Here is a 72,089-nt window from a genome sequence, read left to right as displayed (position 1 = left end):
TAAATCACTTTATTTGAACTTTCCTCTGCACAAACCGTGACATTATAAGTCCTTAATCATAACACACTATAAACTTTATTTTACTTTACTTTAAATTATTTATTTAATTTTTACTGCGTCTATTTTAACGGCAGCAACTGCCGATCATAATTTCACCCCTCCCTATCTAATTATTGGACAGTATAAAGATGTTCATAGTCATTTTGTTTTCATCTGATCATGATGTCACAGCAGTAGATGGAAGAAAAAAAGTTGGAACCAACATTGACATGATACTGTATTGGCTCTGTCACTTGACATGGGGAAAGCCTTTTGGAACAAAGTGATGATAGAACAGGCCACTGGCAAGTGGCTATGTTGGCATCATGAAACCGTTTAACATGATGACAGACATACAAAAGAGAGCCAATTATGTATAGGCTACAAGCCTCTACACATAATCAACCTCGTCAGCCTTTAGTTGAACGAGATGCATCCCATGATGTCACCAGATACATTCAATGTTATTGAATTCACACACACACACACACACACACACCTTTACATCAGTGGTTCCCAAAGTGGGGTCCCCCAGGCGTCCTTGAGGCAGTTTCAGAGGGTCCCCAGCCAAATGATAGTTTGGAACCAAATGGGCCCTTATGGGTCTGTAACTTTGAGAGTGTACAAATGGAACCGTTAGGGTCCATTTGTACACTCTCAGAGTTAAATTAACATTGATTTTACAATACAAATTGGGGTCTCAGAGATAGAAATGCCATTCAATGGGGGTCCATAGCCTATTGTATATAAAACGGAGGGACCTGAGGGTCCTTGAAATTAAAATGGTTGAATCACTACTAGAGCCGTAAAAATGGTCTCTTATGGTGGACCCTGGCATATCTTTTCAAATGGGGGTCCTCGGGCTAATTAGTGTCAATTTGGGGGTCCTTCACAAAGTTTTGGAAGTCCTACATGCAATACCCACACACACCTTGCATCCAATAGCCCCACAGCCCTATCCTGTACAAAAACCAAACCTAAGTAAATGAGCGACCGTACCTGATACCTCCTGTACTGTACGGCCCATACCACTACATCCATACAACCTCCATTACCTCCACCCACCACACCTTTTTATGTTCTGTTCATTCATTTGGTTATTGCTAATCAGTAATACATTTTGCAGTTTTAACTATCATCTTTTAAACTTGTTTTTGTGTCCAGATTTGTGCTATATTTGTCTGTTTATGTGCTGTGCAACAATTGAGCCTATATAAATATATTTAACAGAAAGTAAACTAACTAAGACAAAGTATTCTTTTTCCCTTGCCAGCACTTTCTTAATGGTTGCATAGTATGCTGAAACTGTAATGCAAAGGTGACAAAGCCTCTTCAGAGGCTTAATTAAACAACTGGCATAGCTCAAGGGAATTGCATGTGGACTTGTTTTGGCTCCACGAGACTAGTTATGTTTGGAACACAGTGATTACAAGAGGTGTAGTCACGTCATGTTGCTATTGTTTTGACAAAGTCAACTAGCTGTTTTCTTATTTTTTATTATTACTCACTGAAAATAAGACATTAGTGATGCTGTCATTCTATGAATTATCTATTGGACTTGGGAGTTTTCGAAAGAACAGAAATTCATATTCTGTTCATGCTGTTATTGGGTGCATTTCTGATCTGTAGAAAAACCTCAAGATAATTGGAACGTTATTCGAACTTTCTCTCGTATGTATGAAGCACTGAAGGGAGAAGTGTGTTCCTTGCAGTTGCAGCTTATTGTCTCCACCAGCCGAAGGCATGGGGAGAGTGTGTTTTGCACTCCGTCCGTGTGTCCGTGTGTGTCTGTCCGTCTGCGTACAGCTAATCGCCGGCACTGTTGGCCCGGCCAATGCCAAACTGTACACACACACTCCCGGGATGCCAACCACAAACCTCTGCCCCAAATTTTCCACAACTTTGCAAAACACATTTCTTTGCATGCATCCACCTTGGTGAGGCAGACTGCTTGGTGGGTTTGATGAGGTCAGATCAACATAATAATATCAGGACAGATCTCCATATATGGAGATTTAAGGGTGTCTTGAGTGTACAGGGTTTGATGAGGGCCCAGTAGGGCTGGGCCTTAATTTTCGGGCCTAAAGGGCGAGGTCGTGTGCACGCATCCGCCTGGGTGACAGCAGACTGCTGGGCGAGTGCTGGCGCTTTGGCATGGGGGGGTCAGATCAACATATGAAATTAATTCTGTACTGGCCATATATGGAGCGTTTCTTGAGTGTACAGGGTTTGATGAGGTCAGATCAACATATGGAATGTCAGAACGGGTCAGCTCCATATGGAGATCTAAGGGTGGCAGTGGGGTACATAGGTACAGTGTACGTAGGGTCGGGCCTTAGTTAATTTTCGGGCCTATTGAGAACTCTAGTTTTCACCGACCAAGCTTATAAATATGAGAATATTATTATACGAATATGATGTATAAAAAAAACATGTCAGATTAGACAGTAGCCTACATTTAATAAAACTGATAATGGTTTTCGCAACATCAATATACGCAAGCCTCAACTTTAAATCACGTTTCAATTTTCACATTGGGAAAATGAAAGAGGAAAAGCTACCATTCTATTGTTTCTTAATCTTAGGCTTCATATAATCATTACTTTGACTTTTAGCGTTAGTAGCTAGTAGCGTTATCTGCACAATTTAACAAGATGTAAGTAAAATGAAATAAAGCATGTATCTAAATGCAAAATAGATCAGAATAAGAACAGTGTGCCTGTTTTAATCTCGGGGTGAAGGCCTAAAACTGATGTAAACTGACCTTAATTTAGTTGAGTTATACTTCCATCTAGTGGTAGACTGAGGTGGGGGGCCTAGTGGATACATTAAAAGTGTTGTCTACTAGTGTTGTGCTCTCCACCGAATAGCGTACATTTACTTTTAACTCAACATAACAATAAAAAAGACTTCTCAAAGCTTTACTGTATGAATTTATTAGCATGTGAGATCTTCAGATGAGAACAGTAAAGCACAGGAAATGTGCTTTAAGTCACATTGATGCTTTAAATGAAGCATAATTTTGATTGATTGATTTATTAACAGTTTGCAGAATTACAGTACATTTCAAGTACAACTCAATACAAAAACTGTTAACAGTGAGTGGACGACACCATAAAGCATCACATTTGTTTACAATAGGGCCCACCATTTTCAATTCATCAAAACAAGAGTAAACTATATAGTCAAATATACTAACATTGACCTAAGCGGTCTCACATATTGGTCTTAGGGGGCAGTAGGTCAATAATATGCAACGGGGCCAGCCTGTAATTAGTTAAAAGTATTTCAAAATCAATTTTAGCCAGCGCAATGCGGCTAATACTGGAGTTATCTGTGCCCTGCGGTTGTCCATTGGTCCGATCGACAACCTACCTCAAACCCTCACCCTAACCCTAACCTCCCCCGGGGCAGACACCTAAACCTAACCACCCACCCTCTCCCGACCCCCAGCGCACCTCGGACCAATCCTCCTTCGGAGCAATGGTCCGTCGGATCATAGGGTGCTTCCCGATTACATGTAATATAGCTGCCATGTTTTTCAATTAATTTGAAGTCAGGATAATGATGAACGGCTCAGAGTGGTGTAGAGACCGTTGCAATAGTCCAGACGGGAAGATATGAATACATGCTATCCCCATGGTACCTCAGTCCTAGCCTGGTTAATAAACCAGACCGAATCAGCCGTTGGCAAAAAGAAAATTGCCTGCCGGCGGATTACGGTCTGGAGAGGCTCAATTGTACGCCCATTTCCTACACCAGAGAAATGGGGCGGCCAATCGGGACACGGTATGCAATATGGGCGGGCTTTGTTACAGTGACTTTCAATGCTTGAGACCTTTGACTGACAGTAGACTGACAGTAGCTCTGACCAATTGCGTCAAAGAGAAAATGTTTCAACCCGCCGCCCTGGAAATGAAATCCAAGCTGAGCCTCCCCAGACTAATATCCCGCGGTCCGTGCGATATTAGTCTGGTTTATTAACCAGGCTACCTCAGTCCACACTCATACTGTACAGCTCTGAGGCGTCCTTAGAAAGCCGCATGGATGGTGCAAGGACGGGCTGTGATTGGCCAGTAGCCACTTTGAGTGGCAAACACTCTCGCAAGAACATTATTTACTATTCTCTGCCTATTGGGTCGCAACTCGAACGGCTCTGAGTCGGCTAAGCGAACCTCGCAATGTTCGACACGGCAACTCGATGGCTTTAGCTCGCTCGGTGGTGTCTCACTCTCACGTGACGTGGCTCAAGTTCGCTTGAGACGGCGGGCCTCCGTCACGGTTTTCTAGTCCATAGAGTAGGCCTAATATATTTAGGTCTAGTCCGCAGTTGTTGGAGGCGAGAGGCCAAGAGGCACTTCCGCGTTGGCCACAGAAGCTGGGCGTGGTTATAAACACAACCCGTGTAGGATTTAGAATGTCGAAGCTCCGAGATGAGGTCCCACCGTCTTATAGCCTTCCACCACGTTTCAGAACCGGCGCATGGTTTCCACTAGGAACATTTATTACCCTTTTCTGCACATCGTATTCAAAAAGTAAAGAAAAAATGTGATTTTCCAAATGACTTCAGTGAACTTCAGTTCACTCAACATTCGACCAGAGGAGGTGCTAATGCTGCCTCTCCGGCTGCAAGTTCCTTATTGCAAAACATGGCTAAATAAGTGACTTGGATTTTCTTGTCCGTTAATAAAGTAAAAATAGTTAAGCTCTTTATCCGACCTTTACTTTTTGGATATGATGTGCAGAAAAGGGTTCTGAAAGGCGGTGGAATGCAACATCTCGTTGCTACAGTATATGAGCGTAGGGACTGAGGTACCATATGGGGCTAAATGCATGCATGATTACAGCACATGATTATAGCACCAAAGTTGTATCATTCAATACAGACAATCACAGCATTTGCACATAAAATACATCCTTATTGAAACAGTAAACATTTTACAATATGAACATTTAGCAGACGTTCTCACCCAGATTTGCGAGTGCAAAATCTGAGTAAATTGCACGTGCACGCCACGAACCCAGACGAAAGTATAACCATAGTGTTATACTTTATAGTAGTGTATATTAGTAGTGTACAAACAAAACAATGTAATGCTTTCAAATAAATATATTACCAGGTACCGGAGTCCGGAGACAACATGCTTGTTTACCAACTATAAGGGAAACTTTGACAGAAAAATACTTGGAAGTAAAACTCCTTAGACTGAGACTTTATCATGCTCATAAAGTGCTCTGTGCAATTAAAAAGCAAACGTTTCGGTCCTAAGACCTTCGTCAGTGTTATATCCATAGGCCTATCCATATTCATATAGCACTGACGAAGGTCTTAGGACCGAAACGTTTGCAGCAGCAGTAGCAGTAAGGAGTATAGTAGTAGTAGTAGTGGTGCTGTTGGATGCTTTTATCCAAACCATACTATATATTTAATGAATTGATTTTTTTTTATTAATTGATTTTCTTTGTCAGATTTATCACAGATTACGGTAACCCAGTAAGACATGAGTCCGATTATACAAATGCCTTCTAAAATCAGTAGTTCTCACACATTCAAGATTTTTGAAAAAATGTAAAAAAATATTTTTGCTGATATACAAGCTTGCAGAGTGTAGGGCACAAAGTGCCTACATTTTGTAGAATTTGTATTCTTTAAACAGAATAAAAACCAAAAATCCATATAGGATACATAAAATTCACAATAACGTGCAGTACACAGCTGAGAGGGAGTCATTTGGAGCAGAGCAATAAGATTGATGCTCTGATAGCATTCGACAACAGAGGATGTAGTTTCAGAGACGGGTGTGGCGTCAACAATATTGGCTAGCAAACTTTCTGGTGAAAAAATGGACGAGTGCACTGAGGACACTAGCCGGAGCCCTCATCCAGTGTCCTTTTGATTATGCTTGCACCTCATGGTTCACTAGCGATCAGGCAATATTTTGGGTTTGGCAGGGACAGATTAACCCCACAAGGGCCCCTGGGCCGGGAAATAGGAAAATGCTAAATCTTGTTTTTCGTGTTATCGTGTTTTTATCTTTTTTTGTCACTGAAAACAACATTTCAAACCTCCCAAAACAAACTGGAAAGACCACTAGACCTCAAACCACCTAGAACTCGCCCGACCAGAACTCACTCGCTCAAGGTGGAAGACGGTATAGCAACTTGTAATGGGTCTGGGGGAGGGAGCTCACCTCGAAATATTGACAAATTAAATTAAGCCCTTAACAGTCATTATTTAACTAACATATGCTAGTGGTCCAGACTCCAGACTGAGCTAAACAAAGATGTATGAGTGAGCAGACATGTGCGATTGCATGATAATATGGGCACATTTCCTAACACAACACAACCAGTCAATCCGGTACACTTTCCCTTGAAATTCGAACTCCCTTTTCTGTGGAAGTTCTTGACATCAGACTTCCCCAACTGACAACATTTATTTCCAACAACGCTAGTTTCCCAACTAGTGGTCGATAAAAAAAAATCTTACATTTCCTACATTACTAAATGCATGGTCAGGGACCTCATGCAATACCTCCACGGACCAGTTGAAAACCCCAGGGCCGAATTCCAGTGGGGCTGTGGCCCAGGGGCCTTGGCTCTCAGGGACCCTTCGGATAAATTGGACCGCTCTGTACTGGGTTTGAGGCCCTGAAAAGGGCTCCTGGGGACCTTCATTGGCCATTGATTTAGTTTAATTTAGGTTAAAAAACAAGATTTAGCATTTCGCTATTTCCCGGCCCAGGGGCCCTTGTGGGGGTTAATCTGTCCCTGCCAAACCCAAAATATTGCCTGATCTCAAAATACAATTGGAACAAACACCTCAAACACCTTGGAACCACCCCTCAGGACCATGCACCCCTCCTTTTTCTGTAAATATTCACCTTCCAGGAATTACGTCAAATTTTAACTGGTCACATATTGGTCGTAATGACTTTTGTGAAGATGTTGTTTCCTTACCATGATCTCGACAACATTGAATGTGTTCATCTGCATTTCATTCATAAATACACACATCCACATCAACCAGCAACTCAGCATTACAGTACCACACTAACGTTGTCCACTTAGTGGCTGCATAGTATGGGTTACCACCTCAAGACTGGCACTTCTATTGGAGCTTCAGGATTAGATTGCAACTCTGCAACTGCAAATGAGATGAAGCAGAGAACTCATTACAATAGCATTTTCAATACTTAATAAGATTTGCTTTGAATGAAAACTAATATGCATTATCACCAATCATTAGCCTTATGATGATGATAATACTAATACCAATACTACTAATAATAAGGATAATAATAATAATATTGAAACCTAAAGTTGGGTCCCGACCCACCATTTGGAAACAGTGGTCTAACTAATTCATTGCATCATTACTGTACACGTATATAAAAACACAGGTAACTGTAGCCTACCTTGTTTTTTCTGTAAAGGGTCCATTTCATCTTTTGGTGCTTGCTAAACGGAGAGATGACATGACTGATAAGGAAATGCTCAGCAATAATGAATATACAGTATATGAAATGAGACCAATTTTAATTTTACCTAGTAAGTAGTTTCTACCGCTGAAGATTTCTTTTTACGATATATGTATATAGCTATTGCTATACTGATGATGGAAACTGCAGCAACTGTTACGCCTACAATAGCTCCAACAGAGACACCACCTAAAGAGGGAAACATTCTGAAAGTAGGCCTATTGTGCTATTTCTGCACTATCCAATTTTCAAAGAAATTACATGATCAACCAAAAGCATTCCGATTTGTCTGCTATAGTGTGACATTGTGTCACCCAACCTTTAGAAATACAACCTCTGATGTCTACATTGGTGATGTAGCATAAAATGGGTTCTTATCTCTTTTTTACATTCTTCAAGTTTAACGTGATGTTTTGCTCGTGAGGATCAATTTATTGTAAGTCCTGTTGAAATATCCGGCCTAGAATCTGATAGGAAAACTAAAAAGCCAAAATTCAAGATGTTTACATAATGATTCTTTAGTCATTCATGATGTTAACGTATCTTATTGTGATTTTTTGTCTTTAATAAAAAAAACATTTGATAACAAAAAAATAAAATCCCTTGATTACGTCGAATTATTTGAGCAAATCACGACGAGTAATAACAACAAAATATGTTGTATTTGTAATGCACTACCTGTAGGTGGTTCCTGCGGGTTTATCTCATTCTTCAGATAGGTATATGAAACATATGTGTCCTCGGCATGGCTGAGTTCACATATGTAGACCCCTTCCAATTTCACCTGGAGCTCGAGGGCACCCAAATCAGACACCCCCTTGACTCGTTCCTTCCACTCTTCTGTGACCAGAGTTCCAGGGATGGTGGAATGAATGGTATCATTGTGGTTGAAGCGCCAGGTGACACTGAAGTCCTCCTCCAGGGCAAAGTTGGGTGCCTGGCAGGGGATCGTTACATCATCTGAGCCATGACCAACAACGACTGGAGCTGAAATGTTAAGAAACAATGTGGTCCAGCACTTATTAGAAGCTGTTCTATCTGTAGTAGCACATTTGATGCTAATATTGTGTTTTGTAGGTACTGCTTTCTGAACCCAAATGCAATTTAGGATATAAGAGATAAATGGTAAATGGTGCATTTATATAGCGCCTTTATCCAAGGCGCTATACATAGATTGTGCATTACATTCACCCATTTATACACCGATTGCGGCGGAAGCCATGCAAGGTACCAACCAGCACATCGGGAGAAATTTGGGGTTCAGTGTCTTGCCCAAGGACAATTCGATATGTAGACAGGAGGAGCCGGGATTCGAACCTCTGACCCATGGATCATTGGATGACCTGCTCTACCTTCTGAGCTTAGTCCAAATGCCTGATACATTCAGCTGTCAACAAACTTCAGCAGAAAATATGTTCAAATTGACAAAAATATGTTAAGATTCATGGAGATATGCATTCACTTTTCATTGTGCATGAAAACGCGTATTCAGTCAGCATCAGTCATCTTACCATGTTTTCTCAAGGTGATGGTCTTTCCTTTTCCATCCGTGCCAACGGAGCAGATATAAGCGACTCGTGTGTCATTCGCTAGAACGGCCAGAGTGCTGCTGATGTCATATAGATTCTCTGCATTCCTGTTGACCGTGGTTGAGTTCTGGAAGATGAGGTTGTTGGGAGGGCTGGTGGACCAGGAGAGTGTGGGCTGTGGGTAGATCCCTCTGGAGGTGCAGCGAACAGCATCACCGACCAGTTCCATTGTGACACTGACCACTGGGGCTGTAACATGACGAGAGGACGATTTTATAGAACAACCGATCAGTTGTTGGTTGGTTGCATGATGTCATTCTCAATTTCACTGAGCTATATTACATGCATCATTTTTCATGTTTGTTTGTTTTCGCTACAGCACTTCATGAGAAAATGTAACAGAAAAAGTAGAAGTCGAAATAATAGTAGCATTAGTTGTAGTGGCAGTAGTAACTGGTCCTGCAAAATAACTTTACTCCATATGTCCTACCTTTCACTGTAACTACGTCAAAAGACTCCTTGTTTCCCTTGGTGTTGCTGGTGTAACACTGGTATCTGCCCTCATCCTGAATTCCAACTCCCCTCAGCTCGAGTGAAGCATTGCCGTGTGTAATCTGGCTGTGGAAGAGAGATGTTCGGTCTCTGAATGAGCTGTCCTGGTTACTAAATTGATCCTTTCCATTGTGGTAAGAGTGGACCATGCGGTTCTTAGCTGGGTCTAGCTGCAGCCAGTGGATCACCAGCTCATCGGCTGTCTGGAAGGCGCACGGCAGCACGCAGATACTTCCATACACACAGGATACCAGAGTGTCTGGAACAGCTGGAACACGTCAAACCACAAAACAAAGGTTTTTGGTGAGAGAGAGAGAAGTGGCAGTTGGCTTAAATCATGCTGTTTTTGAGACTTGCAATTGTACTTTATACTAGACTAGGCCCGATGCCCATTGGGCACACATGCCCTTCTGGTTATGCAATATTATTATCTGTTGTATCTGATGTGCACATATATGGACAGACCAGACAGAACAGATCTCCATATACTGTATACCTACTGTATATATATATGGGTATATTAGTTGGATTGGCAGACAAACGACAATCTGCCCAGGCACTACACTCCTTTGAGTCGTCAGGGCCCGGGGTTCACAGTCACGATGAGGTGATTGGTCACACGGTTCTTGAGTTAGGCAAACGACAGATACACACGCACGCAAACAAAGATTTGCGGGTTTATGGGTGATTACAGTGGAGAGAGGTAGTCAGGTAGAGTCTGTCAACTCGACGCTCGCAGGAGGGAAGCCGGATGGGAATTTTGGGGAAGGGTGATCTTTGCTGCTGCACCCCTACAGACTCTGGTGTTGAACAGATAGATAGATACTTTATTTGTCCTTTCGGAAATAAAGGAGGATGGAAGCACTACATCCTCCCAGTGGGGGCTCCTCACTGGCAGGTGCAGCCAGTTAGGGTACGACACAGCAGTGGCAACACAAATAATAATTGGCTACTTATTTTTTTTTATTGCACTTGTTTTGTATGACTCAACTTCCCTCCATGCTTCCTCAATGACCAATGCATTTTAATGTATTTACAAAGGCCCTGATAGGCCTTTTGTATGTGATGTTACACCCCGTCCGATTTTCATGCCGTGTCAAACCTGGGTGCTGTGTAGTTGTTAAACAGCATATTAATTACTTTAGAGATAGGCAGATTAGGATTGGGTTTTTATTTATTAAAAGCTCTAGTGTATCATAATTCCAGATAAACAACCCTCTAATGTTGATTCTGGACAACAATGTTCAGAACATACATTGAGAACATCAATCATGTATTTATTGGTGTTGCTGAACTGGTACCTAGTAAGTGACACATGAGTTCTGCAAACTCATGTGTAGCCTATACTGTCCATTCCTGCAATGTTGATCATGTGGGAGAGACCTGTTCAGACAGGTTGGGCCTAATCTGACAGCTAGTCTGGCAGCATAAGTAGCATTCCATTAATTAGAGTATTTCCTGGTAGAGTTAAAACACTTTTTCTCACAATGTTTCCATAAGTTTTGAATATCAATGTTCTCACAATGTTTACATAAGTTTTGAATATCAATGTGTATACATACATAGACCAAGTAGTCTCTATTATTCGAACGAGACAGGGTGTTTGTCAATCAAAACTTAACCTTGTCCAAAGTTCACAAGATAAATTATTCCATTGCAATACAATCTTACATTGTGTGCTTGGCAGAGGCGATATACAACATAAAAAAATCTCATAATATGATATAAAGTCACACAAACAGAATAAACAATAATAACATAGTATACCCCCATTATCTTTGTAATCACTGCATGGTGAAAATGTCATTGGATTACAATAGATTCTGCTAAAGACAAAGTCCATAATGTTTGTCAGACAGACGTTTCACCTACCCCCTTGGCAGAGCGCCAACAACGAAAGACCCACAATGACCAAGGAGGAAGCATCAAGCACCATTCTGTTTATAGTCCTCTCTCTTGGCTTCAGGATAAATGAATGACTCAATTCAAGAGAAGTCAGGGAAGGAGGAGTCAGCTATGAAGTTATGTGCAGACTCAATTCAAGAGTGTTCAAGAGAAGTCAGGGAAGGAGGAGTCAGCTATGAAGTTATGTGCATTCTGAATGAGATTTCTAAGGCTAAAGACTGAATTTCCTGGACATTCTTCAGCCTGTTCAAGAAGCTATTGCTGTGTAATATGCTGTGGCATTTATGGACTGATTATGGATACTGAAGTCGGACTGTGCACTCTGTGCTAACTTTAGACATGGCCACATGATATTGGTATGTGTGCTAACTTTAGACATGGCCACATGATATTGGTGTGTGTGTGTGTGTGTGTGTGTGTGTGTGTGTGTGTGTGTGTGTGCGTGTGTGCGTGTGTGCGTGTGTGTGTGTGTGTGTGTGTGTGTGTGTGTGTGTGTGTGTGTGCACGTGTTTGTGCGTGTGTGAGAGAGAGAGAGAGAGAGAGAGAGAGAGAGAGAGAGAGAGAGAGAGAGAGAGAGAGAGTTACACATTACACAAGGCCTGTGTTTTTCATTCCAACACTTTTTCTCTAGTTTCGAGCGCATTCCTGCTTGGTACTGTTATCAAAGTGCTGTTAGTGAGATGGAATCCACAGTGCCTCTGCCATGTTTTTGAGTTTAGTTGACCTGTACAGCCTGACACTTTCGTTTCACTCCCTGAATAGCCAGAATATCTTTTGTGATGGGTGTGGTTAGTGATTCCTCGGAGCACTGCAGGTCTCCACCAGGTCAGGTAGGTTATTGTGGCCTTCTGGTGGTGCTATAATAGACCAATGTGAAAAGGGTGCCATGTCTTCTTAGGCCTTTCATGGCAATCAGACACTGCATTCATGATTGGAGGCATTTTGTCCCAAAAATGTGCTTTGCAAAAGTCTACCTGCTGGTGGCACTATAACAGGCCAATGTGAAAGGGGTGGCATTTCTTCCTTGGCCTAGTGGAAATGTTTGTGTACAATCTAACAGAAATCACATGCTGTGTTCATGATTTCAGGCATTTTGTTCAAAACACGGTGCCCAACACTTGGAATATACATAGTTCCTTTGATTCCTTAACAAAGCAGACATATATATTCATATACGCACTTCAAATATATATTTTTAATTCATAGTTCGAGACAACATATTGTAACATGTTTCAAACACAAAATTGAAACAATGACCCATCATGTGCAGCTACTACTGTACGACACATTACAGTGAAAAGGAAAGGTCACTGGTGGCAGACTACATTAACTCTTAACGGAAGCGTCCAGCACAAATACAAATCATTACAATCCAATCCAACACAAGTGAATGATTGACACTGAAGTTGTTATATTAAGGCATGAAAATCCAAGTCTTTTTCTTTCTGTTTCCGTATTAGGCTACAGTCTGGTCATGCTAGCATGGTTTCAGTATGTGACATTCAGTAAAGGAGGGTTCTGAGCTCCTATAAGGAGAGGTCTGAGCCCCCATAAGCTCCCATGAAAGCATACACATATGTGGGGGTTTCATGCACAGCATTACCATTACCAACAAGTAATTCATCTTTCAGTATAATGAGAATTACACTGGGCGGGACATTCCGGCATGGAATACGTATGATGAACGTGCCATAACTAGCTAGCCTCTTTCTGAGCCAATTAAGTATCAGTGAATGGCAATCAAATCAAATTGCCTTTGTCCTAACACAAGGATGTGTACAACTGTACATATTTAAAATCCATAGAGCAGTGCAGGCTCTCAACCTTTTCAGGCTGTGACCACCAAATAATCATTATTTTAACTGGGGACCCCCCAAAATAATTATATTTTAACTGCAGCATGGGGACCCAAACCCCATTGTAGGAGTTTTGAGGCATTACGTTTGAGGACAATTTGCCCAATGTTTGACCAGTTTTTATAGTATAGTTTGTTGATTACCTTTGATGTGTCTTTTATTACTTTCGTTTTTCGAGGTACTAAAGAGGTCTTAAAAGTCCTTAAATTGTCACTTCACCCAGTGTCATCTGGACCCCCCCCCCCCCCCCCACATCATGGGGGTAATGGGGACACACAGGTTGAGAACAACTGAGCTAAAGGCCAGTCCACTTTCTGAGACAGAGCTGGGAGAGGGACACCACAGACCACAGTGGATTCAACCCTGTGGCACAATGTGGCACGATGGTGAGACAGTGATTTTGAGTTGTGACATCAGTTATTTGCCCTCTGGCCCACTACTTATAAAGCCAGTCACAATGTTCCTTAGCAATTCCCTTCTTGATTGACAGACAGTAGGAAAGAGAGTGACGTGACAGGTAAAAAGAACAAATAAAATAAAAGGATGAGGCCAACAGAGGAATCTCCAAACATATGCAGGCCTCTTTATCCTATCACCCAGCCATCTGGATGTTCTTGTATAGCAGCCTTGCTGTGTTTATATACGTCTATGTTGTTGTTAGTGTGTGTGTGTGTGTGTGTGTGTGTGTGTGTGTGTGTGTGTGTGTGTGTGTGTGTGTGTGTGTGTGTGTGTGTGTGTGTGTGCGCGCTGGTATGCCCTCAAGTTAAGGTAGAGCCAGACTTGTGTCCATTGTGTTCATTATTGTCCTCTACTGTCAAGGGGCTGCATTCGCTCAGGGTACAGTCCACTGCGGTTTCTGCAATGAGATGGAGAGGAGGTTTAGTTTAGCTGTGATTTATTTATTTGCATGGAAACATAAAGTCCAAAGCATGTGTGTGTGTGTGTGTGTGTGTGTGTGTGTGTGTGTGTGTGTGTGTGTGTGTGTGTGTGTGTGTGTGTGTGTGTGTGTGTGTGTGTGTGTGTGTGTGTGTGTGTGTGTGTGTGTGTGTGTGTGTGTAAAATACAGTCATATATCACATGATTTAAGATAAAACACAGAAGGTATAGGAAAAAATAAGAAGCTAATTTATTTTGGCAGGCCATGATGCCGTGTAATCACTTGCTGAAAATAGCCGATCTACAAGCCCACAATAGATCTGCTATTTTCAGCATTGCAACCAAGTGTAAAATGACTTATAGCCTACTGGATGTCTTGTCCACTAGTCCCTTCCTAACATTTTAGTCTAGTTTTTATTTGTTGATGAAATTGTCAGTATATTTACTAGTCTACTACTAGTCTTAGTTTTAGTCATCATAGCTTAGTCTTCATTTAGTTTCCATTTAGTTTTTGTCAGTGAAAAAAGGTAGTCGACGAACATTTTTCGTCTTAGTCTTAGTCGATGAAAACAACACTGCTTGATAAGTTGATAGTCATGATAGTCAGTCATATTTGCTTTTCTCAGGCAATGGAGCTCAGTGGGACATGCAAAGACGGTGCTCTAGCTCCATCTAGTGGCTGAGATCAACATTATATTTCACATGTGTGAAAAGCTCACCTTTTACCGTGTACAGCTCAGTAGCCTCATTGGAACTCTTTGTAGCCTTTGAACGGCTATCTGAGTGAGAGAGATAGACAAGATGAGATAGACAAGATAAAGATTAAATATGTGTTTTTGTTTATGTCCAATACAATGCAATGCAATGCAAAGCAATACAGTCAAGGTTCAAACATTGTTGACGAGATACCAAGGTTGTGGCTCTTTCGGGGCGGGAACTTTTTTTTGTATGGCAATTCTTATTTGAAAAAAACGTTAATAAAGACATTTTGAACAAACATTGTTGGAAGTGAAATTATTGTTGTGCAGGCTTCCTCAACAGTGTAGATAGATAACAATAAAATAAATAATATAACAATGAAATGAGGTTTATACCAATGTAAAAGCTAAATAATAATAATGATACAACACAATATACAACATCAGTTTTATCCTTAGTTATTTTTTACCTTTCAGTTTCAGATGCACCAACATGGCGAGGAGCACGAGAGCCACCACGCCGACCACCAAGGCAACGATCCACCAATGGGAAGGATCCCACAAATCACCTTGTAGTTTTTCACCTGCACACAGGTGACACATGATGAGCACTACGCAGTGACATTTGAAATATTCAGTACCTGCACACATGCGTGTGTCAGTGTGTCTATGCGTGTGTGCAACTAGCCTGTTTTGTGTGTTAATCGAATATTCGACTATTGGAATATCCAAACCACTATTCGACACTGTACTGTCAAAGTCGAATATTTGCTGACATTATTTGAACTTTTATTTATTTTATTTTCTACGGTGGCAATATATCTACAGCAGACATGCAGCGGTGAGCTGTTGGGTAGTAATTATCAAATAATTGCATACTGTAGGAGACCTGGGGGAGCTAAAACAGCTCTGCACTCATGCCAGAAAGATAACAGGGCATAACAAACATGACTCTATACTTGTTGTAATGTATTGTTTTTCTCAGACCAATTAAGGACCACAATGGAAATACCCTAGTGTAAGTCTCACGACTTTGATGTTTTTATTTCTATTTATTAAGCTTCGGGCAGCTACAGGCTTTAAGAAAACTATTCAAAGAGCCATCAGTTGATCTGCAGCTACTCATTCAGGGCAGGGTATAAGACAGTAAACTGGATGTTGAATGATTAAGTGTGGAGTGGAGAAAGCTCAAGGTGTTTGACTTGGGGGTTTCCAGGGTGTGGGTATGTTTGTATCCTTGATGACGTTTCTCCTATGAACATGTAAAACTCAACCGCACCAATGATTCGCCATACAACTCCTTGCAACAATTATCCCCAATGGCAGTGGGCGGCATTGTTGCATTGTTGCGGCTGACCTTAAGGCCTCACTCACACCTTTCGATCTAGCATACAACATTGTTGGATGCTAGATGTAAACAAAGGGTTTGTTTACATTTTTTATTACATGATGGGTCATTGTTTGCATTTCCAATGGAAGTCACATGGTTTGACACAACATTTTTGTTGTACGGCTTTTGGCTGTGTTTCGACTGCCCCCCTCAACAAAAATGTTCAGTCAGACAACTCAAGAAGGATGTAATATATATTTATTGAATATAGATGAGCAATGCAGTATATTTATTATGGTTTGGCGATGTATTGGATCTGCTTTTTAGGTACTCAGATCAAGTCCATCAGTCCCGGCCATAGGGACTCCGAATCCCCCGTACCTAAACAGTAGATCCAAAACGACAGATGGTAGCTGGGGTGGAGGTGGGTGAGCAGCAGGTTTGTATACAGTGGCATGCTGATACAGCTGCAGCAGCAAGCAAGCAGGCAGAGGAATGCAAACCTCCGGTTAAAGTAGCCGGTATGAAGATGGAGTGAGTGTGTGATTGGCTGAGTGAATCATGTGAATGAGAGCGTGATGCTGAGGCGGCCCAATTAACGGCCGGCGGCAACTGCACTGAGGTTCCCTGACTGAACTTGCTCTGCGCATGTCTACGACAGGCACAAATGCTCATTTGTGTCAAACCATGTGACTCCTATTGGAAATGCATTGCGAGCTTGCATCAGTAAATAAGTCTCATGCATCAGCTATACATCAATCTGTTGTGAAGGTGTGAGTCAGGCCTAAGACTGTTTTGTTGCAAGGAATTGCGACTAGTTGCATTGGTGTGGTTTGGGCTTAACATGTGTTTTTCTTGTATGACGTAAAAGCAAATCAAATTGACGCTTGCAACACGGCATAATGATTGCCGTTTTTTCCCCCCAGTCAAATACAAAGAATCTGTCATAGTAAATGCTCTAGTGTGTGTGTGTGTGTGTGTGTGTGTGTGTGTGTGTGTGTGTGTGTGTGTGTGTGTGTGTGTGTGTGTGTCAGTTCTTAGGGCTGGAATGTAAAATGTGGCCCTGACATTTGGCCCAGACCGGCCCACCACTACTGGCACGCAGATAGCATACTCCCCGCTCTGTCCCGGCACACACAAACAAGCCCTAATACCACATTTACTGAGAAACATCCCTCCATGTTCTGATAAATGAGACGTAGCTTGCAAGTCAGTTCAGGCAGACACACTCGAGGGGGTTCATGCCATGCTCAAAGGCGCATACTCAAGGGGTTAACATGCTGCATTACTTGTGGGCGTATAAGTGTGTGCAAGTCCCACACGTCATTCGCCGATGCGGCAGTCAGCTGACCAATTGGGCAGGCTACTTAAGCTCACTAGACTGCATGCTCTTCCTGCCTTCATCTGCTCATAGTTCCCGGTTGTATGTGATGTTTGCTCCCACCACCACCCCAGCACTATCTCCCTGCTCTTTATGTTTTATGTTGTTGCTTAATCGTGCCGAGCAGGGAGAAATCCAGCAGAGCCGAACGCCAAGTCAAATATCATATGCACACTTGTTACTCATTCTGTAATAAATATTGGTAAATGTATTCGTGAGTTGTCTGACTGAATTACCATAATGAACCTACGATTGGGGAATATGCCTGGTGTCTCCAGTGGCCAGTGTGGTGTGTGTGCGTGTGTGCGTGCGCTGCATGACATTTATTTGCGTGTCATTACGCGATCATGATATTATTGATTGATTGTTTATTTATTTTCTCACCGACGGCGGCTATGACCACGTCGATGTGCTCGGTGTGCGTGTGGTGCGGCGCCGAGTACACGCACGTGTACAGGCCCGAGTGCTCGGCGTGGTGCGGGGCCGGCAGCCTCAGGGAGCCGTCTCCGGACGAGACCCGGCGCGTGTCCACCCGGGCGCCCGCGCTCCTCCACACGGGCGAGGCGGACTCCTCGGACCGCCCCGACGCGCTGTCGTAGGCCACAATGTGCTCGTCCACCTCGCCGCCTCCCGCCGCAAAGCTCCAGGACACGGCGGGCGCGTGGAGGAGGTACGCGGGGGCGTGGCACGGGATGGTCAGACCCTGGCCCTCCACGCCGTGCAGCTCTGTGTGGCAGAATCACAGCTTTGTTGTCACATCACAGATTTACAAAGTAAAAGAGGAAATATAATATATAAAATATATATTCGTGTTGAAAATATTGAACCAATGGAAAGTAGTAAAAAGTGCTTTGGACAAAACCTCTTAACTCCATTGGACACTCAAAATGTCTGCTAAAGCAACTAACTCCACCACCTCTCATGGAAGAAATTGACAATATATAAAATATATAAAGTTACAAAGTTACAACCCCCTCCCCCCCCCTCCTTCCCGGTAGAAAACAGCGGGCAACACTGACGTCACCAAATTTGGAGCAACGCCCCTTCTGCACTGTAGTTCATGTACGTGGCTCGTTTGCCCAGTGCGTTTTCTTTTTCTCGTGAAAACGAAACACCTGCGAGTCTTTTTTTGTCAACAAAATGAACACTGTTCACATACAGTACATGTGTGCATGTGTATAATAATGGGGCTGACCTCGCTCTGTCAGCGAGGCGGTCCAGGCCTGCGTTCCGTAGGACGAGTTGACCTTGCAGACGTAGTTGATCTCGGAGAGACCCTTCAGCCTCCGCATGCGGCTCTCCACGGTGTACAGGCCGCTCTGCTTGTCGGGCAGCTTGCGCGTGGTGGGCCGGAGGACCTCGGCGCTGGGCGGCTCGGTGGCCCAGGTGACGTCGGGCGCCGGGTAGACGTCACGCGTGGCACACATCATCTCCTCGTAGCCGCTCAGCCGAGACAGCCTCAGGGTCAGGGAGCGGATGGGCGCTACGCACACACACACACACACAAAGACACACGTTAACGCGTTATGTATAGAGACATTTTATGGAGGGACAGACAGTAGGCTGACAGGAAATGGGGAGATGGGGGGGTGACATGCAGTAAAGGCCGTCGGGATCGAACCCGCAGCACACTGCCAGACTGGATTACCAGCCAAGGTGCCTGGACCGCTGAGCCACGGCCCAGGCCTATCCACAGAGTTTTACAATGTGCATTACGTTCACCCATTCTCACCCACTTTGAGAAGCACTTCTAGAATGTTAAATAAAATTCCTTGGCATTGATCATGACTCTTGTCTAAGTTGTTTTTAGTTTTTGACCCAGGATATCCCATGTCCTGCTTTTTGGCGCATCCGAGTCAACTGTACTTGGGGCCTCTACATCATTTCATTTTAGACTTCAACACGAAACAAGAAACACAAAAAACTAGTTTAACAATGCGTTTAAAACTAAATACAAATATCACCTGAAAGAAGAATAGTGCTCTGCCTGTATCATACATGTTTCCTAGTCATGGCTGGAGTTTTGGACTCTCATTTAAACAAACATGAGGTGTCTGTCCTGCCAATAAACCACCAAGACCCTGAGAACACTGCAGAATTTCAAAGGGAGTAACCCATATGAGAGATTCAGGACTTCCTCCTCCTACAGGAGGAGATAAGGCTAGTTCTACATTCCCATGCGGGGGTGGGGTGTTTTCAGAGTATTTAGAGAGTGGACAAATAAATAAATAAATTACATGAAAGAGGACATGAAGTTAGTTGGTGTGAGAGAAGAGGAGACGTTTACTTGTAATGGAGTATTTCTATATTGCAGTATTGACACTTTTACTTAAGTAACAGAAATGTACTTTTTCCACCACTGCATGAAAGTGACACTTAATGCTCAGACTTTGTACGGCCAGAACAGAACTCACCCTCCACCTTGACTATGACGTGGGCTTCGTGCACTCCCGCTGAGGTGTGCACCTGGCACTTGTACCTAGGGGTGGAAAAATATAATAATGAATTGCATTTTTATAGTGCTTTTCCAAGTGCTGAAAGCACTTCACAATGGCTCATTCATTCATATATTGGGAGGTGAAGCGGCGAACAGTCGACACCAGCATCCTCACTTCACACAATCACACACAAATGGTGGCAAGCTCACACCGACCAACTCATTGGAGGCAATGTAGGGTTCAGTGTGTGGACAGAAAGAGCTGGGATTCGAACTGCCGACGCAGGGATCATTGGACGACCTGCTCTAACTCCTGAGCCACAGCCGCCCTAATATAGCGGCCCTAATACAGTGTACTATCATGATGTTTTTTTTCTCAAGCAGTATCATGATACGTGATATTATCACGATATTTTCCCATGCGGTTCTTAGGGTTATTGTTCAAGTTACTTAACAGTACAACCACCTACAAGGTAAAGGAAAAATGATTAACAGAACATTTAGACCAAAATACTTCTTAATTTTGGCTAACGAAACCATCGTTCTAGAGAAGTGTAAATTAAGGTATAGAACTACAAATCATTGAATGTGCATTTGCTGTATCACAATATAAACGATATCTCTGAATATCGTATCACGATACGATATTCATCACGATACAATTTTGATCTAATCAGACACCGCCAGATGGTGGCGGTATTGATTCACAAGTTCACAACACAGCCTCCATCTGGATTCGCTCCCGCAGTATCGAGGAACCAAACGCGGTTCAGACCTATCAGTGGCAGCTACGGGCGGGATCTGCCAATCACCTCCTGCCAATTAAGTAGCTTGGATTGGGTTGCAGACATGGATACCAGATGGAAGTTGAGTTTGTGAAACGAGCGTGAAGCAAACGTATTCAATCCGGCGCAGTCAGGTTAATATTGATCACCATATCGCCCAGGACCACTGCTTGTACCTGCCCCTGTCTCTGACGCCGCAGCCTCGGAGCACCAGCGTGGCGTTGCCCTGGGCGACCAGGCGGGGGAAGAGGGCGTACTGCTCGTCTTCCACGGACTGCTCTTCCAGCTCCTCCCCGCTGTCATCGTCCCTCCTCCTCGGCCTGAAGGTATAGGGTGACAAGATCCAATTAATTTGAGGGACAGAAGTATTGGACGGGGTTAGAAACGTATTACTTAAATGCCTTGATGTCATATTCTCATACCAGTTATAGGCCTATTGCTTATAATGTTGTTAAACCCCGACTAGTGTCTCTAATGGCTGACTTGGTACTGTAGTCTAGGCCCGGGCCTAGACTACAATACCAACATGAGAAATATCCCCTAGACTCTAGGGGATATTTCTCATGTTATTTTAATAACAGGCTTACAAACACATCTTGCAGGAAAAAGAGTCGACGAGAGAGCTTTACAACAGAAAGCCAACTATTAGGCCGGGGACAAACTATTAGGGCATTTGAACACTGATGCCTGCCAGTCACAATGTGGGACAGCGTCTCACTTTGTGGGACGCCTGAAGACTGTCCCACGCAAAGACATCTGGTCACCTACCTGAAGGTGTAGACCAGCTCCTTCTGCCGGAACCACCGGATGACTTCGTCGTCGGCGTCACCGCCGCCGGCGGAGGGCTGGAAGCTGCACGGCAGCAGGCACTCCCGCGAAAAGACACATGTCACATGAGCGTCTGCATGAAAGAAAGGCAAAGCACAACACTGGGTATGGGTGTGACCTCTTTCGGGATTTAAAAAGTCTGTATAATTACCATTTGCTAGCCCCAATCATCTTTCATTCTTTCTAAGAATGTCCACACAGAGAGGTATACATTATATAGGCGTGGGAAAATAGCAGAGCAATTATAGGCTAGTCTACATAAACTGCCTATGTTTACTTCAAAATAAAATTAAAAAATATATAAAATGAATCTAGCACTTGGCCAGTAGGCTATAGATGGGACAGGCTGCAGGACATTTGGCCACCTCGTGTAAAAGTGGCTATTTTGTCCAAAATGTAAGTAATGTAAGTAGGCCTATACATGATGTGATCATGCATGGTAAATCATTATCAGACTTACTTTTATCCTTCAACTTCTTGTTTATGCCCCAACATGACAGGATAGGATATGTACAGGTTTTGTAACAGTCTGTAGCAGTTGTAGAAATATTAGACCTTAATTGTCAAATGTTTAAGAATGTCCTAATCATGTAACGTTTACTTAAAAACAGTTTACAAATATTACATTTGTTAACATTTTGGAAAAAACAGCCAAGGTGCCCAGTGCCCACCTATCATGTTACCAGTAGATGGCAGTAGTGCAGTGCAACACACTGACTGGCTGCTGTCCATCAGAAGTAAGAGATCAGCTGCTGTGTTTCAAGTGTAAACAAAACATGAAACGGGAGAGTTCTAGCTCTGGCCAACTATCAACGCCAGGCCAAACACTGTTCCACTTCCCACTGCTCCAAGCAACACTTTTAAAAGGGGGCTGTTGTTAAAGTGATCTGTTTTTGTTTAAATAAGTGTTAACGGTGTATCCGATTTGGATTAAATCAGATCAAAATGAAATTAAGTCATCCGTCGCCGTGGAAACGGCGTCTTCATTGCATTAGTAAGTATAACAGGGTCCCCTGACGAATCATAGCCGCCAAGCAACTCTAGATTCTATGTACAGTAGAGTAGACTAGAGTGTATACTTAATTACCTTTTCTGTATTTGGGACGTCACGCGGCAGAAGAAAGGTAAACAATAGTCGCGATTCGCGAAAGGGGCTATGTTTGATTCTAGAATTGCAACAACAACCATTGACAGCCCAATGTATCCATGAAACATCCCAACTCACCAACATTGCAGCTGTAGCCTACATAAAGCTTGAATTATCCTTTATGCAAAGCGTTAGTTTCATAAAAATCCATGTAGACATGACTTATGCGCTACTTTCTGTCAAGAAATTCCGTGCCATATTCTTTTCCTAAAGTATTGGAGTTTGGAAGCACTCGTTTTTAGCCTACAGGATGATGTTGTCTCCTATGAATACAATATTAGCCTCCAGGATTCATTTGCAAATTCGAAACAGGTGGTATGCAGGGGCCCTGGCCTAACCAAAAGGATATCCCTATGGACGGGGGGAGCCTAGAGCTGCAGTTGGTGAGTAACGTCATTGTACTGTATCAGTAATATTGCAACTTATGTTGCAATATATTAAATAATGAATCTAGAAGTGCGGGGACACACACACACACCCTTTACCAGGAACTTTTCTTTTCTATTTGTTAAAGTCGGTGGAACAAGGAAGTGTCACCACTGAAAGTGGATCCTGCTCATTTCAAGACAAATGACCACATTGACCATGTGACAAGGACTGCCATCAGAGTGACACAGCTTCCAACTGAGAGTGGTGAAAGGTATGTATAGGCCTACTGTCTGTACTGTCTTTGACAGCCTTTACAACAAAAAAAGGCTCTCGCAATGAACAACATAGCATGCATCTGCCTACGCACGACCACATACTTTGTGTGTGTGTGTGTGTGTGTGTGTGTGTGTGTGTGTGTGTGTCACAGTGTGTGTGTGCGTGTGCGTGTCAGTGTTAATAAATGAGTGTCAGTTACCGCCGTCTAAACACGGGATCATGGGGAGGGATTGGTTGTTTTCGCACCTGAGCTGTTATTGTTCTAAAGACCTGAATGCTCTCTTTCATCAGTCTCAGCCTGTTTGTCCATGGCCTAGCAGCGTCATTGTTGTACGCCCTTGTCATAATTGGCAGCCAGAAGCGACAATGCCCTGTACGTGCACTTTGCCAGCTCATGTGCAACACATGGTTCCACCATGGACACACCGCACTGACTGCACTTTCCTGTCTTCCCCATGCTATAAATCACTCCAGTGACAATAGTCATAACAGTGACTCTGCACTCTAGCTGTGTGTGTAGGCTGATGCAGGAATCTAGCTACTGTTGTAGGGCTGAGCCTGAAAAGTGGGTTTATTTGTTGTGCCTTGTTGTTCTGTTTGAGGACAACATAGTGGAGATAACTGTATTGTGTATTATTCTCAAGAATGCATGAACCAGTGTGCTTTGATGTTGCGGTCAATTGCTAAGAAATCAAATCAAAATCAAAGAGCAGTACGTGGGCAGACTTCCTTCGCGCATTCATCCTTCATGTGTGGTATCCTCGACTAGGGCTGTGTACAGTGCCGACCATTCTAGTCTTTTCTAGAATTAATTTATTATTCATGCAGTATTCAGCTGTGCTGTACGCACACAGTGGTGACTACTGTAGGATAATGGATTCATTCTGAATAAGTACTGAAAACAGTTCTTGTCATTGTGACAGCTGCCCCTTCGAATTATTCACTATGTATGTGACCTGTATATGGCCTCTAATGATGCTGCAGTCATTAGAGAAGTTATTTTATCCTTGCACCTAATCATGCATTTCTGTTCTATTTTTATGGAGATGTCCAAAGTACTCTAACAATTCAGCCCGCACTGTACACAACCCGATGGCCATCAAAGAACATATAACTCTAGTGTCTTTCATACATGTGCAAGGCAAGAGCAAAACTCGATGTCCTGCTCCTTCTGGTCGACAGATCAAGCTGAAAGGAAGCAGTGAATGTCTGTGCCTGAAACCCAGGGACACAAACGTGACATTTCATACTTCTGCGCTAAATGTACTGACACACCATTCTGCTGGATTCAGGATTTGCTCATGTGGTCACTGGGTTGCTATACCTGACCTGCTCAGTCCAGGGAATGGCTGGCCCATCTGGCTGCCACATGTAGAATGACCCTGCCAAACACTAACCACACTCATACCGTCACCTCTCCAACAGTCACTCATTCCAACTAACTAGCTAGCCCTTCATTTCCAGAATGATCCTTATCCATTTTTTGGGGCTTTCACTGAAACTTAAACTTTGGGAAACTAGGAAACAGTTAAACCAGTGCCTTAGACTTTGTGGCAAACGATACATTTGTGTAAGCTTAGCTGTACTTCCTTCAAATGGTTAGATTACTCCCAATGTATGAATGAATGAACCATTGTAAGCGCGTCTAGGCACGTAGAGTGCATAGAAAAGTTGAATGAAGTCTAAATTCATTAGATCAGCATTTGGGGGTGCAACAGTTAACCCATTAAAAGCACATTTGTGTCATTCTAGATTGTTGGCTTAGGCTATTCAAAAATAGCAGATATACAATTTCTGATTTTTTTTTTATCTTGAAAGGGTGAGAAGAACTACTGATTTAAAAGGCATTTTGTAGAATCGGCCTCAGGTCTTAATGGGTTAAACCAGTGCCTCAGTTATAACGTTGTGATAGTAAGCGATACTTTTGTAAGCCTAGCTGCACTTCCTTCAAATGGTTAAGATAACTCGATATCATCATCTGGGGGTGAAACGGTTAAGCCGCTGTTATAACCGCTATGCTGGACAATGGGTCAATTCAGCCGGCCGAGTATCTTGGACAATGAGTGCCCCTGTGTCTTACCTGGTGGCTTATCCTGTCGTGTGTAGCTAATGCAGACGAGGAGAAGGCAGGCCCAGGTGTGTATCGCTGACATGGCTTTTTTCCTCGCGCACAAGTGTGCACATTTGAAATGCACGCGGCTCACGCTGAGCTGCCAGGCGGCGAGAGTGGGACCATTCTCTTCTTCTGACGGGGTGGTGGTGTCGGCTCTCTCCCCGTGATGTCTCCCTCGGCTCTTCCTTCAGCAACTTTCTCTTTTATCACTCTGGGTGGTTGTGAGGAGACAGAGTAATGAGAGATGAGACACACACACACACACACACACACACACACACGTAGGCACACACACCCCCAGAGAGAGAGAGAGAGAGAGAGAGAGAGAGAACAATTCAGAGAGCAATAGAGACAGTCAGATGGAGGAAGAGAAGAGGAGAGTGAGAGGCCAAGGGAGAAAGAGAGAGTGACTCACATGGGAGACACACACATCAGAGAGAGAGAGGGAGGTGGTGAGGGAGAGAAGGACTGAGTGAGAGAGAGAGAGAGGAGCAGAGCTAATGAGAGGCACGTTCCAAATCGCACGACCGCACATGACATACTGCTGTGGAAGAACTTGTTCTTAGACACTGTGGTTTTTGCGCCGCAGGTTTGATCTCCCGATGAGCGGTGATGTTCCAACCACCTCTGGTTTTGCTTTTAACCTTCCCTTTTATTCCACGAGATAGATTTACTGCAGGGTGTCCACCGTGTCTAATATCACTTTATTCCTCCGCTGAAAGGCTTGCAAGTAAATAGTCAAGTACAATCGTCATGGAAATTGGAAAGTATTTTTCGTATAAGGTATTTTAAGAATGCTGACGTCGGCTCATCGTCAGTCGGTCAACTACGTTGATCCCAAACAGTAAACCTTGAAAACGGCTGGACTTCCATGACATTTTCTGAGCACCAATTTGGGTATAATAGGCTGCTATGCTTTATAGTTCAGGGGTAGGCAACCTTAGGCAAGGGCGCCAACATTGGCACAGGGGAGGTTGAGTTTTTATTTATTTTAAATTTTAATATATAAAAAAAAACTTTAGTCCGTTAAATTAAGTCCCCTCACGTCTACAAATGACATGCTGTCCCACACATAATGACATTCATTCAAACTCCTAACGCTGAGTGTGGAGGCATTCTGTGAGATAGGTGGGTTATTGCCCAATGGGTCTAATGATCATTAAATCCTGATGTGAAAGACTCTAACTATTTCTAAAGGTTGTTTTGTATCCTATGGGCAATCCTATTGGAGAGGGGCTATTGGGTTACAACTCGGATGGGGCTCTACAGAATGTTGTTGCTCGACATGCCAACTAGTGGCCCTTAGGCTTGTTTGGGTGGGACCGGGTAGGCCAGTGAGAAGCCCCTACGGGAAGGACATAGAGTTTTTGCCATTTTGGCATTTATGACCTTACCCCAAAGTCTGTTTAGTGTTTACTTGGTTATGTGCCAGTGGAAATAGCCGGTCTACAAACTATATCAGGTATAACCCCAAACCTACTTTTCAAACTCCACTATACTGCACTCGTGTGTGTGTGGACATTTGGCTCTCAAGTATTGTCAAACAAGTACACACACACACACCCCCCCCCCCCCCCCCCCTCTTCTACATCAGTTGTTTGGAATTGTAACGTCCGGAGCGTGACAGAGGGGTGGAGAGAGCTTTTCTCTACAGCTGGTCTCCATTCACAAGAAAATCCCCAGCAGGTTATCTCAGTCTCCCCATCTTAGCCGTATCTCAGCCAACCATCTTACCATCACCGTGCCTAATATAAACACTATGGACTTGGTACCTCGCATCAAGGATCGGCATGACCTAATCTCTGCACTGATAAAAGGGCTAATTAGGGTTACGGGGACATCACGACCGTGTTTACACACCGGTGAGTCACTTTGAGAAAGGAATAAGAGACGAATGTTATGAATCACTGTGACTGTAATCTCTCAAGACGGATACACAGTCAGAGCTCCGCAGCTGATTCAAATTTGAAAGGAAATACTTTTTTTGTGCTATGACTGACTGACTGTCACACAATGATGCCCGTTCAGGTTCCTGTAATGCAGAGACGGAAAGCTATACCGGGAACTGAGAGGATATTACTTTACAGTTATGTCACGATTAGAATGACTTGGGCAATGTTCAGTGAGCTCACATCAACGATGCTATACAGTCCTTTACAGTATACTTTGTTGTGCAGTTGCTAGTGAATAAATAGGTGATCTACAAGCTGATGTGTCACAGTTTAAAAAGGATCGGAAAATGTGTACCGTTTGTCATTGTGATTGATCTTAAAATCTTCATTGAATTTGTTTTCAAATCTGTTGCATCTTAACTTCAGGAAAAACTTGACAGAAAAAGCCTCGCTCATTGTATAAAAAAAATGAAGGAAAACTCCTTAGACCGAGACTTAAGAAAACATTTTTTATTTTATTTTAACATGCTCATAAAGTGCTCAAAGTGCAAGTAGAAAACGTTTCGGTCCTAAGACCTTCGTCAGTGATACATGATTTTCACAGACCAAAACAATACAGCTCCGGTGCTCAGTACTTAACTATCATCTATATATACAAGTGAAAAGGTGTACCCATACTCATTCTTCATGCTCTATCTCCGACCGAACCACACTTTCACCACACATCTCTATATGCAAAATAAATTCGCCACGCTCCCCGCACTGACATAGCCTATTTTTTAGCCCTTCAAGTGTCTTATTTACTCTGCAAATAATACTTTTATGAAACACGCTGTTATTGCTCAACGTCAACAGCCTACGTCACAATCGTCATGTTGGCGTCTACCAACATCGTCATGTTGGCGTCTACTACGCCAACTACGTTCACTTAATGGGGCCAGTCTTTCACAGTGACACACATGTTACATGAACCACGCGCCCGGGATGGTTTCTACCCCTCAATGTCGTATTTGCTGCGCCCTACGCTGTTGCCACAACACAAGGAATTTAACCACGCTACTTGCATACACTGCAACTCGCTTACAATTCGCAAACCTGGCAACACTGCCCTCTCTTACCAGCCCCGCCCCCACACTAGCTTGACAATGTCATCTCGCGCAGCACAGAATCTGATCTCGCGCAGGACATTGATGAGAGACAGAAGGAACAGGAGAGATTATACGATCGCTATTTCGCTTATTCCATCTAAATCTCTTTATTTACAAAATAAATGACTCGACGATTCCCTTAGTTACATCAACATTGTTCTTTGTCAATAATCGGATTGGGCCAAAATATCACCCTTACACCGATCACTTTGCCTATTTTCGCCACACAGCCAATTTACTTCCGCGAGCGGCCGGGCCATTCCGCCCATGCGAATGCATGGAGAAAAAAAAGAGACGAAAATCCAACTGTATCGGAGCAGTGCCACACACACACACACACACTCAGTCACACACACACACACACACACACACATACACACACACACATACACACACACACACACACACACACACACACACACACACACACACACACACAGAGAGGAGTTGACAAGTGAGAGAACGAGACGGCTGTTGCGTTTCACCATGGCCAGTGCAGTTGTAGACAGCGACGATCGTCAAATATATGGCCGTTAGTACTGTTAATTCAACATCCGGTGAGGGGAGGATACGGATTGTGTATGGAAATCAGCGCATACAGTGGGTGGGCTTTAGACCGGATGTAAGCCACATCCACTAAATGTACACTCAATAGAAATAGTATAAAATACTGCATAAAATGGTGTAGCCTACTGCAGCTATTTATAACCAGGTAGTGTATAAGTGAAATTACACACTTAAATTAGTATTTAATACTTGAACTAACAACAGATGGGTCTATATACTATTTGTCTTTTTTTTTTTTTTTCATTTACTTACTTAGAGCTTCACAAGAATGTTACAAGTCATCTCATCTTAAAGAAACATTTAAAAAATGTTAGGGCATAAAACCCAAAGTTGTTAAACCTTTTCTTATTCTCATTCTGATTTGTTATTTATAGAAAATAAATGTGACTTATTGGGAAACAAGTGTTTTTCTTTACAAACCAAGATATTGGCCTAAATTATAATGAATATAGCCCTCAATGCTGAAAAAGAAGGTTTTACAAAAATAGATTGAAAAAATTTAATCAAACATCGAAGCAAATCGTGAGCTTCAAATCGAACATTGAATTGAATCGTGGACTAGGCGAATCGTGATAGCGAATCGAACATCGAATCGAATCGTGAGCTGCAAATCCAAAATTGAATTGAATCGTGGACTAGGCGAATCGTGACAGCCCTAATGTATACATACGCCTGCACGCACACACACGCACATGCACGCCTGTAAGGCCCCCCCCCCACACACACACACACCAACATGCGATTCATTAAATAACTATTTCTCCGCACGCGCGCACACAACATTATTCACGTGAAGCCTACAGGGAATTACAGACGGAATGTATATACACACACACACACAGTCCCGGCTCACATGCTTAGAATTTATAGATGCGCAATTTTGGGATTATTTTTGTACATTGAAAAAATATTGGGGGTCCTTTGCTCTTGCCATGACAATGTTTGAGAACCACTGCTCTAAAACAATATTAGACAAAGTTTGAGACACAAACACATTGCTCTCTCTCTCTCTCTCTTCTCCTTTTGTATAAATTAAATAGGCCTATTCATGATTCTGCTTATAGAGAAGTAGCCTATGTTAGTTTGTTTTATGGACTTGAGAGCTACTTTCAAAACCACCAGCTCAACATACCCACCAAATAAAACTATCATCCCATTGCTGCAAATAGTGACAAAATGTAATTGAGGGGCCTTTCATATAAACGCACATGGAATGGGAAATAGAGGGGGAAAAATGCAAATCGTAGGCTTTTATTTTTGTTGGTATTTGACTTTGCTACTGATGATTGTAAGCAACAACAAGTATTGCATTGTGTGTTTGAGCTGACAGGCCCTTTTTGATGTCAATCACTCAAGTCATTTCAGGTCATCTAAAGCGGAAGATGCAACAATCGTTTTTTATATTAAAATTATATATATTTTTACTGCCATGTCATGTGGTCTACCTGCAAAGCCTTTGTAGATCGTGATCTACCATTTGGGCACCACTTAACGTCAGATCAGGGGTTTTTGTCGGCCAGCGCCAACAATGCTCCCCGAAAGCATAATCGCAGCAAATACCGGGCAGTGTGTATGAGCCTTAACATGTTGACTACACTACACTACACATAATAACTAATAACCCGTTTTCAGCTTAAAGCAATTATATTTAATTGAAGCAACTCCTTAGCATTGTTTTCATACCATGGATGTGATAAGAAAATATCAAACATAAGGGAAATATTAAATAGTATCGGGTGTACCAGTTTGGGCTTTTCTTTTTTTTCAATGGGGCAATACATTGATTAAACAAACGTTTGATTGATTGAGTTGTACAATGTTATACAACCCTAAACTACTTTTAGAATACACTACACAATACAATACAATTTCAGAACATATAATATTGGCATATATGTCAAATATGTAAATATTACATATCGCATTGAATGGAAGCGGACCATTTGTAACACGTTACAAATGACCCGCTTTTGCAAGTTTTCTTTGCAGTTGCTTACAGACCAGAATGAACGTGAATTCCGTCTAAACACGATGCAAACTAATGAAGAACATAAGCATGAACACATCCATGTGGATTTTTATTCACCAACACCAAAGACAAAAATTGTAGCACACATATACTCCAGGTGTAAAATTATACGCATTTTGAAGGTAAACACTTCAAACTTCCTGGGCACGTAGAGTACGTTACTGTACACATACTGACGCGATGGCGTCATGGTGGCGTTGACCAATCAAGATATAACGTCCATGTTACAACCGTGAAGCGTTACAACCTTGGCGGCTCTCCCCTACATTTGTTACTAACATTAGGTTGTGGCGAAGTAGAAACGTGGCCAGCAGATACTGTGTTTTGGACAAACAGGCTAGGTATTGGGGTTGATTTGGGTCAACTGGACAAACAGCGTGGTGTTGTTTTGTGTCTGTGTTTGTGTTGGAGCGCCTCAGTGTGGCCGTACAGGTCATGTGCAACCTCTTCCACAGAGAGATGGAGACACTAAATCTCAGCTGGACAAACATGTTTGCATGCATGCATCGCTGCCTTGCATGCTGTGTGCTACTTTTGAGTCTGTCACTTACTTTGACTGATTTATGGCATTGTCTTTCTGTTAAAATCCAACTATGTTAATTTAAGAAATCTGGGCATATAGGTCATTGTTTATTCACTGTGCACACGTGTAGCCTATTGTATGTCAGACTGTATGTCTGTCCCACAGTCACAATCCTTTAGTAATTAGGCTGTGGAAATATTCAGGACAAAACAATGGTACATTTCCAATAACCCATCCGTTACTACATGTGGAGTCAACTCCCGGCATTTCTTTCTTCCCATAGTGCGTGGCGAAGTAGCTCTGGGATGAGTGCGCGCGAAGCGCGCACGAAATTCTAGTCTACTATACAAGTGAAAAGGTGTACCCATACTCATTCTTCATGCTCTATCTCCGACCGAACCACACTTTCACCACACATCTCTATATGCAAAATAAATTCGCCACCCTCCCCGAACTGACATAGCCTATTTTTTAGCCGTTCAAGTTTCTTAGTTACTCTGCAAATATTACTTTTATGAAAATCACGATCGAGCCAGCAGATAAACGGGTGCCACAACACGCCGAGAAACAAGGAATTTAACCACGCTACTTGCATACACTGCAACTCGCTTACAATTCGCAAACCTGGCAACACTGCCTGCCTCTTACGTCACCAGCTCTGTTCCTCCTGGCCTCCGTAGTCCGTCGCGCTCACAATCTGTCGCAGCCATCTTGCTTTTCTTTTGGATGGGCGAGTGGACATTTAATGCTAATAAATTAATTATAGGTCCAGCAAGCAAATCATGATGGTCTGATTGTGCTCAATAGGTCACAATAACATTCCGAAATTAGGTGTTGTGTTTTGTATGGCATTTTCCCCAGTAGTAGTTGCATATCTATCTCAGCTTTTGCCTGATAGCACACATGCTAACGTCAGCAGCCATAGCAACATACAGTGTGCGCAGACATAACATGAGTTGTTTACAACACAAACACACGGCCTTTTCACCACGCAATACACACAACAGCTCGGGAGTTATTAAACCGAACGTGGACGCTGTTTCAGTGTTACATTTGCTGCGCATATCGGAATAATTGTAACGGCATGCATGATAAATGTAACAACGCTAAAAAACACCATTAAACATATCGTTTTCACCTTAAAGCTATTACATTTCATTGAAGCAACTCCTTAGCATTGTTTTCATACCATGGATGTGATAAGATAATGTATCAAACATAAGGGAAATATTAAATAGGATCGGGTGTACCAGTTTGGCCATTTCTTTTTTTTCAATGGGGCAATACATTGATTAAACAAACGTTTGATTGATTGAGTTGTACAACGTTATACAAGCCTAAACTAATTTTAGAATACACTACACAATACAATACAATTTTAGAACATATTTTGCACGTTCCATTTTTTTACTCAGAGATCCCTTTAGCTACACATGTAATATTTCCAGGCAACGGACCTACACATGTCAGCTACCATAAACCACTTCAAGTTATTAGGACGAAATAACTGACAGGAGTGACGGTGCTGTGCTGTGAGTAAACTAATAGGGGAGAGCCGCCAAGGATGTAACATTTTGCACGTTTCATTCTTTTACTCAGAGATCCGTTTAGCTACACATGTAATATTTTCAGGCAACGGACCTACACATGTCAGCTACCATAAACCACTTCAAGTTATTTTTTTGATAAAACAGGTCGGGAGTTATTCAACCGAACGTGGACGCTGTTTCAGTGTTACATTTGCTGCGCATATCGGATCAATTGTAACGGCATGCATGATAAATGTAACAACGCTAAAAAACACCATTAAACATATCGTTCTCAGCTTAAAGCAATTACATTTCATTGAAGCAACTCCTTAGCATTGTTTTTATACCATGGATGTGATAAGAAAATGTATCAAACATAAGGGAAATATTAAATAGTATCGGGTGTACCAGTACCAGTTTGGCCATTTCTTTTTTTTCAATGGGGCAATACATTGATTAAACAAACGTTTGATTGATTGAGTTGTACAACGTTATACAACCCTAAACTAATTTCAGAATACACTACACGATACAATACCATTTCAGAACATATAATATTGGCCAATATGTCAAATATGTAAATATTACATATAATGGCATTGAATGGAAGCGGACCATTTGTAACACATGTTACAAATGACCCGCTTTTGCAAGTTTTCTTTGCAGTTGCTTACAGACCAGAATGAACGTGAATTCCGTCTAAACACGATGCAAACTAATGAAGAACATAAGCATGAACACATCCATGTGGATTTTTATTCACCAACACCAAAGACAAAAATTGTACCACACATATACTCCAGGTGTAAAATTAGACGCATTTTGAAGGTAAACACTTCAAACTTCAAACTCCTGGCCACGTAGAGTACGTTGCTGTACACATACTGACGCGATGGCGTCATGGTGGCGTTGACCAATCAAGATATAACGTCCATGTTACAACCGTGAAGCGTTACAACCTTGGCGGCTCTCCCCTACATTTGTTACTAACATTAGGTTGTGGCGAAGTAGACACGTGGCCAGCAGATACTGTGTTTTGGACAAACAGGCTAGGTATTGGTGTTGATTTGGGTCAACTGGACAAACAGCGTGGTGTTGTTTTGTGTCTGTGTTTGTGTTGGAGCGCCTCAGTGTGGCCGTACAGGTCATGTGCAACCTCTTCCACAGAGAGATGGAGACACTAAATCTCAGCTGGACAAACATGTTTGCATGCATGCATCGCTGCCTTGCATGCTGTGTGCTACTGTTGAGTCTGTCACTTACTTTGACTGATTTATGGCATTGTCTTTCTGTTAAAATCCAACTATGTTAATTTAAGAACTCTGGGCATATAGGTCATTGTTTATTCACTGTGCACACGTGTAGCCTATTGTATGTCAGACTGTATGTCTGTCCCACAGTCACAATCCTTTAGTACTTAGGCTGTGGAAATATTCAGGACAAAACAATGGTACATTTCCAATAACCCATTCGTTACTACATGTGGAGTCAACTCCCGCCATTTATTTCTTCCCATAGTGCGTGGCAAAGTCGCTCTGGGATGAGTGCGCGCGTAGCGCGCACGAAATTCTAGTCTACTATACAAGTGAAAAGGTGTACCCATACTCATTCTTCATGCTCTATCTCCGACCGAACCACACTTTCACCACACATCTCTATATGCAAAATAAATTCGCCACCCTCCCCGAACTGACATAGCCTATTTTTTAGCCGTTCAAGTTTCTTAGTTACTCTGCAAATATTACTTTTATGAAAATCACGATCGAGCCAGCAGATAAACGGGTGCCACAACACGCCGAGAAACAAGGAATTTAACCACGCTACTTGCATACACTGCAACTCGCTTACAATTCGCAAACCTGGCAACACTGCCTGCCTCTTACGTCACCAGCTCTGTTCCTCCTGGCCTCCGTAGTCCGTCGCGCTCACAATCTGTCGCAGCCATCTTGCTTTTCTTTTGGATGGGCGAGTGGACATTTAATGCTAATAAATTAATTATAGGTCCAGCAAGCAAATCATGATGGTCTGATTGTGCTCAATAGGTCACAATAACATTCCGAAATTAGGTGTTGTGTTTTGTATGGCATTTTCCCCAGTAGTAGTTGCATATCTATCTCAGCTTTTGCCTGATAGCACACATGCTAACGTCAGCAGCCATAGCAACATACAGTGTGCGCAGACATAACATGAGTTGTTTACAACACAAACACACGGCCTTTTAACCACGCAATACACACAACAGCTCGGGAGTTATTAAACCGAACGTGGACGCTGTTTCAGTGTTACATTTGCTGCGCATATCGGAATAATTGTAACGGCATGCATGATAAATGTAACAACGCTAAAAAACACCATTAAACATATCGTTTTCAGCTTAAAGCTATTACATTTCATTGAAGCAACTCCTTAGCATTGTTTTCATACCATGGATGTGATAAGATAATGTATCAAACATAAGGGAAATATTAAATAGCATCGGGTGTACCAGTTTGGCCATTTCTTTTTTTTCAATGGGGCAATACATTGATTAAACAAACGTTTGATTGATTGAGTTGTACAACGTTATACAACCCTAAACTAATTTTAGAATACACTACACAATACAATACAATTTTAGAACATATTTTGCACGTTCCATTTTTTTACTCAGAGATCCCTTTAGCTACACGTCATATTTCCAGGCAACGGACCTACACATGTCAGCTACCATAAACCACTTCAAGTTATTAGGACGAAATAACTGACAGGAGTGACGGTGCTGTGCTGTGAGTAAACTAATAGGGGAGAGCCGCCAAGGATGTAACATTTTGCACGTTTCATTCTTTTACTCAGAGATCCGTTTAGCTACACATGTAATATTTTCAGGCAACGGACCTACACATGTCAGCTACCATAAACCACTTCAAGTTATTTTTTTGATAAAACAGGTCGGGAGTTATTCAACCGAACGTGGACGCTGTTTCAGTGTTACATTTGCTGCGCATATCGGATCAATTGTAACGGCATGCATGATAAATGTAACAACGCTAAAAAACACCATTAAACATATCGTTCTCAGCTTAAAGCAATTACATTTCATTGAAGCAACTCCTTAGCATTGTTTTCATACCATGGATGTGATAAGAAAATGTATCAAACATAAGGGAAATATTAAATAGTATCGGGTGTACCAGTACCAGTTTGGCCATTTCTTTTTTTTCAATGGGGCAATACATTGATTAAACAAACGTTTGATTGATTGAGTTGTACAACGTTATACAACCCTAAACTAATTTCAGAATACACTACACGATACAATACCATTTCAGAACATATAATATTGGCCAATATGTCAAATATGTAAATATTACATATAATGGCATTGAATGGAAGCGGACCATTTGTAACACATGTTACAAATGACCCGCTTTTGCAAGTTTTCTTTGCAGTTGCTTACAGACCAGAATGAACGTGAATTCCGTCTAAACACGATGCAAACTAATGAAGAACATAAGCATGAACACATCCATGTGGATTTTTATTCACCAACACCAAAGACAAAAATTGTACCACACATATACTCCAGGTGTAAAATTAGACGCATTTTGAAGGTAAACACTTCAAACTTCAAACTCCTGGCCACGTAGAGTACGTTGCTGTACACATACTGACGCGATGGCGTCATGGTGGCGTTGACCAATCAAGATATAACGTCCATGTTACAACCGTGAAGCGTTACAACCTTGGCGGCTCTCCCCTACATTTGTTACTAACATTAGGTTGTGGCGAAGTAGACACGTGGCCAGCAGATACTGTGTTTTGGACAAACAGGCTAGGTATTGGTGTTGATTTGGGTCAACTGGACAAACAGCGTGGTGTTGTTTTGTGTCTGTGTTTGTGTTGGAGCGCCTCAGTGTGGCCGTACAGGTCATGTGCAACCTCTTCCACAGAGAGATGGAGACACTAAATCTCAGCTGGACAAACATGTTTGCATGCATGCATCGCTGCCTTGCATGCTGTGTGCTACTGTTGAGTCTGTCACTTACTTTGACTGATTTATGGCATTGTCTTTCTGTTAAAATCCAACTATGTTAATTTAAGAACTCTGGGCATATAGGTCATTGTTTATTCACTGTGCACACGTGTAGCCTATTGTATGTCAGACTGTATGTCTGTCCCACAGTCACAATCCTTTAGTACTTAGGCTGTGGAAATATTCAGGACAAAACAATGGTACATTTCCAATAACCCATTCGTTACTACATGTGGAGTCAACTCCCGCCATTTATTTCTTCCCATAGTGCGTGGCAAAGTCGCTCTGGGATGAGTGCGCGCGTAGCGCGCACGAAATTCTAGTATCATACATTATTCATAGAGTGGGTGATTTTTTTCCCTTCTTTTTAGAGAAAGGAACACAGTTTGATAACGAGACAACGGCAAATATACAGTACATATGGTGAATGATCAAAATAGAAAATAAACTTCCATAAAAACCTGGTTAACAGTTTTTTTTTGTTGACCCTGTATTGCATTTGAAATGGATATTGTGTTCACATGGTTGTAGTGTGTGATTGTTGTATTTGTTTGTGTTGACTCTTGTCTCTCTTGTCTTTTACCTGGTGCATGGCTAAAGATACACTATGTAACCTCTTTAGTCAATACATTTGTATTTTGACCCATCTGTACAGTATGGTACGGTAACTAACACATTTGGGGTTGTTTTATTTGGTCTCCCTGCTCTTCTATCGAGGCATTTTGATCCTGTGGTCTGGTTTGACCACTGCTACTTGACACTTGACAGGTGGTAAAATTATATTGCTCCCCTGAGCAAGCAGGCAGGCTCTAATGGTGAAAAGTGGTAAAAAGGTCGGCATCTGTGCCAGAGACCCAGGTTGAAAACTGGGGTAGCACATGCAATTCAGTGTGTATAGCTTTAAATAAAGGACATGATGAGATGGTTTTGAGCCACTCTGTAACAACAAAACGTCTCAATGGTTTGTTTATAAGTCTAAACCCACTGTGACGCACAGTATATAGTTTGAGCAACTTGGGGAATAAATCTCCCACATGTTAAGATATTGCTAAAACTCTGAATTCCAAGTCAATGGGAGAAGAAGGCAATTGGCAATTGATTTTCTTTGCTTCAACCATCCTAAGAAAAGTGATGAAAAAGACTTACTGTAGTCCAGAGGTGTAGTGTCCACATCAAATGACAGACAGCCACGGTGAGGGTGCGGAGAGGTACGAACCAGAGACCGATCTGAGCCTTGTGAGACTGAGCCTGGTCTTGACTAGACCAACAGGTTATTTAGAGAATAGACTCACGCATGCACGGACACGCACGCACTCACTGACACACGCACACGCTCTCTCTCTCTCTCTCTCTCTCTCTCTCTCTCTCTCTCTCTCTCACTCACACTCACACTCACACTCACACACACACAACAATGTGCACAATGCACATCCACTTAGCAAAGCCCAAGGCACTGTAGGGAGGCGAATACACTCTACACCACACACACACACACACACACACACACACACACGCACATGCAAACACACAACATAACATGCCCCTCTGCATGGGGTGGAGTTACGGCTGTCTCACACACACACACACACACACACACACACACACTCCACACAACCCCGCCTTCTCTATTACGCTGTGCCCCCCTCCCCTGAATGGGGTGGAGACTGGAGAGATAGGATATGATTCACATACACACACACACACACACACACACACAGACACACACAGACACACACGCGCGCACACGCACACTGTCAAGCACTTACACACCCATACCTATGATGGATGTGACATGTTTTTTACCAGAACACACACTAATAGACGCTTGCTCAAGTCTTGGAAACATGTTAGGCAAACTTGCAAGGGAGTTTTTGTTGATTTTGACAGCAAATTTGTGTTTAGTTTTAGTCATAGTCTTTTGGATAAAATTCCATTTAGTTTTAGTCATAATAGTCATCTGAAATGTTATACACACTAAGCATTAGACGTACTTTTCAGACCATTTTTAACCCATTTTTAGACCGTCGTCTAATAGGCGACTATTGCTCAGTGGGTAGTTTAAGTCTAGTTATATATATACCATATAGATTTTATTTTAGCGCCCCATGATGGCGTTGTTGTGGGAATTATGAAGACTCAAATCGATATAGTATATTGTTCCATGCTAGTCTGTCTGGTCGTGTCTGTGAGCAACGACACCTTGGCCTGAAAGCCTGTCTTAATCCAATCAACCCTTTGATTGGATTAAGACAGGCTTGATTGACAGATTTGATTGATTTTACATACATCAAGCTGTATGTAAAAGACCATGTCACACTTATTGTTTGTTGAGACCCTGCTGGGTTTGTTGAGGTATCACTAGGTAGTTCCTGTCTCAGGAGGGGGGCGCCGCGACAGTCAGGGCGTCTGTAGTGTATTGTACCTTTGTGATGGTCATGTTTATCTGTGGACCTGTGTGATAAAGACAGAATGCTTTCTCACTTTTCCTCTTGAGCCACATGTTTAATTGTTTTTCATTTTCTGTTTGGCATAACCTCATTTCGTACTCGGTATTCCCGCATGTCGGTATTCAGTCATTATCCAACAGTTTGCTGTTTAACTATGCCGGCTAAGTTAGCAATCAGTTGATCTTGACTACCGTTTTATATGCATATATTCATTTCATTTCATCATTTGGACAGAGACAATTGGTTGGTCAAACATACTTTTATTCCTTTCAAAGTCCAACAGTTTGACAACATAGTAATGATTACTCAAACCCACTACTCACACCATTCTCATTTCCTGGTCAAAGTTTCACAAAAGAGTCACTACTGAATCAACTTCTCCTTTTATAGGTGGAGGATTCAATTGGGTTGCACCATGTTGCATTACAGTATACTGTAAATGTTGGAAATGTTTTCTGGGTCACATGTTCACTAGTTGTGTAAGTGAATGTTTTTGGGAAACCTGTCTCTAGACAGATGGTATGGGCCACTAGTGAGAGGCCTGAGTTTGAGTGCATGTAGTCAGTCCATGGTGAGACATGGAGGGAGGGGGCACAATGCGGGAAGCTCTGCCCTAGGACAGTGTAGGGACTGGTAATGTCCACACTGGATGCTTGAATTTAAGCTTGTCATTTAATTTTGTTATTTTCATTTTATTTGAAAGTTATATTTTATTTTAATTGATTGATGAAATAAACCGTTGGCAACGATGGAGATCTTTTGGTATGTCATTTTTCTGTGCACCTAGCCCTCATCAAACGGACTCATTTACAACCTGCTTCTGGGGTATAAGAGAGGACCTACGGAGAAGCTCAGCAAGGCTGGTGGGATGGAGGCCACGAGAGAGAGATGTACTGAGAGAGAATGTTGAGTGATACAGGCTACTGAGAGATGTTGTTTGCTTGTTGCTGTTGCTTCTAAGATATACATTCACCCGGATGGACATAAGCCTATATCATTTCCATAACAGCGTCCTAATAACTGGAAAAAGGTAGTCGACGAACATTTGTCATCATATTTTCTGTCGACGAAATGAACACTGCTGCAAACATGTTTGGCAAAGTTGCAATGGGGGCTTGTCTCACAATGTCACTGACAGAGCTGAATGCAGTCCGGACATTGTACACTGTAGTGTATATACAATGCTGTACAATACACATACCATCAGTGGTGGAAAGTAATTAGTACGTTTGTCGTTTACTTAAGCACTGTACTTAAGTACAACTTTGGCCTTCACCCAAGTCTGTCTGTTCATAATGTGAGTCAGCCAGGTGTATGTAATTTGTACCCCACCGTGCAGCACGCAGGCGTGTCACCTCTCTCAAAAGAACGGCTATCCGTTCACGCTTTGATCGTCTGTTGATGAAACTACGCCCACAGATGTGTACACACACACACACACACACACACACACGCCGGATACTCAATGCAGCATACAGTACACATGATTCATAAATATACCCAACACTTATGATAGTATGACGTCGTGGAACTGAACAACTTTTCTTGTAAACGCCGTGCTTTGACTTATGGTGCGTTACCCACTTAAATCAACATCAGAACAATAGAGGTATTTGGTCACACAGCAATGGGTACTTATTTATTTTCTACATCACAAATAAATGGCAGACGTTTCGGCTATCCATCATGAAGGACGAATGCCTGGATAGCCGAATCGCACGCCATTTATTCGTGATGTAGAAAATAAAAAGCTTAAATTTCATTCTTGCTTTGTGTAATAATAATAATAAAAAATGACGTAGACTTCCATGCATTTGTGCGCATAACGGTTAAGAAGTGTATTAACTACTTTCAGCATGGAGTATGTGTGTATCTGCAGTTTGTGTATCTCGAGAATCGTCCCAGCAATCGACTTCAAACTCGGCGTGTGCATCCTCGAGAACCTTGAGGCGGATCCAATAAGGGCCTTTCTCGGCCATTCATTCATTTTTCCCATAGACTGTGCATAAGACTTTGTTGCCTCCCATAGAGATTCAATTATTATTTTAAGCCTAGAATCAAGTCATTCAGGAATCGGGATCCTGCTGAATCATGACCATAAAACCTTTGATATTGTGAAAAAAGTAGATATTTATTAAATGTAATCATATAATAAAAAAGAAAAGAAAAAGGCTTTATGGTCATGAATCACCAGGTTCCTGGATGGCTTTATTCCAGGCTTTAATGTATATAAATATTTTTGTAAATCTCTATGAGAAAAATAAATTGTGGGTCTAGAAAACCACGCCCACTGCTATGCTCTATAACAGTGTTTCCCAACCTGTGCTACGGGGAGCTATGGTGCTCCTCTTGATGTCTCCAAGTGTTCCGCCTGATTTTAACTAAATTAACACTATCCCTCCCCCGAAAGCAAAAGCTATTGAGCTGCAGGCTTCCTATTGTTGCGTCGTTGTTGTCACACGTCTAACCATTAGACATGCGATAACTACAACACGGAACAATAGACTCTAACGACCCTCGGCCATTGAAATGTTAATGCTTAGATGCATGCAGAAGACGCTACATTTCGCTCCCTCCAGAAAGACTGGAGCGTGCAGAGTGCATATGCACGTAGACGGCAGACACACACAGTCCCGACCCAAACACTGAGGAGGTAAAGTAAACGTGACGTTGTTGTGATTAAACATAATGTGCCACGAAAAATAGCTGTCCAAAATAGCTTTCCATAGATGTCCAAACATGATCGCCTCGTTCGGCCAACAAAATATATCTATAAGTCTATATATATTAGGCTTTGGAATGTCCTTCCCCTTCCGCCCAGTCCATCCTCACTTATGACCCTTTTCTTTAAACTTTCAATAACAGCCAAGCCTAATCTTCAGTTCAGTTCAGTTCAGTTCAGTTTTATTTTCGGAAGGAGGACATACAGTTCATACATAGCACACATAGTTTCCATCTTTTTTGTAGTGTCCGTAGCTCATGTCCTGTCCCATCCGAAAAAGGGTCAGGGAGAAGCCACAGGCTTGTCGGGCCCTACCCATGGAGTCCATTTGTGCACTTGTAGCAGACCGATGGGACATCTATCTGCCTAGATTAGCTATCTTAACTTGATTAGCTACCGTTTTACTGTTTGTTTGATTGTTTGATTGCCTTGTTGTTTTATTTCTTGACCTGTACAGCACTTTGATCGACGATTTATCAATTTTATAGCATCGCCCGATGCTATAAATAATTTGCGCACACGTGTGCGCATGCATATAGTATATGTGTGTGTGTGTGTGTGTGTGTGTGTGTGTGTGTGTGTGAGTGCAAATTACCTTATACTGTAGGCGGGCACTAGCACTGACCACAGATCACTGAGCTGTACAGAAACCAGGCTTTCCATGAACTGCAGATAGCCTGCCTGACGAGGTTAGGTGAGGTGATGTCTGTTCTTTTGATGTAGCTTCTGTGCATTTAGTCTTCTCTTTAAACTGTTATGTAAGATTCACGTGACATTTATTATACGGGCAAAAAAAGATAGATAACAGTGTTGAAACTTGAAAGTTATCATAATCTGACTTGCATGTGATTCTAGAGTCTAGACTAGAGTAGGCCTAAGACTTCTTATTTGAAGGAATTTAGTTTTTACCAGGCTATCGTCTTCTTTTTTTTTTACTGATCTAGAAAAGTGCACTCCTCTGAGCACAGATCTCCACCAGGCCGAGGTTCCTACCAAATGCTCCACCGTCAACCAACAAGCCCCCCTCGGGATTGATTATGGGGTGGACGCCGGACGGGGCCCTGAGGCACTCTCTCAGGCCTAGCAGGGGTCCAAGGACTCAGCAGGATCTGGCCCTTTGGATGTTATTCGATGCAGAGTCTGGTGAGAGACAGTGGCAATATTTCGAAAATTGTGGACTCAATGTCCTGAGAAAATGTGCTCTATGTTAGAACGGTATGGTTTATTTATTGTCTCCGTCCTTTTTTTTTATCTGTTTTTCTTCTCCGGGTTTTCTATAAAAGAAATTGGTCGCTTATCTAACTATATAACTTTGGTGTGAAAGCTTTTGTTTTGAGAGGAAAAAACTGACTTTATTTTCACATTCAGTTTCACCGTCTGTTCAACAAACACATCAGAGCAATATACACGGCTTGATTCCCATCGCTATAATCTGGGTGATGTGCGGGTCTCCATTAGAGGCTGTTTGCATCTGTCCGGTGTAGATTAAACTAAAGTATAGGCTGAACCTGGCAACCTTTTTTTGTATGAGGTACGTGGCTTCTCTGTCTTAATCTACTCTGTACCTCTGGTGGGACACACACTGTCTTGCACACAGATGTATGGACACATGCACTTGCACACAGCTGTATGGACACTTGCACTTGCACAAAGATGTATGGACACATGCACTTGCACACAGCTGTATGGACACATGCACTTGCACACAGCTGTATGGACACATGCACTTGCACACAGCTGTATGGACACATGCACTTGCACAAAGACAAACACATACATCCACCCCCAACTGCAGGTGTCCATATTATCCTATGTAATCACGGCAGGTGTGTGTTCTATATTCTGCTAGAGGCCAGGGACAATCCTGATTACTGATTGTGTGTGTGTGTGTGTGTGTGTGTGTGTGTGTGTGTGTGTGTGTGTGTGTGTGTGTGTGTGTGTGTGTGTGTGTGTGAGTGTGGTTGTGGGTGGGTGTGTGTGTGTATGTGTACTATGTACTCTATGTGTGTGTGGTTGCCATCACCCCAGGTTTGTAGGTTAGTGAAAGATTGTCGTGGCTGTCCATAAGAGGATTTGGGTGGAATTAGTGTCATTCTTCTATGGCCGAGAGCAATAGATTTATATCGATTTTAATCTAGAGAGAGAGAAAGATCCATTGTCTCAACAGTCACAGAGAGAGAGAGAGAGGGAGGGAGGGAGGGATGGAGAGAGAGAGAGAGCGGAGGTTGATTGAGTGAGAGACGGCATGTGTGAGAGAGAGATTTTATGTTGTTGTTTGTTTGTGCATGAGAGAGACACAGTGTGAGAGAGAGACACCGTGTGAGTGCGAGAGAGAGAGACACAGTGTGAGAGAGAGACACCGTGTGAGTGCGAGAGAGAGAGACACAGTGTGAGAGAGAGACACCGTGTGAGTGCGAGAGAGGGAGAGAGTTAATGGAAACCAGGAATCAAGACGACATCAAAAGACGGAAATTCCTTGAGATAAGCCAACACGCCACAGGTGATTTTTTAACCCGCAGCACGGATTCGTTTTAACCTGCCACACACGTCAGGAGCCATGGGTGATGTTTTAACCCGCAGCACGGGTTAGTCGGACTAATGACTGCATAGGACTGTCTAACCCAACGCATGCACCCCCGTATGGAGACCGCGGAGCAGCATGGACCAGAGGGGGAACGGACGCGGGAGAAGACAGTCCCGCTGACCGCCGTGAGGGCAGGATAACCCACTTAAATGCACATGGAAAGCTTTCCATAGACAGCGGGCCAGCATACTTTTACCACCACAGGGTCCGTCCGACACGTTCATGCAACTCATTCATACGTATGTGTGCACTCACTGTGCGTGGTTTCCATACCGGGAAGGGTTGCCTTAACGGTCGGAGCTATCTTGGACCCGTCTGTCGTCTCTGTCTCGCCCCCGTGCGATCTGGAACCCACGGAACCACCACCGGTCAGCGGGCAGACCTCAGGTCAGCGGGCAGACGGCCCCCTGGGTCACTGTGGGCTGGCTGGCGGGCGGGGGATGGTGTCATGTTGGGAGCATTTGTGGAAAAAGTGCTCACATTCTTGACTTAAAGTAAGTATCAATATTGCAATGTAGAAATAAAAGCCTGGAATTCAAAATGGGACAATGTATTGAAAGTATTCCAAAAGTAGAAAGCCACATATTATGCAGAAAGTTCCATTTCACAAGTTTTAAAATGTATAACATGTAATTTTGTAATAATAATAAAAATTTACAAAGTAACTAACGTATTAAAATAAATGTATACAATATTTGGATTCCGAGATGTAGTGGAGTAGAAGTATTGAAAAAATTGGAAGTAAAGTACAAAATACCTCCAAATTGTACTTGTTATACTAAATAGCAGATCTACAAGCTCATAGCTATTGAAAAATAGCAGATTTACAAGCTCGGTGCCATGCTATGAACTTGTAGGTCTGCTATTTTTGAAAAATCGTGAAAATGTGCCTCAAATCTTTGAATATATATTGTATATATTTTAAGTTTTTAACTCATATCTTTGCTTCTGAGGGGTTCCCGGAACAACATATTTTCAGATGGGGGGGCGGAGGCATATTACATATACCGTAATTTTTGGGGTCCTTGACATGAAATATTGAGCACCACTGATACAGAAACATTTTTTCATGATTTAGAAGATTTAAAATCAGGCCTAAAGTAAATGTCCTTTCCACCACTAGGCCGGGGTCAGCCCTGGTTGTGACTGGCCGAGCTGTTGTCTCCTCTTCTCCTTGCAGACTGCATGGCGGCCATGTTGTCCTGCGGAGCGGCAGCCCCGAAGTCCGTCTCTGCCTGAAAGCGTGAACGCTGCGGCCGCGATGACCCGCCACGCCCCCCGCCTGCCGCTACCGCTGCTGCTGCTGGCCTGCCTCATCGTGGCAGCGGCGGCGGGTCGGAGCTCGGGACGCCGGAAGCACAAGGAGGTGTTTCTGGGAGAGAACAGCAAGTTTAAATTTGGAGGGTGAGACAGACAAACGACACGCGCACACGCGCATGCACACACACACACACACACACACACACACACACACACACACACACACACACACACACACACACAGATCAAGGTTCAAGGTTCTTTATTATTTGTCTCCCGAGGAAGACATTTGTCCTACCTAGACAAAGGGCCTGCATGCAAGCGTAGCCCTTATGCCCATGTCGCCGCAGTGCAGTACATCTTTCTTGCATCAAAGGAAGAGAAGCCAAGAGAAGAAGGAGAGAGAGAGGGAGAGAGAGAGAGAGAGAAAGAGGGAGAAGGAGAGAGAGAGGGAGAGAGATGCACACAACACAAGAGCACCTGTGTTGTCTGCAAGTTCTATAGGTTATTAACATCTATTTACATTTATGTCTGTATACCCCAAAAAGGCCCCCCCCCCCCACCAAACATGCGCTCCACCTCAAGCGGACATTCGCCTTAAAGTTCTCAGACATCTACAAGCTCACAACACGTCGCGCTGAAACGTGTCGTGAGCTTGTAGATCTGCTTATTTTCGGATATTCGTTATTTTAACGTGAACGAATCTTTGAAGTTGTCAAGCAATGGAATACGTTACTGTACGTTTCGAAGCATTTTCCCATAAACATGAATGGTCTCCGAAAATTAATTAAAGCAAAGGTTAATTAAGGCCTCAGTCTGTGATTTCTTCAACTGTTTGGCTGTATGTAGAACAGAACAGCCCCAGCAAGCACAGTCAGGACCTGGACAAATTGGTGACGTCTCGTATGGGGACAGAATCAAGCCAAGACGAGTCAGATCTGGCCCAGAATATCACCTGATTTCAACGTCCCTGGATGAATCAGAGAGTCTGATCGAGACCAGAGCAACTTAAGTCATATCATAACTAGTCAGATCTGGCCCAGAATATCACCTGATTTCAACGTCCCTGGATGAATCAGAGAGTCTGATCGAGACCAGAGTAACTTAAGTCATATCATAACTAGTCAGATCTGGCCCAGAACAAGCTATATTATTTCAGCTGGTGAAGACGTCTTGTAAATTACGTTAAGATCGTCTGGGATCTGGCCTATAGTCCTGAACGTCACCGGAGTCACCGGAGTGACGTCATCATGATGTCATTTGGCTTGTACTTGAACTTAAGCTTGTAAACATCAACATTGCATTTTTCAGTCATGAGATTTTGTTTTGCTTTTAATCCATTTTGTGCGGGAACCCCTTTTGGTGTTTTAAGCATTATGTTGTACTTTAGCTGTCGAAAAATAGCAGATCTACACGAGCTTGTAGGTCTGCTATTTTTTTTAAATCGTGAACGTTTTTAACTCAAATCTATGCTTCTGGGGTGTCCCTGGAACTACATATTTGCAGATGGGGGTCGGCGGCCAATTACATATAATTTTTGGGGGTCCTTGACATGAAAAAGTTTGAGAGCGACTGACATAGAAACATGGAGTTTTTCTGAAAACTGTCATGATTTGGAAGACATTTGTTAGGTCTAAACGGGTTAATCCATGCATCCGGTTACTAGGGTCCTCGGCACTCTAGATTTAATCTAGTTGGCATGCTGACCCGAGGCGTTAAGCCCACAGATGGTACTGTGGGAGTGTGGGTCGCCCCGGTGGCTCCGCTCAGCCAAGCACCGTGTGCCATATGTCTGAACCGGCGCTCCCTCTCCTATACTGAGCAGGATTACTGTCGCAGTGACACATCATCAGTCGTGGCAAAACTAACCTGTCTCGCGATGGTCCAACTCAGGGGTCCGTGGACCACTGGTGGTCCGTGGAGGTATTGCACGTGGTCCCTGCTGGCCATGCGTTTAGTCATGTAGGATTTGTTGTTTCATTTTCTTTCCACTATAGTTGCGAAACCGTGAAGTGAATGGCCTGGTGACTTATGATGACCGGCGTCCACGTAGTCATTTACTGACAAGTTATGACTTATGACGTCCACGTAGTCATTTACTGACAAGTTATGACTTATGACGTCCACGTAGTCATTTACTGACAAGTTATGACTTATGGCGTCCACGTAGTCATTTACTGACAAGTTATGACTAATGACGTCCACGTAGTCATTTGCTTAAAAGTTTGGATGTCAAGAAAATGGGAGAATCTCAAGAGGGGGAAGTGCACCGGATGGTCTGGTTGAATCATTATTATTAGGAAAGTATAGTCATTCTAGTCAATGGTTGAGAAACAGTGGCATGTATACACATGACAAGTGTTGCCGAAGCACTATAATCATAAAGATCCACCGTAGACAATTCCTTCCTTGCAGGTGATTCTTTTTTCTATGTGTCAGAGTTTGGAAGCGCTCGCTTTCAGCAAAGCAACGTCCTGCTGCCTCCTGCGTTATGTGCAAATTCAAAACAGGTGGTACGCAGGGCCGTTGAGTTATATCCAACAACTCAACGAGCACTTCCAAACGCCAACACAAAATAATCACCTCCAAGGAATTTCAGTTCGACAGATACATATCGTTAATATAGCAGATCTACAAGCTCACAATGCCTCGTTCGTCCCAACAATTTGACCAATGTTTGACCTAATGTTTGAGTTTGACCAGTCTATAGTATCTTTTTCATGCAGTGATGGTCTTTATCTTTTCTTCGATGTATTCAAAGGTCTTAAAAGTCCTTAAATTGTACTGCGACGAGTAAGGGTGCAGGTAGCTCTGGTCCATAGCTCAAATGCCGTTGCAGCATTAGAGCTATGGACGTGCAGGCACACTTTCGCGTCAAGAAAACGCCTAGACCAGGCATCTCTTTGGGTTTTTAAACAGCTGGTGGATGTAAATGACGTTAGTGCGCGGCGTCACCTTGTAGCGTCAGCAAAGCGTTTCCGTTTTTTTTGCAGACAGAAAAGTGAAGCAAAGCAAAGCAAAGTTACTATGTTTACCCAGGGTAACTGGACTAAGCTCAATAACTTGTTTACAGCCAGGCCCTGCTCATAGAACATTTCATGGTAGGGGTTCAATGCCTTGCTCAAGGGCACTTCAGCGGTGGTAATTTTAACGTGCCGGTCCGGGGATACGAACTAGCGACCTTCCGGTATCAAGACTGCTCCGCAAACCGTTCGGCCACCGCTGCCCCTGTGACGGTATGTGATGTGTCCTTAAAGGGCCACTTCACCCCTTTTGCAACCAGATCTTATTTTAATGATGTTTGGGAAGACAAGAAACACTTTCCTGGGCTTTTTATATGGGTAATATATATATAGTGTCCTTGACTACAATTACCATATTGCTTTGGTGCACTGTTCCCCCTTGTGGATAGGGGGGGGGGGGGGGCTGTCTTTACTCAAACAACAATGTATTCCAGGAAGTTGAGCCCAGTGTCCATCACATCGTGGTCAAAAACCCCAGGAAAGTATTTCTTGTCTCCCAAACATCATTAAAATAAGATCCGGTTGCATTTTGGGGCGGGAACCCCTTTTGGTGTTTTAACTAAGCATTATGTTATACTTTAGCTATTGAAAAATGGCAGATCTACAAGCTCATAGCGCACCACGGAGTGGCGCGCTATGAGCTTGTAGGTCAGGGGTTCTGACCGACACATTCGTCCGCTTTGTCATCACGCCAACGAGTGGGAACTGGGCTATAAGTATATAACAACATGCAGTGGTAAGGTATAAGCCACTCATCCTTCATCTGCCGGGCGTGACTTGTGTTTGCTTGTGTGTGTGTGTGTGTGTGTGTGTGTGTGTGTGTGTGTGTGTGTGTGTGTGTGTGTGCGCGCGCGTCAAAAGGACCGTCAGAGCGTTTTTTATCATCTACAAATAAAAGCTTCAAAGCGTTGTGGGCAGATGTTCTGTATGCACACCTGTTAACAGTGTGTGCGCACACACACAGAGCACCCCCCCATCCCCCCTTACACACACACACACACACACACACACACACACGGCACGCACACACACACACACACACACACACACACACACACACACACACACACACACACACGGCACGCACACACACACACACACACACGGCACACACACACACACACACACACACACACACACGTGAGATTCACACACACACACACACACACACACACACACACACACACACGGCACGCACACACACACACACACACACACACACACACACACACACACACACACACACACACACACACGTGAGATTCACACACACACACACACACACACACACACACACACACACACACACACACACACACACGTGAAATTAAAGAAATATCAGATGTATAAGCTCACAGTGAGCTTGTACATGTGAGCTTGTACATCTGCTATTTTGAATAGCCAAAAAGATAACATCTAAACCGGCACAGATGCTTTGCCTGGGGTTTTTTAGGGGGGGGATTTGGTCCTCACAAGAGTGGAGGTAGAGAGAAGACGCACGCACGCGCATGCACACACACACACACACACACACACACACACACACACACACACACACACACACACACACACACACACACACACACACACACACACACACGCGCGCGCACACACACGTGCACGGTCGCACACAGTTCAGAGTGAACTAAACTCCAGCCCCAGCTGTGCTCAGTAATTACACTTCACACTTCCTGAATGATGGCCAGAAGGGTCTTCCAGGACACCAGGACAATGGCTATAGACAGATATACTACTTTGTTGTGTGTTGTTTAATTACAGGAGATGTTCATTTATTTGCCTTCTGCCCGAGGCACAATGTTTAATCTCCTAAAAGATGTTTCTCTTCAAAGGGAACACCCCCCCCTATCCCCACCACCCCGCTACCTCAAACCATGCAGCCCTTTCAAAGAGTGCCCCATAAAGCAGAAAATTGGGCTTGTCTACTCTCTGGGCTGTGGACAGTTCAGAAACTCTCCTACCATGGTGACATCATCGATGGGGAATCCAAGTCGAGAGAAACGGCAGATTTTCTATCCCTGTAAAGTTATAGCATGCTATAACGGAAGCCATTGTTCTCGTAATGATCTAAATAAGACATTTGAAATTGTGTTAAAAAAAAAAGAAAAACCTGCCTGATGATCATTTTGGGCACAAAAGTTTAGTGACCAAATCAAAACAAATCTGCTGCTTCAAACGCCAGTGAGCATGAATAGCTGGGGGTCCTCTAGTTATATATAACCCTGGTCTGCCCACACATTGAAACTCACTCTGGAGCAGTGGAGCCTTATTATATTTCATCACACGACATCAGAGCCAAGCTCACAGCGCATTGCAATGTGCATTGTGAGCTTGTAGATCTGCCATTTTTTCTTAACCCATTTAGGCCTGACGTCGAAAATGTAAGGACCCCAAAAACTGTAATATGCCTCCTCACCCTCCCCCCCCCATCTGAAAATATGTTGTTCCAGGGACCAACATATTATTAACCATTAACAATTATTATAAATGTGCATAAAATTTGCAAAAGAATATATATATATTTTTTTTTACATAATTTCCTCTGATAAGTCCTAGTAGTAAAAAGTAGTAGTAAGTTGAAATCGTTTTTTTGCAAGTATAAATTAATCCGGGTTTCACAGGGTTAAGAGGTCAGTGCACCAGAGTCCACTACTGATGAACTGTAATAATCCCCTTGACAAATGATTCAACTGTCCAGCACTTATCGCCCCTTATCAAGTCCTGAATGAAGATGACGATGAAGGAGGCGATGAAAACGAGGAGTCGCTATAGCATCGAGTGACCTTTTAGTGGTATCTGTATTAGAGCAATACTCCCTCTGCGGCCCGGCTGTGCAGCTATATCTGTCACTGGCACTCACACTGTTCTGCCAAGAATTGTGAAATATTCTGGAATGGCATGTGTTTATACATACGTATGGGGAGGCAGTGGCTCAGGGGTAGAGTGGCTGGATAGTAACCGCAAGGTTGCCAGTGCGAACCCGGGCTCCCCCAGAGTTAGTGTCGAAGTGTCCTTGAGCAAGACACTGAACTTGAATTGCTCCTGATGTGCTAGTTGGTGCCTTGCATGGTTTCTGCTGCCATCGGTGTATGAGTGTGTGTGTGTGTGTGTGTGTGTGTGTGAATGGGTGAATTGATACACAATCTATGTAAAGCACCTTGGATAAAGGCGCTATACCATTATATATATGCTGTTGGGAGGAAACCTCTTATCTCCATATTTAAACTTTATTGTCTTCTAAATCCTGACAGTTTCCTGAAAAACCCCATGTTTCTATATCAGTGGTTCTCAAACAGTTTCATGTCAAGGACACCCAAAATATATGTAATTGGTTGAACTAAGGATTTTACTGTGTGTGTAACTGAAGGCTTCGAGAGGACAGGAATGATAGGGAGGAGGAGGAGGAGGAGAGACAGACGGTGATATATGACAAAACCACAACCCTGTCTCTGGCTGAGAAAAAACGAACTATAATTATACCCTTAGGAAGATTGACACAGCTCCCTGACAGACAGCATACGTGTGCCTCTCTCTCTCTCTCTCTCTGTGTGTGTGTGTGTGTGTGTGTGTGTGTGTGTGTGTGTGTGTGTGTGTGTGTGTGTGTGTGTGTGTGTGTAAATGTAGACATGTGTACAGTACATGTGCAGTGGTGTTTACTGGCCGGGTGGGCCACCGAATTGGAGGGTCGGTCGGTGGACCATCAGAAAAACCATAAGTCTTTTGGCAGCTGCATGCATGGCCTCGTCTGTGTCTTTACAGAGCCTTCTCATTATGATGTCATGTGGGGCGTGTTCCGCTAACTGGCCAATCACTCACACCCAAGTCGACTGTCAAACATCGTCTCTGTTGGGTGGTAACCTCGTGTCACCATGGGGCGGCGGTGGCTCAGGGGTAGAGTGGCTGGATGGTGACCGTGAGGTTGCCAGCTCGAACCCGGGCTCCCCCAGAGTTACTGTCGAAGTGTCCTTGAGCAAGACACTGAACGAACCCCTAATTGCTCCCGATGTGCTAGTTGGTATACCTTGCATGATTTCCGATGCCATCGGTGTATAAATGTGTGTGTGAATGTAATGCACAATCTCTGGCGCTATATAAATGTACCATTTACCAGGCTTTCCACCTCAGAGGAAAGCCTGGTCTGTATTCCAAAATCGCCGTATGAACCGGTCTGGTGCGGGTGATATCGCTACGTCATGTTGTAGTATTGATTTGTAGTCATCAGGCGGAAGGAAACAATCATCTGGAACTTCCTTTTCCTCAAACCTGGACAAGTGTGTGTGTGTGTGTGTGTGTGTGTGTGTGTGTGTGTGTGTGTGTTATCCAACATTTGAGCTAACACCCCTAATGTTCTTGTTGTACAGTACATGGAAAGCATAAAGGTGTTCATTGAAAGCAGCTCGAAACGTGTCGCAGCTATTTTTGTGTGACGTCGTAGTATCGAGTATAGGAAAAAAACACACACAAAGTTAGAATATTATGGTGATAGAATAAGAGGTTTCTGCCCGACAACAACCATACTCTACACGTGTAATCTGCCCTCACTAATCCAAGCAAAATGTACTGTATAATGTACTGCATTCATTTAGGAAAAAAACACACACAAAGTTAGAATATTATGGTGATAGAATAAGAGGTTTCTGCCCGACAACAACCATACTCTACACGTGTAATCTGCCCTCACTAATCCAAGCAAAATGTACTGTATATTGATGTGTGTGTATGTACACTTTGTGTGTGTGTGTGTGTGTGTGTGTGTGTGTGTCCAGGCGTATAGACTATAAGCTGAAGAAGCAGGACAGTACGAAGACTCTGTTGATCAAGACGGAGCAGCTGCTCAGAATCGAGGAGCACGACTTCGCCATGAGGCCTGACTTTGGAGGTCAGACATGCACGCACGCACGCACGCACGCACACACTTATATATATATTGGTTTAGGTTCTCCTAATCCACTCATGGTTGATTGTTGTCAATCACTCACTGGTTGTTTTCGAGGCTTGCACAACATGGCGTTTTAATGAGAAATACAGAGAATTGCTTGTTTTTATTGGTTACATTTTGGTAGTCAAAGTAATAATCTGAATTTGTGAACACACACGCACACACGCGCGCCCGTGCACACACGTGCGCACAGATAAACAAACCCACGTGCACACGCACAGACAAACAAACCCACGTGCACACACACACGCGCGGTGACGATTGCAAACGCCCACACCTCATTCTCTCCTGACCCTGATTCAGGTCGATTTGATCCACTCACTTATCGCATCAATTAACACCCCAAATCACTGGTGTGATGCGTAGGCGTTTGGTCTGTGGATGATGATGCTTCATGTGCTGATGTAGCGCTGATGGTGACCGCTGGGTCAAACAGACAGGGGGATCCAAACCTTTTTTCAAATATATGTATTTATAAATATGGAAATACCAAAGGGGCCGACTGCGTCTCCTGTCTGCTACTCCAAAGTCATTTCATTTTGTTCAAATGGTAGTTTAGCAAACATTTACCAGGAGTGAGGATCAAACAATCTTTTTTTAAACACACAGTTCAATGTTTGAATCTCACATGGATATATACTGGCGGGGCATGAATAATAATGGAAGCCGTGGGCCACATGAAACCTGTCATTGTGCCCTGCATGATTGGCCCCCGGGGCCAGACTTTGGACATAACAACTCCAAATGTCTGGCAGTTGCCCACATAACGCGCTGTTTGGTTGCGTGTGCAAAAAAATATTCCGTGTTTTGTCTGTGTGCGTGTGCGCGTGTGTTCTCCAACATGTGAGCTAACACCCCTGATGTCCTTGTTGTACATGAAAAGCATATATATAGGGAGGTTTTCGGCCTGTATTTTCTTACAGCCTAGAGGAAGCCTTTCTAACCAAACTGCTAAAGTATCATCAGCCAGAGCAGCAGACCATATAGGCTACAGATGTGAACTTTCAGTTTATGAATGGTGCAACCACTATGTGTTCACCTATGTGTTGTTCACCTATGTGACGTTAATGAGCCAATGATTATGAGTACCAGTAGGGGCGCTGTTGTACCAGAAACAGAGAGAGAGAGAGAGATAGTATTAGTGCTGCACTGTTGCCTGCTAATGAGAGAGAGAGCGAGAGAGATTTTTATACTTTGGTATAGGCTATAGGTTGGTGGCGAGGGGCCTTCATATATGGCAGTACAGTACAGTACAGTACAGTACAGTTAGCAAGGTACTGCTTTGTATCAGCTATTATAGGAAGCCGCTCAATTTGGAGGAGGCGATGTTTCCTTTATCCATGATTGTTGTCTGCTGTGTCTTGTCTGTGTGTGTGTGTGTGTGTGTGTGTGTGTGTGCGACAGTGTGAATGCATGCTGTATTGTATTGCTTTCCAATCTTTGTTATTTTTGTCACCATGCACATATGTAAATTTACTCACGTAGCCAGGCGTGAATAATCTGGATTATATGTAATTTATGGAACAGATGGAGTGGTGGAAACACACGTAATATCAATTTGATCATCTCTCACGACGCACGCACACACACACACACACACACACACACACACACACACACACACACACACACACACACACACACACACCTTCTCTAAATCAGGGCCCACTCGAGCATCTCGGGAGCGTTTGCGGACCGCCCATGACCCAGCGTGGAAATAAACAGCAGCTCGGCCATTGAAATGACAGTGTTCCTTATTGTATGTGTTATTGTTATACTTTGTTACTTGTGTTGGATTATGAAACTATCTCATATTTTGACCATCATATTTAATTACAAAAAGAGAAGTATACGACCAGAAGCGGATAATTATGTCATTATATCAACTTCATGACAGGGGCGGACAGTCTGGATACCAAAATCAGCCCGGGAATTTAAATTACAGTGGCCCATATTTGTTATTTTTATGTATACAAATAAATGGGCCAAAGCACATCAATCAATCAGCTGATGCAATCAAATTACTACAAATGAAAGGCCTCCAGCAGGATAGACTGTGGGACCACACCTCTATGGTCTGCTGTACAAAGCATACAGCATCGTACCGCACTGCACAGGCTTACAGAACCCGTCACAACCCATATTCTGACACGTGCACGCCTCGTGGGCGCCTGAGCTGTCTGTAGTTGGTGCACGAGAGGAACAATGTTAGTGGTGGCTTAATGGATGTAATAATTACATTAGTAATTGTAATAGTTTCAAACCAGGATTTTTCATGAAGTAAAAGCATGCAATTAAAACATTCCCGTAAACTCTGCTAAACATTTCATTCAACAAATCGATTACCGCTCCCAATAATTTGACATCATCTGCAATTTCAGTTATTTTAAAGATGGATGACATCATTTGGTACTTCTTTCTGTTTTGTATGTGTCTATGGAGTTAACATTACTGTAATAAAGCCCTGTGTATTTTTGGTTCTTTCCTGAAAGCTGAAAACCTTCCAATCCAATGCATTTTTCCCATAGACATTTCAAAACATATTTATTTAAAGACCTTTTAAGCGTCGTACGAAGCCAACTCTTGTCGTGACAAATCATGACAACACACACAATATTTTGGACCAAACAAATAATTACAAAGAAGAAAACCAACAAAAAAAGTGTTGTAACCTGCCGTTTTTTACTTTCTAATTCTTTGTTTGGCCTGAAAAATTGTGTTTGTTGTCATGAATTGTCACGACAAGAGTTGGCTTTGTCCGCGGCCTAAACGTCTTTTAATAAATACTTTCTGAAAAGTCTTTGAGGAAAAGGAACGGGGATTTTTTTCCCGGGTCTCTCGGGGGGGGGGGGGGGGGACGACGACACTGCAACACTCTATACCTGATGATCATGCTTTTCTTTTCTTTTTTGGGGGAGGGGGGATCACGACACTCCCTCTTTAATTAATGTAATTTTCTTTCATTTAATGTTCTCTCTCATGATGGCTCTCTGCCAATGAGCCTGTGGCGTGTGTCCCTGCCTTCACCCTTCACTCTTTTCTATTTCAAAGTGACGTTTGTAAAGTCACAATGAAGCACATTGCATTATTGCCTTGTTGCTGAAATGTCACTTGTGCTATACAAATAAACGCTCCTTGCCATGCCATGTGTGCAATCTTGTTGCGATTAATTGAAACTTTCTTGCAGTGTATAGTTTCAGTTTAATTCAAAAGTGCAAACGTTGCTCCCTTGAATATTTCCTTGAATTATTCATGAATGCGATGCTATAGCGATTCAGGGGCTGGAGTCAGGCTGTAATGTAGACGGGGTGCAATGACTGAAAAGTGTAACTGTTGACAATAGAGTCCGGGAGCCGTGGGGCTGAACGTGGTTTCGTCAGATAACTAGCTTGTAGGTCTGCTATTTTTAAAAAATTGTAAAAATGTGGCGCAAATCTTTGAATATATATTCTTTCAAAGTGAATGTTTTTAGCTAAAAGTGGGGGATCTATACATTCTCAATGAATCTGTTGGTGGTAGTGCAGCTGGTTTGAAGTACATGCATGACCTTTCCCATTCTTTTCTCCCAGACTAGTAGTCTATAGTTTCCTCCATAGTTTCCTTAACGGAACAGGACCTGAAGGTCCAGATGGCACTTGCCTGGAATGCCTATAGCACAAGATGAGGAGTGTGGAAATTAGACCTCAAAAGGCGGCTGTTTGTATAGCTACAGTGATTGGAGGAGATATGTCATGATAGGACATGGTATTCCTAGCTGACCGCCGTCTCCCTGGTATCTCTGCTGACTGACATGATATTGTAATCACAGTAGACCTATATCTCGAAGATTAGGTAGACATCACTGTCAGACAGGTATGTGGTTGACAGTGGCTGGATGGTTCAAAGGTCTGATCCATCAATGACAGTGACGTCTGCATCAGCAGCATTCCTCCCGACCTGAAGTGACGTCTTCAATGTGTGGACGTGGCTTTCTGAATTACTTAGACTTAGATCAATCACTTCTTTCTTTAAAAAAAATATATATATATCCCACGATTTTGTAACCCATTTTTTCACCCGTGTGTCAATTATCTAATGTGATCCTGGGCTCTACACACCCTCCACCAACCTAGTCCCCATTATGGGGGACATGGGGAGAGCAACGGACTTGAACTCATGCTTCCTAATCACTTCTTTCAATGTATTTAAAGAATCGATTTTCACTCATCTTCTAACACCGTGCTCATGCTTCTAATCTTTTTTTTTAATTATCTTTCTTGGACTTTGTCTTTCTACAACAAACAAAGTGCTGCCTCTTTTCCAATATGCATGTTCATATTTATATTATTAAGACGTGCACCCCAAGCTATACAAGAATCAGTTGAGAAAAAAACTTTTATCTGACCAAACCACGTTCAGCCAAAAATCAACCTTTGGTTCCAGGACTACAAGGAGATACAAACAATAGAGAAGCATGACTACATTACTGAAGCGCGTTGTCCAATAGATCTAGAACCTTTGGTGTTCCCAGAGAGAAGACAAGCCATACAAAAAAAAAACAATTTGAAGTGCACATGATTGTATTTTGTCTCCCTGCTCTTCTATCGAGACATTTACATCATGTCAAAGGTCATCTTCTTCTTTCTTTGGTGTGTCATGGTCAGATGTCCATCTCGGCAGCGGGCAGCCTGGTCTCAGGTTCCACATGGAACAGGAACAGTGTGCAGCCTGGTCTCAGGTTCCACATGGAACAGGAACAGTGTGCAGCCTGGTCTCAGGTTCCACATGGAACAGGAACAGTGTGCAGCCTGGTCTCAGGTTCCACATGGAACAGGAACAGTGTGCAGCCTGGTCTCAGGTTCCACATGGAACAGGAACAGTGTGCAGCCTGGTCTCAGGTTCCACATGGAACAGGAACAGTGTGCAGCCTGGTCTCAGGTTCCACATGGAACAGGCCGGCCTCCGACACGGGACAGGTGGTGATTATGTGGTCAGCGGTCTGCTCCGGCTCGCTGCTCTGTCTGTCCATCAGGCCAAAGGTCACGTCTCACCTATAGACACAGGATCTGACACGAATTTTCACCTGATCAAGATTCAATTCATCCCCTTAATATCAAGCAGGCATGCTTGCTCTATTATTTGGTATATATGTCAGCACTTGCTGCCGGAAACCGGGTTCAAAGCCGGGGTGGAAGAGGATGGTGCAGCTTTAAGGGCTGTATAGATCTCTGATTGTCTGGCGACACCAGACTACTATAGACTAGTGCATTCCATGCAATTTAGGAAATTACATGTGTGCTCAATGTGTGTCCTGTTCTGCACTGTTTGCAGTGTGCATTATCTTGTGTGTGCGTGTGCGTGTGCATGTGTGCGTGTGCGTGCGTGTGCTCGTGCACGTGTGAGACAGGGGGGGTACGCGCAACATGCGTGTGCACGTGCAAGCGCATGTGTATTGTGTGAGCGTGCGTTACAGCAGTGTGGTTCTTTTTTGACCCAAAAGAGAAATGAGATGTTTGCCCGGTACCCCAACTGCAACTAGTAGATCTGCTATTTTCTGAAAACCTCATAGTTCTGAAACCTTTTTTTGTCATTATGGAAATTATTCAATTTATTTTTTATTTCATTCATGAAATAGGCTACTTTTGAATTTTTTTGGAATTGTATTGAATTGATGAAAAGTAGTTATTTTTTAAATCTTTTGAAATAATATATTTTTAAATATAAAACAAAAACAATGGGGGATATTTATTCATCCATTTATTTAGATGATTTTCAAAACTCTAGAGACGCATGGTGGTGTGCTGAGGCACCAGGTTAACGAGTATGGGCATTCTTCAGAGGAGCAGCCCAGTTTTAATTGCAACCAATCTGGACCGATAACACAAGTATATTAATGCACATGTCACAGCAGAATGTGCACCTTCTGTGGGACTGAGAATCAACCTGTTACACATACCATACATAAACAATACAATGAACATGTATTGTAGAACAGCATATATTACTCTGACAGAGGCTGCTCTGTCACAGTGTGTGTGCGTGCATGGTGGGGTGTTTCAGTATGTGTGTGTGTACTGTGCATGCATGGTTGGGTGTTTCAGTGTGTGTGTGTGTGTGTGTGTGTGTGTGTGTGTGTGTGTGTGTGTGCATGCATGGTGGGGTGGTTCAGTGTGTGTGTGTGTGTGTGTGTGTGTGTGTGTGTGTGTGTGTGTGTGTGTGTGTGTGTGTGTGTGTGTGTGTGTGTGTGTGTGTGTGTGTGTGTGTGTGTGTGTGTGTGTGTGTGTGTGTGTGTGTGTGTGTGTGTGTGCGTGCGTGCATGGTGGGGGGATTCATGTGTGTGTGTGCGTGCATGGTGGGGGGGGGGATTTGTGTGCCAATCTGGATTATAACAGGTCTGGAGCAGATGGAGTGGTAGGAAACACCTGGAATCAATGATGATTGATCATCATCATCATCATCATCAAACACACACAAACACACACGCATGTACAACACGTTGTGAACGTGTAGATCCGCTGAATAGCTGAAAAGCAGTAATTACCCGGGGATGCCCTAGCTGAAACACTCTCAGGGACCCCCGTTTCAGATGTTGGATCATCTATTAGTAAAACACAACCAGATTTAAAGTCTAAAAGCAGGTGCGTAAAGCCTCAGCAAAACTGTGTGAGCAACATCAACATGGCCTGAGGAAAGCTGTGCAAGCTTGCAGTGATGGGTAATTTTTTATAGGTTGGATCAAAAACTCCTACTCCAACATACATGATGCAATACGGAAAATTGACTCACTCCAAGCTTGTCTTTTCTTTTCTTCCTTCCTCTTAGCCCCTCTCTCTCTCTCTCTCTCTCTCTGACCAGTATATGGTCAAAGAGAGGCTACGCGTCATGCGTAGCCTCAACGGTATCTTGTGGTCTCGTCGTCCAGTTGTTGGGATAACAAAAGCACCAGTGTCCGTCCCACATCCCTGTGGTATTTCCAGGAGCTGTAATTTCAACGTAGACACACCGAGGATGACCACAATTTCTGGTTTCTAAGATAAGTCTATAGCTCTGTGGTGCGTGCGTGCGTGTGCGTGTGTGTGTGTGTGTGTGTGTGTGTGTGTGTCTCACAGAAATACACAAATACTTTTTTTGGGGGGGGGGGCTTTTCTGCCTTTATTGGATAGCACAGTGGAAGAGTGACAGGAAACCAGGAGAGAGAGATGGGCACCGTTGGTTCCCAGTTTGAACCCGGGGCTCCCCCAGAGTGTCCTTGAGCAAGACGCTGAACCCCTAATTGCTCCCGATGTGCAGGTTGGTGCCTTGCATGGTTTCCTCCGCCATTGGTGTGTGAACGGGTGAATGTAATGCACAATCTATGTAAAGCGCTTAGGATAAAAGCGCTATATAAATGTACCATTTACCATTTACATTTATTTGAAAACTTTTATTTAGTAGTTGCATTGTAGTGTTTGATTATTGCAAAAACATACAGTAACCATTCTGCCGCATGCATACATTTCGTCCATTTGAAATTGGCCAAGCTTGTAGATCTACTATTTTCAAAAGATCATTATGCATTTTGATAACGTGCCACCGAGTGGCACGCTATGAACTATTTTTTAACTATTGTAGATCTGCTATTTTTCAATAGCTAAGGCATAACCTAATGCCAAAAGGGGTTCCCGCCCAAAATGGGTTAAGTACATTTTGAAGCCAATACTCTTGTACTTACTCAAGTACATATTGAATTCTTGACTTTTTCTTCTACTTCTACTGCTTAGAGAAAAGTGCTTATACACACCTGCTGGGACAGGTGCGTAGGAGCAGGCAACCAGTGCAACAATGAGAGAAAACATGGAAGTTCCGCAACCAGAAGTAGTTTATTATGCTACTTGGTTACAACGTTTCGGTCCATTATGACCTTCATCAAGTATCTCGCAGTTACCTCCTCCATTTTAACCACTTCCATTTATATGTCTGCTATTCCTTGTGCATGGTGACGGCATACATAGCCTACTATAGCACAGTACAGTATAGGCAGGTGTGAGTGAAAATGCAATGCAGTGCAAAAGGACAACAAACACAAACTAATCCAGTGTCCAGCCTCTGGCAAACAGACACGCCCTAAACTAAAAGCCTGTACTTTTCATGCCACTGTTGCCATGTGTCGAAGGAAGGATATACTGTACCGCTCACCCGGTTTGAGGCTTAACTGGAGGTGCTGGAGCTAAACAACACTGATTTGTGTGTGCGGATTATAAAGGATAGAGAGCGGAGTGGGAGTGACAGCTATTCATTTCAATGGAAGATGCTTAGTGGCGTTTTGACGCACCCGGAAGACTGCCAGAATTAAAATTATAACTCAATGGCTCGAGCGAGTGCACAAGTTGAGAGCGGTCTCACATTTGAGGTCAGGTTTGATGTACATTGTACGCACATGACGTCACTGAATGTCGTCCGCCCACCTCCATGCATTTCCTGGAACGTGCTACAGTTCCAGCTTTGGCCAGTATGTTAATAGTGACAGCTTCAACGTTTGCCAGCCGTTCTATCTGGGGGTTTAAGTTGGCGGATATACTTTGCTTTATCATAATTAGCCTGATTTACACTTGGCTGCATGCCGGTGTCGTGTGCCGAACATAGCCAATCTACAAGCTCACAATGCGTCTCAATGTGTGTGTAGAGTGAGTTTGTAGATCAGTCAGGCGGCACGTGACACTGGCATGCCACTTTTACCACTCTTTAATACTACTTTAGTTACTAGTCTTCCTTTATAGATTTGGATTATTATTGCATAACCCTATTCGGCCATTTGGAAATAGCAGATCTACAAGCTCACATAAATTCGTTGCGATGCAATACATTGTGAGCATCTAGATCTGATATTTTCTAAGTACTTTTACTCAAGTACATTTTTTAATTCCGGACTTGTACTTCAGAGTATTTCCACATTGCGGTATTGATACTTTTACTTAAGAAAAACGTTTGAGTCCTTTTTTCCACCTCTGGTAAAAAAAAACCTACAGCCTTTTCAACCGAATGTATAGTTTTCACGTCACTGCAGGCTTACACTCAAACACAGTCGCACAGCACTTATAGGATGCCTGTCTTATGAAAGGAACCACTGACAAAGGAAGAGTCATCTAAAATACATGCAGACAGTATATAATACGCACGTTGATTCCACATTTCCTGTGGTTCGCAATCTACACGCTAGAGACAGACTGGATTACAGGGTTTCAAAGAAAGCTGTCAGACTCGAAGGATGTCTGAGTCGAGACCGTATGGATCGGGGCAGAAGAAGGATTAAGAGCAAGTTCTTTACCCCAAAAATACCATGCCTGGGAGTCGTCTGCGCCACACCCAGGTCCATGTATTGTATGCTCATCCCGTCTCACCTGTCAAGCGTCGCTCCCGCCTCAAATCCCACAGTATAACCCTGAAAACTTGAGGGAAAACTGATGAGGTGAATGTCGCTTTTCCTCAGAACAAATCGGTCTCGGGAGGCAGAAGGTGTGCTAATAGCATAAGAGCATAATTATCGTTGATGTCGGGCATAAACCTCCCTTATCTCCATATTTTAACTCTGTGTGTTTTTTCGTAAGCAGGGGGGTGGGGGCATACGTTAGTCGTATGTCCAGTTAGTCCGACATACGTGGCCGGTTAAGACTCAGCCGTGGCTTCAGCGTGCGTTTAGGGTTAGAGGTAGAGTTAGTGTTTGGGACGTCGGACTAACGCACCCGGCAGCTACAGCGTCACACAAAAGCATTGAAAGTAGCAGATCTGCAAGCTGGAGAGGCAGCACGAAGTGACGCTGATCTGCTACTTTTTCTCTTTTGGGATTTTGAATCATGAAAAAGTAACAGTTTTGAATATGTGAAGTTTCGACAGAGACGATATTATGTTTATTAGTGAAAAAAAACTGTAGATAAAACGAAGAGCCTCCTCAGTCTGCCGGGTGGATACTGATTCGCTTTCTCTTACATCCCTCCTATAGCCAGGTTTTGTAGGCAGATGTCAATCTCTCAGTAAACAATTACCTCATCAATCATACTAGACGGTATGCACATTCATAAAGTGAGTGACGAATTGAGTGGCGCATAGAGTGGCAATTAAAGTGAGCTTAATGTCATTTAACGTTGTTCAATGCGATCACATATAGGACTTCTCTGTTTGGATGTATGGGACATCAAAGCCAGCAAGTAGTTTTTTGCCACTCGGTAGGCGTTCCCGCATAACGTCCGGGTATGATGACGATGTCACGCGCATACCCTCTATAATTCTGGCAAGGCCAGATATGTATTTTATTTTCATAAAGACAATGGGAGAGAGGCGTTAAGCGTCATCTAGACCACCAACAGCATCTGCTAAAATGATCTTCTTCTGACCCTGTTATCAGGTTATGCCAGGCAGCCATTATGCTGTTCACACATGCTGGCGCTGGGCGAATGCTCGCTGGCTGAGGTCCAGGCCAGTGTTATAGGCAGTGGTGGGGAAAAGCACTCAATTAGTTTACTTTAAGTAAAAGTATCAATACTGTTTTGTAATTCAAAATTTACTTGAGTAAAAGTACAAAAGGATTGGCATCAAAATGAACTTAAAGTACCAAAAGTAGAAAGTATATACTCAGTCATTATACAGCATGTCTCATTTCTTGTAGATCTGCTGTTTTCAAATCGCTGAGCTGAAGTGGTTAATGTACGTTTTGTAATAATAATCAAAGTAACTAAAGTTTTCAAATATATGCAGTGGAGTAAAAGCACAATATGCCTCTGAGATGTCATGGAGTTGAAGTAAAAGTACTGGAAATTGGAAATACTCAAGTACAAATACCTCAATGTTGTACTCAAGTACAGTATACTTAAGTAAATGTACTTAGACACTTTCTAGTAGCACCCAAATGTAGAAGAACAAACATGGGAAAGTTCTCATTCCACTGCTCTGCCAAGAGCATCTGGGGAGGTACATTTTCCCATCTCTTTTGTAGTGTTTGTGTTTGTTGATGCCATGTGTGTTATGGTGTTAATTTGTGTATGCTATAGTATGTATATTGATTAATTGAATACATACTATAGGACCACGATGGATCGCCTTATCCTTTTTGTGTTACTGTACCGCACGTGCTGTTGTTTTATACATTTCTGCTTCATAAACGATTTATTCAATCGATCAAAAGGTGCCGTGCAATGAATCCTGGTGGCCCGTTGTTCCGACCAAACGGCACGCATTATAACTAGACCTAAGCCTGACCCTAAGCTATGACGGAAAATGTTCGGCGACTAACGTTTTTAAATAAAAAATAAATATAGAAACAAGCTAAGATGACTAAAGCTATGACTACCGGTAAAGCTATTGACAATTTCTTCAACAAATAAAAACTAAAATGTTAGGAGGGACTAGTGGAAAAGAGTAGATCAGTAGAACTAGAACAAGTCATTTTATGTTGGGTTGCATTCTGCATATAGAAGATCTACAAGCTCACAGCGCTGCAACGTATTGTGAGCTATAATAGATCGGCTTCTATATTTACAGCATGCAACCAATCTGCCATTACGACGCCATCAAGACGACTAAATCAACTGTAGCTGTAACTAAATCGTATGATATTTAGTCGACTAAAACTAGACTAACACTAAAACATTTCCGATGACTAAAATATTACTACGGTAAAAACAAAAGTTTTATTCAAAAGACTATGACTAAACTAAATTTGCTGTCAAAATAAACACTAACAGGCCTTAAGTTGGGAGTGGGACCAACTGACAGAGAACCCTAGAATGTCTCCGATGGTGGCTTATCTTATCTGTGCAGTCAGGTGGCTCAGGTGTCCCCTCCTGTCATGTGAGAGCCAAGCAGAGACTCTCACGGGAGTCTCATTGGAGTCAAAACAATCCGAGGAAGCGCTCAGGCTCACGTCCACCAGACAATTTGCTGGCGCCGTACTTTTCCATGCTTTCAACTTTTTTTGGTCCATCGTCCATTTCTTTGATCTTTGATTCTTTGATGATTTATATCTCCAACAGCTGCGACACGACGACCTTTATACCACTGGTTCTCAACGTGTTCTCAATGTGTTACTATGGCGTCACAATCATTTTAGAAACATTCGCGGGAGGATTGCCGACCACCCGAGGCATGGATTCTTCTAGCGACAGGACCGCGATGGGCTGTCAAATATGCATGTTTTGATTGTAATCAAAATCAGTGATTTAGACAGGTATGGGGAAGGGCGAGGTTATGAATGGCTTTGAATGTATGGAGGAGGATCTTGTAGTCGATGCGGTATTTGATGGGGAGCCAGTGGAGTTGGGGTAGTACAGGAGGTGATGTGACTGATGACAGGGGTTCTGGTGATGATACGGGCAGCAGCCTTCTGGACCAGTTGGAGTTTATGGAGGAGTTTGTGTCAATGGTGAGGGTAAAACTGAGTTGCTTGGCGAGTGTGGATTTTGAACCAATGAGGACTACTTGCGTTTTGTCTTGCATATTTAATTGTACCTTAGTGGGGCCTTCTGTAGTCGTGTTTGCAGTCTCTAGTCATGGTGCCGTGGCGTGGGGGAGAGGAGAGCGGGCTTAGTGTCCCATTGGCCGTGGGGCTTAGTGTCCCATTGGCCGTATTATAGGACTAGTCTCCCATTGGCCTATGAGGCCAGCCAATCATGAAAATCTCGCCACTAGACCACGTGACTAGACTAGAAAGTCTGATTGTCACACTCTGTCCTGAGTGAGGGTAGTGTGTGCCCAAAAATGACACTGAGCCAGCTAGGATTACTCCAAAAAGGGCACTCATGCGGCAAATCCGTTTTAGCGAAAACAAAACAGTTTTTATTCACCTTTTCACAGACCATCAAAATTGAAGAACGAAAGTATTTACACAGTAAACTGGGCAGGTTGGCATTGACTGACTGGCAGTGGGAAGTCTCCCTACTTATATAGGCTAAGCCCCTCCCACGGACCACACCAACCCTAAATTGATTCCACAATTACCTCAGTTACTCCTCAATGTCCAGAGACATCACATTTCATATACACATTTAAAGGGTTACATAATATTCTATAAATGATCCACATAATATGATCCACATAATTAAAGAGTTCTCTAAACAAACTCTCCCACTGTTGGCATGTTCCCCATACCCCACAGCTGGTAGTTGCTCCCTTCAATGGAGTCAACCAATCAATTATCAATCAATTAATCAGACACCACACACACTATACATAAAGTCACAATAACAAATATCACTGAAACATACATAATAATTCAAACTTTAGCCATTCAGTCTCAGTGGCAGGCTGAACTGCCACACTGATCATTGATCAGCTCTTCAAGCTGATAAGAAATGTGACAATGGACAATAGAGAACGAGGTACAATAAGAGAAACACAATGGAGAGAGCAGTGAGTGAGCAAACACACAATGGAGAGACCAGTGTGGTAGAGAATGGTCAAAAGACAGGCAGACAGAGATGGAAGGGACATAAGACAAGACAGAGAGGGTATCCAGACGAGGACGTATTCTGCGTTAACGGCGGGGAAGTGTTTAGCCGATCTGCCCTTTCTGTCACACAGAGACGGCGTTTTGGGGGACTAATTTTGAAACCACTTTCCAGAGTGGGAAAGTTTGGAGACGCGACTTTGTCGTCTCCATGTGTACAGAGAGAATGCCGCCTATTTGCTGAAACGGTGACACAATAGTCCCCTCGCCCCCTCCAAACTAACCTCACATCACCAGGCTTTCCACCTCCAGTATCACTCACAGCTATTTTATATTTGCAAATATGCCTAATGTCTATACATTTCTTCTCCGAAAATAGCCGATCTGCAGCCATGCAGTGAGCTTGTAGATGAGCTATTTTCGGAGAACAGATATAGCCTAAATTATGTTGATTACCAATCTGGAAAGACAAGAAAAAGACGACAGTGAGAGAGAGAGAACGAGTTGTGAGCGCCAGCAAACCAGAGAGAGACAGAGACGCACACAGACAGACAGACAGACAGAGAGAGAGAGAGAGAGAGAGAGCTAGAGACAGGCAGGAAAAACAGACAGACAGAGAGAGAGCTAGAGACAGGCAGGAAAAACAGACAGACAGAGTGAGGGATTAATGGAGACAGTGAGAGACCTTAACAGAAAAGCATTGCCAGGGGTACGCTGGCTGTTGTGTGTGGAACGCTGGTACTTGTACATGTCACACAGGGGTGAGGTGCTGGAGAATGGACCCCCACAGGTCCATTTGTTCCACTGTCAGAGTTAAACGAACACCGAGGATTTTAACTACCGGTGAGAGTATTATGGCGCTTGGACGTCAGAGTAAGAGAACTTCATTAAATGAAGTGGTTATCGTCTGAGCTGCTGGGCTGCTAACATTTACCACGGAATTAACACACTTTATACACACGCGCAGGCGCGCGCGGCACACACACACACACAGATTTCTCATGCAGATTGCTTTTTTATGTGTGTGTGCCTAGTTTGCGACCCCCGCTGTTGTATAAACCTGAACACAAAACAACAAAACCACAGCCAGACAGCAGCCAGCTGTAGGGAGACCCAGACCGATCGTGTGTGTGTGTGTGTGTGTGTGTGTGTGTGTGTGTGTGTGTGTGTGTGTGTGTGTGTGTGTGTGTGTGTGTGTGTGTGTGTGTGTGTGTGTGTGTGTGTGTGTGTGTGTGTGTGTGTGTGTGTGTGTGTGTGTGTGTGTGTGTGTGTGTGTGTGTGTGTGTGTGTGTGTGTGTGTGTGTGTGTGTGTGTGTGTGTGTGTGTGTGTGTGTGTGTGTGTGTGTGTGTGTGTGTGTGTGTGTGTGTGTGTGTGTGTCTACAGTACGCAGCATACCTTTGTAAAAATGTTAATGTTAGATCATTTCTCAGCTGTCCCACAGGAGATTCAACAGTCTGGTGGGTTTACTTCACTCCGGCGAGTCAATGGAGAGTAAATTTCACGCGTTGCACATCGGGCTTATCAAAGACGCTTCAATATAAGGCTTAGATTCTAATCTAAGCCATCGAAGAGATAAACACAGCCGTGCTTCTGTATTAAGATACAGTATAGAGGTCATGGAAAGTCCATCGCAAACTAAGCACACACACATAAAAAAAGCAGTGTGTGTGTGTGTGTGTGTGTGTGTGTGTGTGTGTGTGTGTGTGTGTGTGTGTGTGTGTGTGTGTGTGTGCGCGCGTGTCACAAAAAACCCTGGAAAGCGAGAGCATTTCAGTTAAGGCTTATAGGAACTTATGACAGTGTTTTGATATGTAAGCTGTATTAGAATAGGCTTTATATTCTTTATACTCGTGCATGCATGTGTGCTATAGCGTGTGTGTGTGTGTGTGTGCGCATTAGTGCTGGGAACAGGGGTGAAGGGCAGTTTGGGTGGATACTGCTTAAACGGGTGTGAACTTGTTCGCGGGCACAGCCAATCTGTCAGTCAGTCTCTGCCTCTCCCTCTGGCATCATCCACAGTCAGTGTTATACAGTCAATGTTGTCCTTTCAGTGTCAAGTGTTCAAGGACAATTCATGGAAGCCTGTTGCATTTGTGTTCACTGGCCAGGGGACCCCTTTAGCTGAGTGAGAGGTGAAACAGGGACAGATTCTTTCATAGATTGAATAAACTCGTGTGTGACAGCACTGTTAGTACAACAGTGTTGTGTAATTGCATGTTTTTGTCTGCCTGTTGACTTATCTTTTCTATTAGTATGATGTATGTACACTGTTGTACAGGGTCCCTGCTTCATCTCTCTTTCAGCTAAAGGGGTCTGAAAAACGTTGACCCCTGTACTAACCCACAACGCCTTGGATTGACAAACAGGTTAAAGTCTAACCCGTTTGTCAATCCAAGGCGTTGTTGTTAATTAATATACTGCCTATGCTGCCCTGGAGGAACCTGACACAGCCCTGTTGCATGTTGTCAATACTGCCTATGCTGCCCTGGAGGAACCTGACACAACCCCGTTGCCTAGAAATGCACTTGCCAAAGCGTTCTCCTCATGCTGTGCCTCCACTATCTGTCTCCCTCTGAGCGTTCGCTCTGTGTGTCCCTGAAAAGAGTCAATGCAACATTAACCACAAAAAACAAGACAGTAGGTGTAGTAAGCCAAATCTCCAGTTCAAATAATTTGAACTGCCACTTTGCCACTTTGCCACTTTAACTAAGGCACAGATACCGTTGCAAATTAAGCGAATCAATAGCACATTAAGCTAATCCCCCAAATAATTAGATTTTAGTTTGGGAAACACTGCAGTACGCTAGAACAGGTCCACCCAGGCTGCCATGCATGATGGGAACTGTGGAGGCAGAGCACAGGGACAGTGCAAACAGGAAGCGGACTGCAGTTAAATTGTGATCTCCAGAATACATTGCGTGTATCATGTGTTTGTGTGCGTAAATCAGGCCGCTTATAGGTCTAGCGGTCAGAGAGGAGAGCTCCTGCTGGTGCTGATGAGGGAGGGGAGGTGGGGGTGGTATTTGGAGTGTAATGGTAGCGGTTGTGGTGGCGGTGGGAGAAAGGTGGGGGAAAGCATCATTTACCACTTAAAGGGACATTAAAGGGACTACAGGCACAAATTTGGTCATGTACAACTTCCTGGTCTCACTCTCAACTGCGCATGTTTCTTTCCTTCCATGGAGCAACATGGCGTCACCCGTACGGTCCTCGCGTCTCGTCCTCTTTAGACAGTCCTTGATGTAGTCCAGGAAGTAAGTGAGCCCAGTGTCCATGACATCAGAGACACTGGGCTCACTGCTGAAATCTAAACTATCTAAAACCACATATTACACACATAATGACCCCCAGGAAAGTGTCTTCTATAAATCTTCTATATGTCATTAACATATTAAATTCTGAGCTCATTGTGAGCTCATTTCATTTTCATAATTATATGAGGGGGCCAATCAGTGACTGCGTTGCAACTGCGTACTGTCCATACCACTGTGAAAAGCAGAAATTATTTTCGGATTTCACATATACCTGCCAGGCCGAAGTCCAGACTAATACTGTGGGGCAATGTGTAGTAAATCATGCACATTTACGGTCTGGCTAATGCCAGGCTAGTTAATTGTGGTGTATATCCTGTAGTAGACGTTATAGATGAAGAGGGAGAGCACAGCGTGTGCACTGTACCCTAAATTAAATGCAGGTGCTGCGCAGTAAACTGAAACCATGTGAAAACAAAGGGAGTCTGCGGTCCGCACGCACACTGCAAAGCTTCCGACACAAGATTTATTACCTCGCGCTGTGACGCTTTGAGGCCCGGAGGCTCGTCTACTGTACATACATACTGTCTGAAGAAGGGAACCTGCAGACCTCGAAACATATGGTATCACTTTCATACGGTATCCTGTATAGGAACCTTGTGCGTCTCCAACATTTCTTTCTTTGTGACATTAGATTTGACTGCTGACTTGATTGTCTAGAATCTGTGCAGCTGTGTTGTTTTCGTCGACTCAAACCAAGACGAAAAATGTTCGTCGACTACATTTTTTCACTGACAAAAACTACATGGAAACGAAATGAAAACTAAGCTACGGTGACTAAACGAAGACTAAATATAGTATATATTACAGACAATTTCGTCGACAAATAAAAACTAGACTAAAATGTTAGAAAGGGACTAGTGGACAAGAGATCCAGTATAAGTCATTATACACTTAGTTTGCATGGTGAAAATAGCAAATCTACAAGCTCAAGTGTAAAATCAGCCATTATGACGGCATCAAGGCCCGCCAAAATACATTTTAGTCGACTAAATCACCTGTAGATTTAGTCAGGTATTTGGCGTCATTCATGTCTATAGGGGTTTCCAGGGGGTCCCCAGCAAAATGTGTTGACATCATCACAGTCAT

At 43.2% G+C, this 72,089-nt stretch overlaps 2 protein-coding genes and 1 long non-coding RNA gene across 3 annotated transcripts in view; 1 reads left to right on the top strand and 2 right to left on the bottom strand.

The window, feature by feature from the left end:
* Nucleotides 1-12,678: 12,678 nt before the first annotated feature.
* Nucleotides 12,679-21,281, bottom strand: LOC308336421 (hemicentin-2-like; the record flags this gene model as incomplete). The annotated part of the gene is made up of 7 exons (XM_080793784.1): nucleotides 12,679-14,218; nucleotides 14,958-15,017; nucleotides 15,407-15,520; nucleotides 18,032-18,373; nucleotides 18,843-19,130; nucleotides 20,062-20,126; nucleotides 21,046-21,281. 7 exons carry the CDS (start codon nucleotides 21,279-21,281, stop codon nucleotides 14,121-14,123), a joined length of 1,203 nt encoding a protein of 400 aa, XP_080649910.1. The 3' UTR covers nucleotides 12,679-14,120.
* Nucleotides 21,282-21,636: 355 nt separating this feature from the next.
* LOC308336096 lies at nucleotides 21,637-38,577 on the bottom strand. The gene is made up of 3 exons (XR_013966110.1): nucleotides 38,449-38,577; nucleotides 25,570-25,813; nucleotides 21,637-21,770 (listed from the first exon to the last, which is right to left on the bottom strand). It is a non-coding gene; the product is annotated as an uncharacterized lncRNA (long non-coding RNA).
* A 7,762-nt stretch (nucleotides 38,578-46,339) lies between these two features.
* LOC308336188 (gamma-aminobutyric acid receptor subunit rho-3-like) overlaps nucleotides 46,340-72,089 on the top strand; it is a gene marked incomplete at its 3' end in the record, with an annotated part of 38,204 nt that continues 12,454 nt past the window's right edge. Inside the window, exons 1-2 of the mRNA XM_080793477.1 lie at nucleotides 46,340-46,459; nucleotides 54,123-54,235. Coding sequence (XP_080649603.1) covers nucleotides 54,217-54,235 — 19 coding nt within the window. The 5' untranslated portion in view covers nucleotides 46,340-46,459; nucleotides 54,123-54,216. The remainder of the gene's footprint in view (nucleotides 46,460-54,122; nucleotides 54,236-72,089) is intronic.

This window comes from Protomyctophum bolini (assembly GCF_963924005.1).
Source record: "Protomyctophum bolini genome assembly, chromosome: 21".
Taxonomy (NCBI): domain Eukaryota; kingdom Metazoa; phylum Chordata; class Actinopteri; order Myctophiformes; family Myctophidae; genus Protomyctophum; species Protomyctophum bolini.
The sequence above is the reverse complement of the archived record's forward strand: the minus strand, read 5'-3'. Positions and strand labels throughout refer to the sequence as shown.